The following is a 65,798-nucleotide window of genomic DNA, read 5'->3' as shown; positions in this document are numbered from 1 at the left end:
ACGGTATGGTTTGTGTGTGTGTTGAAACAGGTGATACGGGAAAGTGCAGCATTGACGACAAAACATTTGTGGCGTAAATGATGGTTTAATTCGACTAAGCGATATGTAATACGTCCGTCTGAGGATTCCAGGCCCTAACCTATCCTGGAAAATTGGGAATGGGGTGGGTATGTAATTTTTAACCCCCTCCCCCGAAAAGCGGTCAGTGCTGCGTCTAACACGACTCATTGTATGGTTGACGATCAAATGAATGGAGGTGTAATGGAGATAGTGTACGTAAATGGGTACATTCCGGAAATGGGCTGCAGTGGGAAACGGCAACGGGGAAGTGAACTGTTGAAATGTTGCAGAAGGCGAAGGGTTGACATTAGATTACTGGTGTGGCTGTAGAATAAGAAGCAAAGTGAGCCTGTGCAGTCATATGAGACTATGTAATAATAAATTATTTGAAAATTTAAGTCATAATGGCTTACCGCGTGGTATGTATAGAGTATGTCAGTATTTTTGTATGCAGTACAAATTAATGAAATAGAAGCACATGCGTGGAACTTAATTTAACAGTAAATGCCATAATTATTATTAGAGAGAGACGGCAGCTTTCGTCCTAATTTTGGGACTGCCATGTTGGCTTGGCGATAACTATTAATTTCCAGTACCGCTGCCGTAGTCTCCTTTAGAGAGACTTAGAAATATTAATAACTATTTTATATATATATATATATATTTCTGAATGTAAGGGTAAATATGTAATTGTAAATACATTGCAGCTACTGTGATAATTATTAACTGGTAATGGAACAGTAAATGTGTATTTTTATTTATACCCTGGACCTTGCGACATTGTTTATTTTTTCAAGAGTTTCACCTCTAGCACTCACATAAATACATTCAGGCATGTCAGTCGACACATATGTATGTGTAAATGTGTGTATGTTTTTAATAACGTACGAAATCCAGAAATGCACTCATATTCAGTTATATACTCATATACAAAATGTGACGTCGTGGGGTGGTATAGAATGTTCCTGACATACACTCACATATATTAAGATAACCACGCATGTCAGTCGTTACATATGTATATGTGTGTATGTTTAATAACGTGCCTAACGCGGAAAGACAATATGAGACGTATGCACACTCATTTCCTTTTTTTACCTAATGTCCTCTGAATAATATCCTTTAATATAGTCTTAAATAATATCTATTTCTGCATCCATCGCCACTTGTCCTTTATTTTCCCCTTGTATAGTTGGTTAAGTAATTCCTTCCCAGTAATGCTACATGAGTTTTCCTTGTACCACCAGTAACTTTAACTAAATATACCCGATCTTCTCCTTGTAAACATGTATATTGCTGTTATTATTATTTCTCAACAAAATATCTTGTACCTTGTTCTACCATTTATTTGCGTTAACATCCGTATATTAATATATTACAAGGCAATGATGTTTCATTTATCATGATTACATTCTTCGCTTCAAATCAGTATGTTATTAATTTCAATATTTTTAATATAATCTTAAACAGTATCTATTACTGCCTCCATCGCCACTTGTCCTTTATTTTCCCCTTCTAGAGTTGGTTAAGTAAATTCTTCCTAGTAATGCCACACTGGTTGTGTTTGTACCATTAGTAACTTTAACTAAATATTCCCGATCTTCTCCTTATTATTGTTATTATTATTATTTCTCAACTAAATATCCTGTACCTTGTTTTACCATTAATTTGCGTTAATATCCGTATATTAATATAATATATTACAAGGCCATGATGCTTTATTTATTTTTTTTATATTTACATTCTTCGCTTTATATTAGTATGTTATTATTTTTTCCTCCCTTCCTCCACATTTGAATTAGCTTATAGTTTACGGCTTCAATTTACTTTACTGTGGTCCATTTTGCCCCCCTCCCCATTTTAATCATTTAATTTAAACCTTTAGTATAGTGTTTACAGCCCACCTCCCGTTATAACTCTATGTAAACCAGCGTTCTTCTAACGGTCACTTACTTGGCCATATAATATTATAACATTATAACTCGTAAGTTACCTTACCATTTCGCATTTGTCTTGCTTCTATATGTCGGTTCCCTGACGATGAATATATGTGCAATTCCAGCAGCTCTTACTTCTTTGGAGTAGATTGCACATATATTTTGAAACATATGTAGGAATTAAAGGAACTTTTTTTATATGCGTTTTGCTCCATTTATTGTTATTATTCGTATCTACTCAAAATGCATCGCTTTACCTTGGTGTCTCTACCTATAAAACGGATGTGATATCCTGGTTTTTGTATATGATTTTTACTACCCATATTTACATATTTACATTGTCAAGGTTTTTTTAAACTGAGATAATATTAATATATGGTGACTTGATTTGAGATCACGTGTTGAAACTGAAGAACTATTCTAAGGCTAGAAATACACTATACTATATAATGTGCTTCGATGGAAAATCTGCTAACCTCGTTGGGGCTGGCATAGGAGAGACTACTCTTACCACTTGCGAACGATTCAGTGAGCAATAAATCAACCGTACTGAACAGGAAGCTACTTGAATTTGAAAGCAAGACGCACTAGATAAGCATAGATTCAGTACAGATATCTACACATCTCTATAATACGATACATTGACAAGTCACTGACTCAGACAACACACGGGAAAACGAACTTAGCCTCAATTGTAAATTTGAACGGGTAACAACAATGTAAAAGGTAAAGACCCCCTTCGGTCATGAATGACCATGGGATTGCACTTCCGAGGCAGAAGTCTGAGCTAGGTTGTTTATGGAAGGCCAGTAGTTGCCCATATATACCAGCCTCCCCTCATCACCCCACCGATGTTATTCAAGGGAAAGGCAAATGTCGTAACTCAGTTCTACAGATGAGTGAACTGGAGCATAAACAAACTTTCCCGGACTTGTGCTTTAGAGGGGAACCTTTCTAGGTGCATCTCCATGGTCATTCATGACTACAGGGGAGGTTTTAACAACCACGCACAAAATGTACCACACACAAAAAATGCACATTCCCTCCTTTCACACTAAAGTTTGTTTTATACACATTTACATTTGCGTGTGAATGTATACAGATGCTTAAATGTGTGTGTATATTATAAATATATGCGTGTGTGTGGAATGTGCGCGCATAAGAATATAATTATGTGCAATTATATTTGCGCAAAGACACAACGCATCGCCCAGTCCAGAAATCGCCCTGTCCAGAAATCGCCCAGTCCAGAAATCGCCCAGTCCACACACACACACTCATATACATACATAGGCACGTAAATAAAGACACAGCCATTTTAAAAAATATTATTATGCAACTATTGTTTTATTTATATCTTATTTTAATATGAACACTTTAAAATTTGACATTTCTCCATAGCATAAGCAGAGGTTGTCATGTGAATTGGTATCAAAGGGTTAATACGAATAGCATCACGTGTCGGTGAGTGTGAATGCGAGGTATGTCAGGACATTGGGTCCACAACAATTACTGTCTGAGAAGCAGCATAAATTTCGCAGCCAAACTTGATTTACAAGCGAGACATCCTCTCACGGGCTGTTAATATTTTCTGTAAATCACGTCAGTAGAAAATAACTGAACATGTATTTATCAGCCGGTTGTTGGGATTATGGAAAAACAAGCGGTTTCCAAAATTAGCACAGGTAAGATTGTAAATGATTTAAAATGCGTTGAACGAAAAAGAAAACCTGATTGAGGTTCATAAATGAGTGAAAATACTATCTCTCGATCATCGCTTCCAAACCAAAGGTTTTCGTCAAGATTCAGGAGAGATCGTTTGCGTTCTGTGAGAAATCACAGGGGATTTCGTGATAAATAGGGTCAGATAGGTTGAATGCATACAAATGCACTTTTAGTTACTTTTGTGTTATATTCTATATTACTCTTTTACTCTTTTACTTGTTTCAGTCATTTGACTGCGGCCATGCTGGAGCACCGCCTTTAGTCGAGCAAATCGACCCCAGGACTTATTCTTTGGATGCCTAGTACTTATTCTAAGTTACGGGGACATAAACACACCAGCATCGGTTGTCAAGCGATTTTGGGGGACAAACACAGACACACAAACAAATACACACACACACACACACACACACACACACACACACACACATATATATACATATGTATATATATACACATATACGACGGGCTTCTTTCAGTTTCCGTCTACCAAATCCACTCACAAGGCTTTGGTCGGCCCGAGGCTATAGTAGAAGACACTTGCCCAAGGTGTCACGCAGTGGGAATGAAACCGGAACCATGTGGTTGGTAAGGAAGCTACTTACCACAGAGCCACTCCTGTGCCTCATAATTTTTTATGCATATGCATGATTGCATATTTTCTAAGGTTGGGAGATCCTGCTATCTGTAGGGAGTGAAGAGACTTTAGGTGGAAAATAATTTTTTAAAAAGGTAATACTAACATATTTTTACAGTAAGAATAAAATGAAAAAGAAAAAGAAATCTAAAAGTAAAAAAGATAAAATTGTCGAGAAAAAAGAACCTTACCATGGAAAGAAAAAACAAAAACAAAATAGGTAATTGTTGGAGGAATTTGGCCTAAACAAGGTCTTGGCTAAGATGAAATTCCTTAAACGTTCTTTGTGCAAAAGCTTTCAGAGATAATTTTATGAATTTTTATTTCTATGAAATTTAACTTTATGGCTGTGTGCTAAGTAGCTTGCTTACCAGCCACATGGTTCCGAGCTGACCTAAGCCTTGTGATTGGATTTGACAGACAGAAACTGAAAGAAGCCCGTCGTGTATGTATATGTATACATACATACATACACACACACACACACACACACACACACACACACACATATATAGGTCATGAGAGGCAATGGTGTCAATAAGACCCAAGGTGTCAGGTAATACTGAGTAAGTGCTCTGGATAGACCATAGTTAAGGTCCTGGTTCGGTGATTATGCGAATAAGGAGTCCAACGTATATCATATATCAATGGGCAATTTAGCTTAATTGGTAAAGCACTTGACCGGTAATTATATATATATATATATATATATATATATATATATATATATATATATATATAAGGCGAGCTGGCAGAAGCGTTATCACGCCAGGCGAAATGCTTAGCGGTATTTCGTCTGCCTTTATGTTCTGCGTGCAAATTTCGCCGAGGTCGACTTTTCCTTTCATCCTTTCGGGGTCGATTAAATAAATAAGTACCAGTTACGCACTGGGGTTGATGTAATCGACTTAATCCCTTTGTCTGTCCTTGTTTGTCCCTTCTATGTTTGGCCCCCTGTGAGAAATAAAAAAAATATGTATGTATGTGTGTGTGTCTGTGCTTGTCCCTCGCACCATCGCTTGACAACCAATGTTGGTGTATTTACGCCCCCGTAACATAGCGGTTCGGCAAAAGAGACTGATAGGATAAGTACTAGGGTTACAATGAATAAGTCCTGGGGTCGATTTGTTCGACTAAAGGCAGTGCTTCAGCTTGGCTGCAGTCAAATGACTGGAACAAATAAAAGAATAAAAGAATATATATATATATATATATATATATATATATATATATATACATATAATTATAAAATCTGGTAATTAATCATATATTAATTAATATCGATTAATTATCAGGAGGCCAGCACATCTAAAGAATCAAAGAGATTCAGAAATAGTATCTGCAATCTCAGGGGATTAAGGTACATTTAAAAATAATAACGTTGACCACTAACGTGGACAATCAATGTGCTAGAAATAGATCACATCTTGTGTCTATTAAGACCTAAATTGTTCTCAACATGAAATATAGCAGCATACCAAAACGTGAGCGGGCAAGACATTTAAAATCACCTAAAAAAGCATTCTTAAACAGGTACCGGTTTCGGATTTAACAAATCTTACCATTTGTCCATTCCTCTTCAGCCTGATTTGTAATGTAACCACAATCATCAGAATCGTATACAGAGTTGCCCACCGCCATGGGTGCGCGTGTATATGGTTTTGCTAATTACAGCTTAATGGTAAAATTCAAAAGTCTTCGTTTTGGCGCGCTAATTCCAGGAATATATCTGCAGAAAATATTTACTGCGTCGTATATATTCAGTATGAGAACATGGGTAATGGGTGCTGGCCTCCTGATAATTAATCGATATTAATTAATATATGATTAATTACCAGATTTTATAATAATATTTTACCCATTACCCATGTTCTCATACTGAATATATATATATATATATATATATTAATCGAAGTGTACAGTATTACATATTCTTTACGACCGATCTTACTAATCGGTTTCGCACTAGGGATTCAAAGGAGTGTTAGTCCGATTATGTATCTCTATGCTCTTCAGAGATTGCCGTCATGGAATGAAATATGGTGACTGCAGTGTTACATAATCGGACTATTACTTAACATTACGTTGAACCCTTAGTGCGAAACCGGTTGGTAAGATCAGTCGTAATAGATATATAATACTGTACACTTCGATTGATATAGCCACTCTACTGACAAATATACGAGTGCATTTTTTCATGACTTATGGATTCTTAGACGGCTTACACACACACACACACACACACACACATAGTGTATTTCAAGGATTTCATAAGAGTAAAAAATGATGGAAAACACTGCACTAGTGTTTGAGTTGTCTACAGATAAAGGAGTTATCATGTAAATTTGTGGGCATACCAGAACTGTTTGACTAGTGAGGAATGAGGAGTTCACTCTGTCACATTTGAAAGTGCCACAATAAGTTCAAGTATTTTTGATGTCAGTCAAACTTTTATTTTCTTAGAGACAAGTAAAACCAATACCAATAATTTACTCTCTTAGTTCAATCAGGTCCTTTCTAAAACGAAGAGCATAAGTCAAAAGTAAAAGAGAAATATATTATGTCTGCTTATGTTGTCTCCGTAACTCAGGACAGTGTTCATAGACAATAATAGGATGCCATATAAACCGCAGTTGTCATTTGGAATCGATGGTGACTTGTTTTGGGTGTCCATGTATTCAAGAGCAGACGTCAGTACTCTCTCGGCTCTCCTCCAATTCTTGACCCAATCGAGCATCAAGTAACGTGACTGCTGGAAGGAGAAAGGGATGGGCCTGTAATCGGCTAATATTCATTTCAGCTGCATTGAGTGGAGTAATGTGAAATGAAGTGCCTTGTTCAAGGACACAGTGCACTTCTTTGTTTAGGAATTGAATCCACAACCGTATGATGTTGAAGCTAACCACTAAGCTAAGAACAGAGACGTTGAATAAAACAGAAGTGATTGTTGTTTGTCAGCCCTGATCCAGAAGACCAGTGAACAAAAATTGTGATCAAAAAGATGACCACAGTTGAAATACCGTGACCATCACGTCATTTTTCAGACATAGTACATTTAGGACTACATCGTCGCTAGTAACCTTTTTTTCAAAAACGATAGATTTGTTGATATTTGTAGCAAGTCGAGTGACTGCATAATTGCACCCTCATTGGCTTACGTGGTTGTATTGTCGATCAGGACTCTTCTCGGATGGAGCAGTCAAAAACTTTAGTGAAGTTTGGAATTCTAAATGTTAGTAAACTGGGTTAGAAAATAGTTTCCGAGAGGAAATCCTCAAGTGAAGATGAAATAATGAACTCACAATAATTTAAATGAGAAACTGAGAACCGCTGAGTCTATAAACAATTAAAAATTAAGCAAAGGAAAGTCATTGACAGAGTAAATGACGCCATGGATTTATGTCAGCGGGTACACTGCATTGTATAACTCGTCTGCCACGCAAGTACGTACTCTCCCTTAGTATGCTTAACGATATGTGTGTACATGCATTCGTTTAAGCATGGCGATACTTATAACCATTTATTAGAACTCAGTATACGTATGCTTTAAGAATAAAGCCTTAAGCAGATACAGAGCATAATAAGAGATTATATAAATAACAAGAAAATTGGAATGACGTAACCACGTAATTATCTAATCTTTTCGATGTATTTAAACGCTTTCCGAAATAAACATGCTTCGTTTTAAAGACTGCGATGCCATCGTACTCTTTCGTTTTATGAAGTAATAAGTAAAATTCCTGAACTGAAGCCCCAAAATCGTCATTTACCGGAGACTTTTCACTCAAATGAAAGCGAAAGAATGGTTTTCTTTGAATTTTTGAAACTGAAGGCTTGTTTCAGAAAACACGCATAAATATTGTGTGTGTGTGTGTGTGTGTGAGTGTGAATGTGAGTGTGTGTGTGTGTGTACGTGTGTGTGTGTGTGTGTGTGGTCCTCGCTGTCGTTGTTTAGTCGCAGGTTAACACTGATCAAGCTGAAAGAACTATGATTAAACACCTTCCAGCTTTGGCCATTCCGGCTTTATTATACAGAAAGTGGACAAAATAATGAAAACACCTGAAAATTTCAATCAAATTTATTTTAATATGGGATAGGACCGACTTTGGCAGTAATTACAGCTTGCATTCTACGAGGTATGGACTCGTATAAAGTTTGAATTGTTTCCAAAGGAATTTTTGTCCATTCTTCAGCTAAAACAGTCTCCAGTTCTTGTAGTGATGATTGTGGAGGATATCGACTCCTTACTTGTTTTTCTAAAATGCACCACAAATGTTCAATAATATTGAGATCTAGGGACTGTGGTGGCCAGATAGGCTGTTCAACTTCACTAGAATGTTCCTCGTGCCATTCAGTAACAACTTTAGCTGTGTGAATTGGTGCATTATCATCCTGAAAGATTGCGTTTTCCTCCGGAAACAGTTCAGCAACCTAGGATGAATTTGATCAGATAAAATGCTTAAATAGTCTTGACTATTAATTCTGCTATGAAGGAAAACCATTGGGCTGGCGGATTTCTAAGATATAGCCCCCCCCCCCCCCCACCAGATCATCACTGATCCTCCTCTATGTTTAACAGTTGGAAGATGGCAGCCTGGGTCAAATACTTCTTTTGGCTGTCTCCACATGTATACTCGGTCGATGGTCAGAAATAAGGTAAAAGATGACTCGTCTGAGAAAATAACATTCTTCCACTGCCCTAGGGACTAATCCTGTAGGTTTTTACTCCACTCTAAGCGCTTTGCAACGTTTGTTTTTGAACGTAGTGGTTTTCTGATTGTAGCCCTCCCGTGAAATTCGGCTTTGTGCAGCTTCCGGCGAACAGTTTTTGTGGAAACTGGGTTCTCGAAGTGGTCATTAAGCTCTGCAGAAATTCTGGAAGCTGTACTTTTGTGATCCTTTCTAACAAATTCGTATAAGAGTTCGGAGGTCCCTAACTGGAAGGTTTGGTTTTCTTCCGGTGTTTTGTTTCGACGAGGAGGCTTTTCCTTCTTTCTCAAAGGCTGTTATTACTTTCGAGACAGTACTTCTTGATATACCAAACATTTCGGCTGTTTTCGTTATGCTAGCGCCTGCCATACAAGCACCAAAAGTTTGACCTCATTGAAAATCCGATAGATCTGTCCTTTTAATGAATTTTAATTACCTTTTTCTGATGATATCTGAAAAGAAACAGCAATTTTAGCAAAAAATATTAAGCAACGCTAATAATAACTAAAAAACATAAAAATAAACAAGCTTTTGACGGTTTTATAGATATTTCAAATTATGATGCTAGGATGCTAGGTGTTTCCTTTATTTTGTCCAATCTCTGTATGTCTAGAACTAAACTATCTTGTCAGCTGTCTTCCTTGTTTTAAGACAATACTGTGACATTTCGTTTTGTGATTCAGAAAGCGAAACTACTGAAGTCAGCAAAGACCGTCATTTGCCGGACACTCATTTGCGGAAACGGAAGAACATCGTTTTCTTTTATATGAAATAAAATGAAATGGACCTGATGTAAAAATGATAATTGTTAAACTCAATTCTTTTGATTAATTGTATCATGATTTCATTGATAATAAACAAAAATATAAGAATTAGAAATGGATCATATTGCTAAAATGGATAATACTGCAAAACAATTGTATAAACCATTTCTTCCAATCTGTACAGGATGGTCGATAGACAACGTGTATCTCTAAACTGCTTATAACAATTGACTTTAGCTTCTGAAGCAACACCGACCTGCTCCTTAATAACTTTGTTTGCAATTAATTGTCAGAGGCTATAGTAGAAGGCACTTGTCCAAGGTACCACGCAGTGAGACTGAATCCGGAACCATGTAGTTGGGATTACAGTTTTATCATAAGAAAGAGGAAATACATTTAATATCGATCTTCGGTGTCCAGAAAGTGCTTTAATGGTCATCAGTCCGATAAAAGCTTACATCCGTGGAAACTGACTTTAATTTTAATACTATTAATAATACTCAACAAGTGAAAAACACATGGGCCTGCCTAAAGTGAGAAAATATATGATATTGTGGAACAATGCTTCATGTTTTTGTTTTTCTAAACTCTTATGAAGTGGTTTAAGGAATATTTGGCAGCTATTTCTAGTCGGTCGAGAGACCACGTAAAAGTTTCATCTATGTGGTGTCCGTTCCCATACAAACGCACTGGTGCGACTTCTTGTATGCAAGGAATGGAAGTTTCCTATTGGCTAAAATTACGTAATTGTACATGTTTGTAACGTTTTTATTATTAATTCCTAGAAAACGAATGTGATTTTCAACAACATGCAAAATTACATCAACGTACTTACCGTCTCTATTTCTCTTTCTTTCTCTCTCTCTCTGTCTATTTATTTATTTATTTATTTATTTATCTATCTATCTATTTATTTATTTATTTATTTATTTAATTATCTATCTAATTCTTGGGAAAAACGAAGAGAACTGTTAAACACGTTCCAGTATTAGAACTATAAGGAGATTTTAGAGTAAGTTAACGAACTTTGACACAACAGAGAGATGTTGAGGGAGAAAAAATAGACCATGAGTTAGGGAGATAAAGGTGAGTGGGGCGGTATAAGAAAGATATAAAATATATCCCAAAAGTAGGGAGTGATCAATCGGAGGTTGAGAGAGGTGTAAGGAGAAAAACAGAGGACGGACAAGATAAGCAATCTATTGTGAAAGTAGGAAGTTGAGTGACAAGTAAAGGTGGAGAGAGAGAGAGAGGGGGAGAGAGAAAGAAGGAGAGAGAGAGGGGGCGGGAGTCAAAGGTGATAATATGAAAGAAACGAATGAAACAGGTGATATGATTTAGGTCAAAATTAGAGAAATTTGTGTAAATTCATGCAGAGAAATGAAGTAAAAAATGTGTTGGTTACATGGATGTGACATGAAAATTCTTCTTATTCAGATCATCAACATTTGATTATCATTCACACACGGTAGTGTGTGAATAATATTCTTAAGGTCAACATTTACTCACTCGCGACAACTTCTGGGCTTTGTCACTAAGATTTTGACCAAATTAGATGGTATTTACATTTTTAGATTGATCACGCCATAAGCTACATTTCGAGCTAAAGAATTTTAAAATTGGCTTGGTGGAAAAAAAAGTTTGAGTCAAATATGTGAGGTCCCAAACGGGAGAAAAACGTCTGAAATCGACTTTGAGTCCAAATATTTTTTGAAAAAATAAATCGATATTTTTTTTAGCTTACATGATAGATCTCGGCGACAGGAATCTATCCACGTTAAAAAAAATTAAAATAAAAAACTACTGGGGCCGAGTGTACCGAAAACAGTGGTAACGCTTAAAAGCAAATTCAAAACCTAAACACTTTGTTTTTGTGTAAAATTTTGTTTTTCTTTAGCTCATATGATAGAACTCGTCAAGACGAGTGTCGTGGTACTAATCTTTTCAAAAAATATTCAAAATTAAAAAAAAGTTAGATAAGGTACATGTGCCAATAGAACGTAAGACAATTTTCAAGTAATATTATTATTTATTGCAGTACTAAGACGACGAGCTGGCAGAGTCGTTAACACGCAGGGTGTAATCTTCGTGGCATTTCGTCTGACTCTAAATTTTGAGTTCAAATTCAGCCAAGGTCGTCTTTGCCTTTTATCTTATCGGTACTCGATAAAATGAGTATCAACTGATCACTGACGTTTCAACGGGCAGACGCGAAGGGTTCTAGTCATGTTGCTCAGAAAAGTAAAAGGACAGGTGACTCCTCGTGCCTTACAATGGATGCATTGGCTATTTTTGCATTTAAAAAAATCATTTTTATATTAGCCAATGCAACAAAACCCTGTCCAGATAACTTTTTCTCATTTTTAGAATTTAAGAAAAAATATGTGAAAATTAAAAAAAAAATACAACATAAAATTCTTATTTTAATTCAATCATCATCAATGAAAAATGATTCAAATATTTTTTAACAAAAGAATATTTATTAGTTTTATTGCATTGCCTGGAAAAAAAGTGGATTACAATGAAAAATGCTGGTACATCATATTAGGTAAATTTGAGATAATTTAAGTAAATTGAGATAAAATATGTAAATCTTTAAAAACATCGTACAAAAATAATCAAAAATAAATTTAAACGAATTTTTTAAAAAATCATGTCTTTTGAAATATACAATTAAAATAGTCATTTTATTTAGTTGTATCAAATACAAACAATAAAATATGAAGTAAATAATATGACACAACATTTATGTTTTTCACTTGAATTGAAATCTCATTACAAAAAAAAAAAAAACATTGATTGCAGTAGAATGGTCATTAAATGGTTTGAAATCAACTATATGCTCAGTCAATTCTTCCACATTAAAAAAAAAAAAAATTAATCTGAAAAATAGATGAAAAGTCAAATTTATTAGCATTAATGAAATAGAATTAATTTAGTTCGTCTTTGGCTAATTCGTTACTTTCCCTAATTCGTCACTTTCAATTTTCTCCTTGGGATAAATTTTATCTATTTTTAAAAATTAATTTTATTTCATTTCATTTTTAAAATACTGCTTTTTCCAAAAAATAAGACCATGGGCTTAAATACAGACTTAATAATTTTGCTTAAATAATTTTTTTTCTGAAAATAATAAAAATTACTGGGGCTATATATGAAAAAACATCCTGAATATAAACCCATAGGCTTAAAATCGGATGGGTTTAAAAAAAAACAAAAACTAATGTATTTATAATTTTTGTCTTAATAAAATATAGTAAATTTTTAAAATGTTATTCTCGGCTGCAATATTTTAAATAACAGAATTTTAATTTTAAGTACTTTTTAGTTTCTTTTAGAAGTGACGAATTAGACAAATTCTAATGCATTAAGTCGTCAAGTATGAAATTTGTAGAAAAGAAAAAAGTTTGCTAATGTTTTATAGATACAAGGAATAATTTTATTCATCAAAATATGCACCCATATTGTCAATACACTTTTGCCATTTCAGCGGTAGCTTGTCCAGCCCGGAACTGTAAAAGCTTGGCAATCTAGAGTCAATAAAATCTTGGAAGGTCTGTTTTACAGCATCGTCGGAATTGAATTTTTTCCTATCAAAAAGTTATCCAAATTCTGGAAGAAATGGTAGTCAGTGGGGGCAAGATCAGGTGAATATGGTGGGTGATGGAGAACTTTCATCTCCTACTCCTGTAGTTTCGCCAATGTCATTTTTGCGATGTGTGGTCTGGCTCAGGATTCTGCCAGCTCATCGCCTTGAATATCTTCAATAATAAAAGAACATTCAAAGCTACATTTTGATAAGAATATATTAATATTAGAATTGAAACTTTTAAGAAATTTCTTGACATTATTGACTTTGATCATTCTTTTTGTAAAAGTTGCTTATTCCTAACGAATTAATAGATAGCTTGCTTCATTATAGTGTATAGATGTGATTGCAGAGGTCATAAACAGTCAGGATTTTCACAATGCTAACGAGTTCTTTCTTCCTATAAGGTCTGGAATTTTCTGCAGATATAATGGAATTAATTTGATTGAAATGAATCTCATAATTATTAATTAGATCAAAATATGTGTGTGTGTGTGTGTGTGTGTGGAACGTACCCTTTCTCCATAGCATTAGTGATTAAATTATAATTTGTAAACAAATTGTAATATAAAAGACTATACTTTGTCATGATTGTAATTTGAACTCACATCCATAATATTTGCTTGGTCGTCATTTGGTTTTATTACAACCGCATCAGCAAAATATGTAATTTTTAATTATCTTTGTATCAAATATTATTTTATTCTTTTACTTGTTTCAGTCATTTGATTGCAGCCATGCTGGAGCACCGCCTTTAGTCGAACAAATTGACCACAGGATTTATTCTTTGTAAGCCCAGTACTTATTCCATCGGTCTCTTTTGCCGAAGCTTCTTACCAATAATAACATAACTAATGGTTACCATGCAGATTACATGATAGAGTTACTTGTTTATTCTCTAAACTAACATTTAAATATCATAGAATAAAGATGTCTAAGTGTTTTATTTGCGTTGGTATCATATAGTGCAACATTACTCAGGAGAATTAATTAGGATAAAATGCTAATTCAACGCAAAGCACTTAATTAAATTTCCAAATTAAAATATTAAATTATAGTTAGGGGTCATTCCGTTGAATACTTAATAGTTTTAAAGCTAAATCTCATCATTTTCAGTCTGTTTGCCAATGTTTCCGCCATTATTGACAGATATTTTACATTGAAGAGCATTCAAAGAATTACACTTTAAGATTTCAAATTAAACCAAATCAAGAAAGGACTTTATATTCCAGATTTCAACTACTGTGGGTTTGGGAGATTATAATCCATTAGACTGCATTTTAGTACTTGACTAGTACTTATGCTGTCATCTGATAAAGCAGAGAAGTCAATCCCTGCAGGATTTGAACTCAGAGCTCAAGGAGGTGTAACTAAATTCAATCGCTCTACTGATTCTGCCACCTACTGTCTGACCTTACTTACTAAAATAGTGATATAAAGTACGCAGATTGTATGCCGAAGGATGGTGTTGTTGTTATTGTTGTTGTTCGACCCCCAGTAATTATTTCTTTTAAAATTTGACCCTACTCGTATTCTATTGGCCTCTTTTGCCAAACAGCTAACTTACAGAGGATATAAACAAACCCACACCGGTTGCCAAGTGATATTGAGGGGACACGCAGAAATACAACGCGTACACGCGCGCGCGCACACACACTGTACGATGGCTTAACACTCAAGGTATTTCTCGACCTGGTATTACAGTAGAAGACGCTTGTCCAAGGAGCCGCGCAGTGGAACCGAACCCGACACCACGTGGTTGCAAAGCGAGTCTCTTAACCACACTGCCATGCCCGCAGCCTATTGCATGTTATTTTTTTTTTTCTACATAATATTGATCATTCATAAAAACAGAAAAACTAAGTGAAAACACAATCTTATGATTTTGCTGCTTCCCAAATAAATCTCTCTGTATTTATTTCATCATTTTTTTGAATCAATATCTCAAAACCAGTCGCAAGCACAAACCCACATTCAGCAACATAACGGGGCTGAGGGGATGGGTGGAGAGAAGCAACATTATCATCAACAACAACAACAACAACAACAACAACAACGGCAACAACAACGTAATCTTGAGGTTATTTCCGTGTATTTATTTAATCATCCAATGGAATGTGGACCAAATAAAACTGATGTCAATCTATTTTATTGAATTTTATTATTATTATTATTGCTTTAAAAACGCAAAGCACATACACACACGCACACACACACACACACACTACAAACAGAAGGTAATGATATCATCAACCCAACTAAAAAACATTTGTTGCAATTGAAAACAGAAGGAACACTGAACTAAAGGGAACTGAATGGCAATGACGATGACGACGATGCTGCTGCTGCTGCTGATGATGATGATGATGGTGGTGACGACGATGACGACGACGACGACGACGACGACGACGACGACTATGAAAAGAACGAATAGTAACAACAGCAATCACAGCAATTACTACAACAACAATAATAACAATGATTTCAAATTTTGGCCCAGGGCTAGCAAGTTCGGGTGGCGGGGGTAAGTCGATTACCTCACTGTTCAACTGGTACTTATTTTATCGATCCCGAATGAATGAAAGGCAAAGTTGACATCGGCGGAATTTTGAATTCAGAAGGTGGTGAGCTGGTAGAAATGTTAGCGAGCTGGTAGAAATGTTTAGCGGTATTTCGTCTGCCGTTATGTTCTGAGTTCAAATTCCGCCGAGGTCGACTTTGCCTTTCATCCTTTCGAGGTCGATAAATTAAGTACCAGTTACGCACTGGGGTCGATGTAATCGACTTAATCCCTTTGTCTGTCCTTATTTGTCCCCTCTATGTTTAGTCCCATGTGGACAATAAAGAAATAGGAATTTTGAATTCAGAACTTGAAGACGGATGAAATGCCGTTAAGCATTTTGTCCGGCTCGATAACAATTCTTATTTCTTTACTGCCCACAAGGGGCTACATGCAGGGGACAAACAAGGACGGACAAACGGATTAAGTCGATTACATCGACCCCAGTGCGCAACTGGTACTTAATTTATCGACCCCGAAAGGATGAAAGGCAAATGCTGCCTTAATAATAATCAGGGAAGTATTAGATAGTTGGAAGAACAGGTAGCATAGTACCGCAGGTTGCAGGCAGCAGGCCCGCTACGCAGGCAAAACTCCAGGAATACCAGCAAAACCTGAGATAAAAAGAAGCAATAACAACAACAACACATTTCTATAACTGCGGCGCTCAGAGTACTGGGTTGGTGACCTGCGCAGAATAACTCAAAACTTTTAAGAGTAAGAGGGGCCCTTTTGAGTCCTTTGAGGCAAATCCCCTCTAAAGATGGTGTCTCTATAAAAATACTGGTTTGTTGTGACACCTTATCACCGCTTTCCTCAGCATGAGAAGGATGGACAAACGAATGAATTCAAGCAACCCCGTAAATGAGGACAGAACATCGGGTGACGAACTCTCGCTCGAGAGGTGTCTTGTGGGTGAACAGTAGAAGCTCGGTCGTCATTATATGGCTGTTAGAACAAGATGGTCAAAGGCGATGAATATAGCTGTCGTGGAGTGTTATTCTTTAAGCAGACCCATTGAATTTGTTGGAGAAATTGGGATTGATATGAGGGTAGAACATCCCCAGAAAATTGCTTTATTGGGGATAGCGAGGATTTTGAAATTGTTACTTGGATATATATCATAAACGTGGAAAGAGACCCTGTGAGACACTTGACAACGGGTTATTGATCGCTCTAACAGAATTAGCCGGAGCAAGTGAAATCGAGAGCTCTGAGACGTGAAATAAAAAAATAAAAAAATAAAAAAATAATAATAATGATAATAATAATAATACACGCTACTATGAAGGAAAAAATACGAAAGGAGTATTACAGAATAATATGACTCATACTAAAAACTGAACTCAACTCCAAAAATCGCATCGAAGCCATTAACACCCTGGTACTCCCAGTAGTCCAAAACAGTTTTAACATCATTAACTGGAATCTTACAGAACTCCAACGCCAGGACAGGGAGACAAGAAAACTACTAACAACTAAGAATATGTACCACTCAAACGCAGACGCTGATCGTCTGTACCTACCTAGAAGTAAAAGGGGAAGAGGACTGAAACAGGTAGAACTGTGCTATAAGACCTCCACAATAGCAATGAACAAGTACTTATCTAGTACAGAGGACTGGATGTTGTGGTTTGTGTGCAAATACGAAAGCAGCAAAAAATCACATTTTTTTTTGTCAAGGAAGCTTGCAAATTCGCAAGGGAACTTGACATTAACCCTGAATTCGATGAAGAAGCTGAAACCCCTGCCACGAAAAAAGCAAAACGGAACAAATAGACTCCAAAAACAGAACGGACAGAAACAAATTGAGGAGCGGTGGAGCCAGAAGCCTTTGCATGGACAGTATATACTTCGAAGCTGAAACGCTGATGTAGACCAAGCAACAACCAATCAATGACTGAGAAGCTCAGGACTATCTGACTAACGTTCTTCAAAACGGTTCTGACCCTAAATGCAGATTCTGCGACAAATTTGATGAAGCAATAGAGCATCTCGTCTCGGGATGTCCTGTCCTGACACCAAACGAATAGAAAAATCGCCACGATAGTATGTAACAATATTTACATTGGAATATATGTAAACACTGCAAAACCAGCACTCTTGATTATTGGTAGGAACAGCGTTCTGAGCCAGTCGTTAAAGGTAAAAATGTCACTATCCTCTGGGATCTTCCAGTCAACACCGACAGAACAATCCAGGCTAATCGAACAGACATAGTCATTAAAGATAGAGAAGAAAATACTTGTAGACTAATAGATGTAAGTATTCCTATTGATAAAAATATATCTGTAAAGGAATTTGAAAAACTAAGTAAATATAAGTACCTGGAAAGAGAAATACAAAATATTTGGCATCTTAAAGCGAGAACGAACTCGTCTAGAGCAAAGTATTGCTGAACTTGAGTTCTTGGGAAGAGAACGCAAATCCCCAACTCATACACTGCATTTGATCACGCTGTCTGGGACTGTAAAAATCTGCAAGACCTTCTTAAGATTTAAAAAATGATGACCAGGACAATGTACTTTCATTCACAACTTTGCTACTAAGCAGCAGGTGGCCGGTCCAAATCTATTCCAAATTAAAAGGAGACAGAAAACATACATACGTACGTATGTACATATGTATGCATGTATGTATGTATGTATGTATGTATGTACGTACGGACGTATTATGTATGTATGTATGTATGTATGTATGTATGTACGTATGAGGAGGCGCAATGGCCCAGTGGTTAGGGCAGCGGACTCGCGGTCATAGGATCGCGGTTTCGATTCCCAGACCGGGCGTTGTGAGTGTTTATTGAGCGAAAACACCTAAAGCTCCACGAGGCTCTGGCAGGGGATGGTGGCGAACCCTGCTGTACTCTTCCACCACAACTTTCTCTCACTCTTACTTCCTGTTTCTGTTGTGCCTGTAATTCAAAGGGTCAGCCTTGTCACACTGTGTCACGCTGAATATCCCCGAGAACTACGTTAACGGTACACGTGTCTGTGGAGTGCTCAGCCACTTGCACGTTAATTTCACGAGCAGGCTGTTCCGTTGATCGGATCAACTGGAACCCTCGACGTCGTAAGCGACGGAGTGCCAACACATGTAATTATGTATGTACTTACGTATGTATGTATGTATGTATGTATGTATGTATGTATGATGGGCTACCATACAGTTTCATCTACGGAATTCACACTTGCAAGACATTGGGCGGCCCAGGGCTTTAGCAGATGACACTTAGCCAAGATGCTGTGCAGTGGGACTGAATCCGCAATTATATGGTTGCAAAGCGAGCTTCTTCACCACACAGCCGTGCCTGCACCATGGTGACGGTGACAGGGTTTCAATTTCAGACAACTACGGAATTGGTAAGAAATTCCTGGTGAAAGGTAATAAGGAAGGTTTAAGATGGAATGTCTGCTAGTTGTTGCTGTTGTTGTTGTTATGATGGTGATGGTAGTGGTGCTGTTGTGTTTATGTAGAAGTCTCTAGAAGTTTTGGCAGTGACAGCGATAGTGGTGGTGTGTTTATGAGGACGCTTCATAGATGCTGTTGTTGCACCAGTCGTGGTAGTGGTGATACGTTGCCTTGGAGAAGTTGTTGCAATAATTGTAGGTGGCGGTGGTGATGCGTTTGTGTAAGAACCTCTTGGAAAGATTGTTGTCGCCGTCGTCGTCGTTGTTGTTGTTGTCAGGGTCGGCGATGGTGATGATGATGGTGGTGGTGGTAGTGGTGGTGGTGGTGGTGATGGTGGTGATGGTGGTGGTGGTGGTGGTGGTGGTAGTGGTGGTGGTGATGGTGGTGGTGGTGGTAGTAGTGATGGTGGTGATGTTGGTGGTGGTGGTAGTAGTGGTGGTGATGATGGTGGTGGTGGTGATGATGGTGGTGGTAGTAGTGGTGGTGATGATGGTGGTAGTGATGGTGGTGGTGGTGATATTGGTGGTGGTGACGATGATGATGGTGAGGGTGGTGGTGATGTCGATTAGTTTATATAAAACTCTCTTGAAAGGATTGTCAGGGGTGGTGACGAATGGTTGGTATCGGCGGCGGTGGTGGAGGTATGTTTATGCAGAAAGCAGTTGTACAGGGGGTGGGTGGTAGTGGTGGTGGTCATGATAGTGATGCATTTATGTAAAAAAAAAGGATTATTGCTGCTCTTGTGGTGGTGGTGGTGGGAGGCGCTTCTTAAGCAGAAGATTCTCGGCGGGAGAAATCTTTGCTATTGTCTCAAAGTATAAATGTCTGCTGCTCATTGAAGTGTTATAAATGAACGAAAAATTTTTAAAAGCCAAAACACTGCCTGCTGCCTCTTTCATTCGTTATGCTGTGTGTGTGTGTGTGTGTGTGTGTGTGTGTGTGTGTGTGTGTGTGTTTATGTCTGTGTGTCCTGTATCGCTGACACATGCCTTTACTGGTTTCTGTATGCTGAGGCAGCTGAAAGTCCCTGTATTGAAGGGTGGTCACACCAGAGGCTGTGTGTGTGTGTGTGTGTGTGTGGTGCTTGGTAAGAGGAAGAGAGAAAGAAAGAAAGAAAGAAAGAAAGAAAGAGGAGAACTTGTGAAAAATAGGAGGTGTAGGAGTGGGTGCAACGGATGATATAGAAGAGAAGAAAGACAAGAAAGAGGAAGAAAGAGGAAGAAAGAGGAAGAAAGAGGAGGAAAGATGTGGTAGAGGTGGTGGTGGTGACTGGAAGTGATCAGAGAGAGAGAGAGAGAGAGAGAGAGAGAGAGAGAGAGAGAGAGGAGAGGGTGAAAGATAGAGAGGGAAGGAGGAAGAAATAGAGAGAGGGGGAGAGAGAGATCAAATTGGTAGGATATGGAAGAAGGGAAGAAGGGAAGAAGGGAAGCAACAACATTTATACGAGAAGGAACAAAGAGAGAAAGGAGAGAGAGAGAGAGAGAGAGAGAGAGAGAGAGAAGGAGAGAGAGAGAAAGGAGAGAGATGAGGAAGGAAGAGCAAATGGGAGCAGAAGCGGGGTGGGATGAGGTGGAGGTGGGAAGAAATTGTTTTTGTAACACCACCACCACCACCACCACCAGCAACAACGACAACAACATGAACAATAATAACAGCAACACGAACTCCGACAGATGTAATCGTTTTATTGATGACAACACATATACACTCACATATATACACCCATGAATCTACGCAATAATCTGAGAGATGTGCATCAAAATCTGCTCCCCTCCTCCCTCACCCGATCATATATGCACCACACACACACACACACACACACACACACAGAGCAACATCCACCAGGCATCGTCTGCTTTATGATTGAATCTTTTGATATTTTGACTGAAGAAGACCGAGGAAGGTGAGGAGGAGATGGGTCGAGGTGGGTTGAAGGGGAAATTAGTTAATTGTTAGTATTTGAAGAAAAATGTTGATTTGTTTATTGATAAAAGCAAATATTAGTTTTAAAAAAACAATCTTCCAGTTACCACCACCACCACCACTACCACCACCACCAACAACAACACCACCAACAACAACACCACCAACATCACCACCACCAACACCAACACCACAAACAATCTTCCAGTTACCGCCGCCGCCACCGCCACCACCGCCACCGCCACCTCCATTACCTTCTCTACACACCAACACCTGTAACATTTGCCACCATCTCAACCACTACCTTCTCAATGCACCGTCATAATTTCCCCTAATATCATCAGCACCACTTCATTCCCAGCACTTCACCAGCACCAGCTCCGCTGCCATCAACCCTACCGCCACCAACCCCACCACCACCAGCGCCACTACCACCAATACCACTATTAGCAGCACCACCACCAGCACCACTACCACCAGCGACACCTCCACAAACGATACCACCACCACCACCACCACCACCACCGCCATTGCCACCAACAGCAGCAGCACTACCACTACCTTTACCAGAACCGACACCACTAGTATCAACACTAGCAGTACCACCACCTCCACAACAACCATCTTTACTAGCGCCATCACCACCATCTCCATCTGCACCACATGCATCCCCACCATCAGTGCACCGCCAAACTTCACTACTACACATTTCGCTCCTCACAAGTTACATTTCTACAAGCCACAGTGATTGACTCAGAGTGTCCCTTTGAAAAGATGGAGCAGTTCTTTAATATCGACTGATATAACCATTGGTGGTCCTATCGACTGACATTGCAACAAATATATATATATATATAACCTCTTTTTGGCCCTGGATTACAAACTGTTAGCGAATTGATTATCAAATTCTATTTTAGGAGTGAACCCAACCGATACTTTATAGGTTCCGTTTTTAACTGTTTCATTTCAAAACATAATTTTACTAAACTTAAATACATACATTTTTGACAAGAGGCTGTACACCTTGGAGACCTGCTGCGGATGGTGGGCACGGACCGACTCGAGAGCTGCGAATCGTTAAATCTTTCAGGAGCTTCATAGATACGAAGAATTTTTAAGCTGTTCAAGACATTTTTTGAAATTAGAAACCAAAACAAAATGGTTTATAAATTAACTGTTGCTGACTCTATGCAAATAAATTAATAGCTAAGTAAAAAGAGGAAAATGAAAACGAGGAAAACAAAACAAACATCTATATTCTTTGGTAACTGACACTAACAGAGGTGAAAGAAACAGCAATTTTGGTGTCTGCATTGAAAAGCTACACATTGGAACTCGGATATTTTACTAAATAAATAACGTGCTTGTAATAAACATTTTAAACTCATTACATTCCAGGCTACTCTACTAAATTAGCAAACATACCAGATATTTTGGGTGCGAAGATGATCCAACAAACGTAGTTTTGCTACCTGTCCATAGGCTCTGACAAACACAATACAAGCAAACAAGGCAGTCTCTATATGAGCCAACAAAGGAACATCCTGGCGAGCATTCATCCTTCTTGCAATAACCGCCAATTTTTTTCTAAAAGTCACATCCCTATTTTTAAATGGACACGACAGAGATACTGTAATGTTGGAACCCTAAAATAAGAAAATACATGTTGTTCCAGAAGAGTACACACATTTTGTATCTTAAATGCTTACAACAACCAAGAAACAAGAAAATAACTTCGGATTAGTTTCTCGCTCGTTTTTTTTTATTTCCTCCTTCCTTCAAAAAATCTTTTTCGATTCAGTCAAAGTAACACTCATAAACAACAACAACAACAACAGCAGCAGCAGCAGCAGCACCACCACCACCACCAATAAGTAGGAGTACCAAGAACAGCTGTTTACCAAGGTCTACAAGAAGGTGAGGTTATTATATTTCCTAGTACAATTTCATTTTCTTCATTTTTGTTGTTGTTTATTTTTAAAGTGATCTCGTCTATTATCCTTCTGGAGTCGACAAAAGCAAAGCAAAAAACAAAAAACAAAAAACAATACAAAAAGCAAGCAGCCAGACACAGACAGTTCAGGGTGTGCCAGATATGTTATATATCTGCTGCATGTCCGTATCAAAGCAAGCTGTTGGCGTACACGTATACGGATCTTCCTGAATCGACGGGCGCCACTTTTTATTTATGTTTTATTTAGTGTGTTTTCTACCGAAACACTTTCAAACTTCGTATACTTGTATATTTTGTGTTATAGAATAGATAAATTTTTTTGTAAAAGTTATTTCATGTAAAAAAATTATCGTATTTCCCTAATTTCAACCAATCACTGACGTCTATTGAGGTGAAAACAATTACTGCTATGGATTGTAAACAAAACGCTGTGCGGTGTAATGGGATCTTTTCCCTTGAATAAAATTAGTGCCGTTGTTTGTCAACAACTATCGGCGGTACTGTTATTTATAACATCGGTCGTGCGTTTGTACTGGTTTTAGCTTTAGGGTTTTAGTGTTAGGGTTCGGGTTTTAGAGTTAGGGCTAATTTTAGGGTTAGGGTTGGGGTTAGGGTTGGGGTTAGGGTTAGGGTTATGATTATTTTTGCCATGACCTAACTCATAACCCTAACCCTAACCCTAAAACCCTAACCCTAACTCTAAAACCCGAGCTCTAACCCTAAAACCCTAAACCCTTACTAGGGAATAACGATATAATTACCAGGGAATAACGATCTTGACACCGGCAAAAATTATTGTTTACAAAAGCAGCAGTAACTGTATTCAGCTGAATAGACGTCACTGATTGGTTGAAATTACAGAAATACGACAACTTTAACATGAAATAACTTGCAATATAGAAATTTTTATTAAGAAGGCTAAGAGAAAAAGATGTTTTATATGACACATTCTACCAGTATCCCAAGTTTGAAAGTGTTTCGTTCAGAAAACAAGTGGCACCCGTCAATTCAGAAAGATCCACGTATACTTTAAACGAAATTCAAACAGAAAACTATCTCAGGCATGGCGGTATGGTTAAGAAACTTGCTTTGCACCCACGTGGTTCCGGGTTCAGTTCCACTAGTATAGCCCCGGGCCAACCGATGCTTGTGAGACTGCGGCCATGCTGGGGCACTAACTTGAAGAATTTTTAGTTGAATGAATCGACTCCAGTACTTATTGTTTTTTAAGCCTAGTATTTATTGTATCGGTCTATTTTGTCAAACCGTTAAGTTATGAGACGTAAACACACCAGTAACGGTTGTTTAGCGGTGGTGGGGACATACAAAACAAAGACACACACATACATGCACATGTACACACACACACACAGACACACACACACACAGACACACACACACACACACACGCACACACGCACACACACACACACACACGACGGTTTTCTTTAGTTTTCGTCTATCAAATCCACTCACAAGGTTTTGGTCGATCCGAGGCTATAGCAGAAGAGAATTGCCCAAGGTGCCACGCAGTGGAACTGAACCCCGAACCATACTTTTTACCACACAACTATGCCAGCGCCTATGATAGCATTTGTTGATTAGGTGATCTAATTAGCACTTGGGTAGGTGTCCGATAGTTACCCCTATTAGAAAGAAAGGCTTTCTCCTCGAAATGAAGAGCAGATTGTATGATACTTGCGTGCAAGGCGCGCTGCTGCACGGCAGCAAAACGTGGGCCTTAAATGCTGGGGGAACTAGAAAGAAATGAAGCCAGCGTAGTTTGTTGGATATGAAGAACGAAATATAATGGAACTGGGAAGGTGGGGCAAAATGAGTATAAGTAGAAACAGATTTTGCATGCAAACGAGAAAACTATTGTTATAGACATATAGTATGGATAGAGTATGTCAACCGTACATGCAAGTGTCAGATATTCAAAATGAATGCTACACGTGGAAGGGAAAGACCGAATTCGACTTGGGATGTAGTAGTAGTAAAAGATGATTTCAAGATGTTACATCTGATGGAGATGGCAGAGGAGTGTGCCGACTGGTAATACGCGGTGTTGCGGGAGACCCGTCAATCTGAGTAAGCTAGGCGAAACACTCGTTAAAATAGTTAATGAACACACGCTCCAAGCCTATTTCATAGTACACGCATGGTACATACATGTATGTATGTATGTATGTATGTATGTATGTATGTATGTATGTATGTATGCACCTATCTATCTATCTATCTATCTATCTATCTATTTCTCCCCCTCTCTCTTTTATATAATGTGTGTGTGTGTGTGTGTGTGTGTGTGTGTGTGTGTGTGTGATGTTAGATCAAAAATGACCTGCTACATGTAAACCAGTATTACCTGTCCTATCGTCGAGCCGTCAATGACTAATTTTGCAATCCCTGCTTAACTTGTACGGCTGTCACAAGCCATTGATCTATCCTCTAAATTTATTAGCAAACATCAGACTACAGATTACAGAACCTTGTCAACGGCCTTCTCTAAGCCGACAAAAACTAGTTAGAGCAGATTACTCTTAGCTTAGGACAACTGCAGTTGTCACATTAGAAAGATCTTACCTTTTGTGTACAGAGGTTACCTTGACCGTATGGGCTGATGAACTCAATAAAGATTATGCAACAATTCACCAAACCAATAAATGGAGGTGGGGGGGGGGGGCTCCATTAAAGATTTTGAGTTTGGTTTGTCATTACTGGTTCTCTTGACAACTTCAGCATCTGGTTGTCTCACTCATATATATTGGCATTACTTTTTCTTTGCACCATGTGATTAGGTCATTTGCTGTTCATAAGAACAGGAGTTTCTATGGGCAACTGATTTTAAATACCTCTATTATGGATGAGAAATTATAACAAGCAGGATGAGTACTGAACATTGATCAACACCAACCTGTATGCTAAATTCCTCGCAGGATTCTTTGTTAGCCTTAACCTTCTTGATGACAATCCCTGCTTAACTTGTACGGCTGTCACAAGCCATTGATCTATCCTCTAAATTTATTAGCAAACATCAGACTACAGATTACAGAACCTTGTCAACGGCCTTCTCTAAGCCGACAAAAACTAGTTAGAGTAGATTACTCTTAGCTTAGGACAACTGCAGTTGTCACATTAGAAAGAAACTGTTGGTAGGCGCAGGAGTGGCTGTGTGGTAAGTAGCTTGCTTACCAACCACATGGTTCCGGGTTCAGTCCTACTGCGTGGCACCTTGGGCAAGTGTCTTCTACTATAGCCTCGGGCCGACCAAAGCCTTGTGAGTGGATTTGGTAGACGGAAACTGAAAGAAGCCTGTCGTATATATGTATATATACATGTGTGTGTGTGTGTGTGTGTGTCTGTGTTTGTCCCTCCTCCATCGCTTGAGAACCGATGCTGGTGTGTTTACGTCCCCGTAACTTAGCGGTTCGGCAAAAAGAGACCGACAGAATAAGTACTAGGCTTACAAAGAATAAGTGCTGGGATCGATTTGTTCGACTAAAAAAAAGGCGGTGCTCCAGCATGGCTGCAGTCAAATGACTGAAACAAGTAAAAGAGTAAAACCCGAATTAATTCAATTCTCTTCCTAATGAGCTGTACTATATAACTCAATAACTTTCATAACCTTGTCCAAAAATCTAATGCCTGAAAGTTGCTTCTCCCTTGAGCATCACCTTTGCCATAGTTACAGATGTTGAAGATACTGCTATGCCAGTCATTGGATGCGACACCGTTCTCTGTACCACCGCACTGACTATGCAACTAAACCTTATAGTCTCGCTTTAAACACAGCACTCAAGTTGAATGTCTGATACATCTATTGGGTTTTTTAGTGGGTAGGCTCTTTTGCTCCTAAACATCGTCCTCGTTCAACAATATTGCGTAATTAGTACTTCCAAGCCTCTACTTTTGTTTTTCAGTGTCAATGAGGACAAGAGGGTTTTTGTCATTTCGCCCACATTTCATGCAACAATCGCACAATTCTCTCACCTTGCAATACAAAATGTCTCACACCTCTGATCATCACGTTGCAGAACATATGAACTAATGCACACCTCTAATTTTTACCTCTTCGTTTGCTAAATATATCTCATATGTAACTTCTTTTCAGGCTACTTGTTACAACTAGAATCCAAGTATACATACATACATACCATACATTCATACATATACATATACATATATGTATAAATATGTATATGTATACTAATAAATGTACTTGTATATACATGTGTGTGTGTGTGTGTGCGTGCGTGCGTGCGTGCGTGCGTGCGTGTTACATTGTTAAGATAGTATACTTAATTTGTATATTAGCTCTATTCAGGTGAACCATGTCTGAAATAATATTTAAGAGAGGGAGAGAGAGACATAGAGAGAGAGAGACATAGAGAGAGAGAGAGAGAGAGATAGAGAGGTAGAGGGAGAGAGACAGACGGAGAGAGAAATAGAAAAGGGGAGTGTCAGTGTCGTTATTGTCATTATAATTCTTTCTAATTATTTCTAATTTTAGTACAAGGCCAGTAATTATTTTTGTAGGCAGGTGGAAGTCGATTACACCGAGCACCATCCCAGTACTCACCTGCTACTGATTTTTATTGTCACAAAGAATAATCAGATTACGCCTGTTTCTCTATGGATCGGCCTTCTTCAGCAGTGCTTTGTCGTCTTCTGCTGAGGTGCTGCATCCTCATATCAGGCCCAACTACTGTATAATAATAATAATAATAATAATAATAATAATAATAATAATAATAATAATAATAATAATAATAATAATAATATAATATAAAAAAGGATTGACGTAACTCTTCACGAATGTAAATCGAATCGCACTCTTCGTCTTGACTACTACTACTACTACTACTACTACTACTACTACTACTACTACTACTAATAATAATAATAATAATAATAATAATAGGGATATGCCAATACACACAGATAGAGAAATTAAGGCCAATAGACTAGATATAGTTGTCAAAGATCATGAAGGAAAAAAAATGCTTTCTAATTGATGTATCAATACCAGCAGATGACAACGTTTCCCTAAAAGAAATGGAGAAACTTTCAAAATACAAAGACCTGGAAATAGAGGTAACTCGAATGTGGAATCTAAAAACAGAAACAATTCCTATCATAGTAGACGCCTTAGGTATAATAAAAAAATATTCAGACAAATACATAACAAAAATACCAGGACTTACAAATATATATAACATACAGAAAATTGCACTACTGGGCACTGCACACATCCTACGCAAAACACTTTCAATACAGTAACCATAAGAGCACCACAGCAAACCACAGCACATACCCAAGGCACACAGAGCTGCGCTCGGTAGTGAAGTGAAAACACGTTATAAAAATAAAACTACTGAATAATAATAATAATAATAATAATAATAATAATAATAATAATGATAATAATAATAATAATAATAATAATCCTTTTTACTATAGGCACAAGGCCTGAAATTTCGGGGAAAGGACTAGCCGATTACATCGATCCCAGTGGTACTTAATTTATCGATCCCGAAAGGATGAAATGCAACGTCAACTACGGCGGAATTTGAACTCAGAACCGTAAAGGGAGACTAAGTGTCGCTAAGCATTTCGCCCGCCGTGCTAACAATTCTGCCGCTCACCGCTTTAATAATAATAATAATAATAATAATAATAATAATAATAATAACCCTTTTTACTGGAGGCACAAGTCCTCAGATTTGCGGGAAGGGTACTAGTTGACTAGCATTTCGCCCGGCGTGCTAACGATTCTGCCAGTTCGCCGCCTTTCCTAAATTTTGCCACAAGGGCAGCATTTTTTGGGGTAGGGGATGAGTCGATTACATCGACCCCAGTGTTCAAATGGTACTTATTCAATCGGCCCTAAAAGGATGAAAGGCAAAGTCGACCTCGGTAGAATTTGAACTCAGAACGTAACGACGGGCGAAACACCGCTAAAACATTTCGTCCAGCGCGCTAACGATTCTGCCAGCTCTCTGCCTTAATAATAATAATAATAATAATAATAATAATAATAATAATAATAATAAAATTAATAATAATAATAATAATAATGATAATAATAATAATAATAATAATAATAATAATAATAATAATAATAATAATAATAATAATAATAATAATAATAAGAAGAAGAAGAAGAAGAAGGAATATATTCACAGACACGACAGAGCTGGGACCTATATACACTGGAAGCTATGCCAACACTATGGAATAACAACAGAAAAAAGATGGTATAAACACATGCCAGAAAAGGTCACAGAAAACGAGAAAGCAACCATACTCTGGGATATGCCAATACACACAGATAGAGAAATTAAGGCAAATAGACCAGATATAGTTGTCAAAGATCATGAAGAAAAAAATGCTTTCTAATTGATGTATCAATACCAGCAGATGACAACGTTTCTCTAAAAGAAATGGAAAAACTTTCAAAATACAAAGACCTGGAAATAGAGATAACTCGAATGTGGAATCTAAAAACAGAAACAATTCCTATCATAGTAGGTGCCTTAGGTATAATAAAAAAATATTCAGACAAATACATAACAAAAACACCAGGACTTACAAATATATATAACATACAGAAAATTGCACTACTGGGTACTGCACACATTCTACGCAAAACACTTTCAATACAGTAAACATAAGAGCACCACAGCGAACCACAGCACATACCCAAGGCGCACAGAGCTGCGCTCGGTAGTGAAGTGAAAGCACGCTATAAAAATAAAACTACTGAATAATAATAATAATAATAATAATAATAATAATAATAATAATAATAATAATAATAATAATAATGCCTCCCACAATATCCTGAAGTTAATACAAAGCTCAATGACAACGTAGCGAACTGAACTCACAGCATGGGGAGATAAGCTGGGAGAGATAAATATCTAAAGAGGAATCGTTCAAGGGGACAGTCTGTCGCCTCTCCTATTTGTTGTCTGCATACTGCCACTAACAAGCATTTTAAGAAAGATGCGTGTGAGGTACATGCTAAGCAGGGTGAGAGTAAACAGCCTGTGGTTTATGGATGACCTAAAGTTACTCGCTAAAACTGAGAAAGAAATCGAGTGTTTGACGGCAACAGTGCAGATGATTAGCAACGATAACGGCATGGAATTTGGGATCGAGAAATGTGGTGTAATGATTCTCAAAAGGGGGAAAATCAGCAAAAGCCATGGGGTCAAGCAGGAAAGTGGAACGAGTACATGCGGTAAGGTTACTTCGCTTTGCGCGCAACTCAGACAAACCCGTCTGACAGCACATCCGTCCCACATCGAACCGGTAGCGTCCTTCGGTAGAATTACCAGGCCAAGGACATATGGAGATTATTCATAGAAATCCCTTACCAGAAAATATTCCGGAGCAGAGTAGTCAGTTCGTTTCCGTTTGTGGACATCATCGCACTTCCTCGCCACAAACTCTTTATATATTGCTAAAGTGGAACATCCACCGATCCTATTGCTCGACTAGTAGAGAACTGTGAGCGCCTGACGATACTCTAGGTGCCAGGTGCCCAGTCTCGGTCTTTCCTTTACTTAGGTCTGCAGCTCCGTCAATGAAACGAGCTGCAGAAAGACGTACCTCACAAATAGATCCCCCACACATTTACTACCCTGAAATGGTCGCAGGTGGTTGAACCTGTGCATGTGTCAGCGCACCAGAAGATACGGCATGCCTAAACTTACACGCGGAGGGTGATGGCAGCAAACTGACCACCTGACCATTGGAACGCATCCTTTCAACAAGAAAATAAATAAGACGCTCCAGCCTGATCAAGCAGTAACTGCGGCAGGACGGTTAGGCGATAAATGATAGGAGAGATCAAGCGATACTTGACGATGGACTTCTACCCGACAGCTTCCTCTCTACCAACCTCGTCCCAGTTGTTATCCACCTGGAAGTTGGAGCCGAACCATACCCCGAGCAGTTTAACTGGTCAGTCAGGCCAGTGTCTGACAGCACTAACCGATGGCATCGACCTACCTCTCCAGGCGCCAACCGTAAGCTCAATGGCTTGTTGGCATTGACGAATACTCTATCTAGATACGATCTGGATCACCCATTGTGATTGCTCCATGTCCATAATAATCCTTTCTACTAAATACACAATGCCTGAAATTTGGGGGAGGGGATTGTCGATTACATCGATCCTATTGCGTAATTGGCACTTAATTTATCGACGCCGAAAGGATGAAAGGACAAGACTACCTCGGTGGCATGTGAACTCAGAATGTGACGACGAATGAAATACCGCTGAGCATTTTCGTCCAGCGTGCTAACGATTCTACCAGCTGACGTAACTCGTCATAAACCACTTAATTTCAATAGCGACCACGCATTATATTTTCATTCTTCCCGTAGCTTACGTATAATTTATATTTTATCTTTTATCTTTTACTTGTTTCAGCCATCAGACTGAGGCCATACTGGGGCAATATATTTAAATTAAATCCTGCTCTTAATCTATTTATTTACTTTAGTTGAATCTAGTATTAACTTAATATTCGATTTCACTGAAGTTCCATTTTCAATACTACTTTTATAGTTGGCACAATTATTATCTTCTTGAATAATAACAACAACAACAGTAATAATAATAATAATAATAATAATAATAATAATAATAATAATACAACACTATGGAATAACAACAGAAAAAAAGATGGTATAAACACATGCCAGAAAAGGTCACAGAAAACGAGAAAGCAACCATACTCTGGGATATGCCAATACACACAGATAGAGAAATTAAGGCCAATAGACCAGATATAGTTGTCAAAGATCATGAAGGAAAAAATGCTTTCTAATTGATGTATCAATACCAGCAGATGACAACGTTTCCCTAAAAGAAATGGAGAAACTTTCAAAATACAAAGACCTGGAAATAGAGGTAACTCGAATGTGGAATCTAAAAACAGAAACAATTCCTATCATAGTAGGTGCCTTAGGTATCATAAAAAAATATTCAGACATATACATAACAAAAACACCAGGACTTACAAATATATATAACATACAGAAAATTGCACTACTGGGCACTGCACACATCCTACGCAAAACACTTTCAATACAGTAACCATAAGAGCATCACAACAAACCACAGCACATACCCAAGGCACCCAGAGCTGCGCTCGGTAGTGAAGTGAAAGCACGTTATAAAAATAAAACTACTGAATAATAATAATAATAATAATAATAATAATAATAATAATAATAATAATAATAGTGAATTGAGAAACTTAGAAAAACCAGAAAACTACTAACAGCGTACCGAAATTACCACCCCAAAGCAGACGCAGAAGGAGGCCGTGGCCTGATACAGATAGAAAACTACAATATAATAACAACAGTTGGACTAGTAAAGTACTTACAAATAAAGAGGGGAAAGCTACTGCATGTAGTAAAGCAACATGAGAAAAAGAAAACGCTTTTCTCTATACACATGGAGGCGACAAAATACAAAACAGAAGCAAACTACACTGACATACTGACCTCAGATGACAACATAGCAGAAATGGTCAGAGAGACAAAAAACATGAAAACTGAATTACAAAAGATACTGAAGAAGAAATGGAGAGAAAAATCACTTCGTGGCCAGTACCCTGCAAGGCTTGGCAGTGAGGAATTGAGCTTAAGTAAAAGCCAACAATGGCTGAAAATCTCTGGACTAAAAGCCGAAACGGAAGGACTGATTCTCACTGCTCAAGTCCAATGCCTGACAACAAACAATTATTTTAAAAAAATAACGAAAACAGGCCTCAACACCAAATGCAGAATGTGCAACCAGCACAATGATATAGTTGACCATATCATCTCAGGCTGTCCAGTCCTTGTCCAGTCTGAATTTGTATACAGACACAATAAAGTAAGCAGTTATATCCACCGAACAATATGCCAATATTACAACAGCAAAACTGACAGAAGGTGGTATAAGCATGAACCAAGCAAGGTACAAGACAAAGATCAGGCCACAATCAACTGGGATATGCCGGTTCAAACCGACAAAGAAATAAAAGCTAATCGCCCAGACATAGTAGTAAAAGATTGGGGAAAAAAGATTGCAGTCCCTTCTGATCAAAATATTATCACAAAGAAGTGGAGAAATTGTCGAAGTACAAAGAACTCGAAATTGAAGTATTCAAAATGTGGGGCATGAAGGTAAAAATAATACTAATAATAATTGGAGCATTGGGCATGATAAAAAATCATATGAAGAAAAATGTAGAATCTATACCTAGATCCTCAACACTACACACTGTCCAAAAAATAGCCCTGCTAGGAACAGCTTACATTCTACACAAACACTCTTAATCCAATAATACAACCTACACAAAATAACCCACAAATACAAGTCACACTCTATACAGCATTTACCCAACAAAATAAACTCCCACAAACAATCCAGAAAGCATTACACAATTAACACACAATACAAATAGTACCACAACAAAAGACAGCATCATACCTCAAGAAAAGGATACATAGTACAATACCGGAAAGAGTTCACACACTCCCCAAAGTAAAAAAGAACGCACAATGCTTCACACACCCCAGCGACACGGAAGTGTAGGAGATGATGCAGTAGAAATTTGCCTCACTCTACCAAATATTGAACAGTTAGAGCCACTGTTGAAACACACGAAGAAGGCCGACGTCATCAAAACTGAAAATTGTGTAACTAAAGAAAAATTTAAACAAGAAATGAACAAAAAAAAAAGAAAAAGCACAGAAGGAAAAGAAAATGTACGGTCAATTTGCAAGAGATTGAATGCGAAGACAGATGCAGAGGACCGGTGGCTATGGAAGAGGAGGAGGGACCTGAAGATAGAAACAGAAGCGCTCATATGCGCAGCTCAGGAACAAGCATTAAGGACCAATTATATGAACTGCAGAGCTGACAACACTACTGATAGTGACAAATGCAGAATGTGTGGTGAGATGAGTGAAACGGTATGGCACATCGTTAGCAAATGCTTGAAATTGGCACAACGCGAATACAAAAGATGCCATGACAATGTGGCAAGAACGATCCATTGGGAGCTGTGGAAATCACGGCCTACAAAGAGCAAAGACGGGGTATGAGCAAACCCCGGAAGTAGTCACCGAAAATGAGAACTGCAAAATTCCGTAGGATGCAATGATCCAGTGTAATCACCCGACCAAACATAGGAAACTGGATATTGTTGTGGTGAATAAATAAGAAAGAACATGTATGATTATCGACATAGCATGCCATGGTGACAACAGGATCAATTTGAAAGAAGAAGAAAAAATAAACAACTATGATGATTTGAAGTGGGAAATACGAAGGTTGTGGTCAATGAAGAGAGTAAACGTGATACCAACAGTAATTGGTGCACTTGGAAGTATCAGTACTCAACTACCAATATGGCTGAAAAAGATCGGTGCAAGTGTGAAGGTAGAACACCTACAAAAATCAGCATTGTTTGGAACTGCAAGGATTCTTCGTAGGGTTTTTGAAGCATGACCAGAAACAAGTGTCACTTCAGTTTTCATATAATAATAATAATAATAATAATAATAATAATAATAATAATACAAAGTAGTACAGTATCATTATTATCTTTGTACTGATCTTTGTACTGTGCATGATACCACTAACATTGATTCTGAGGAAAGCAAAGGCTGGGTATGTATTCAAAAGCCTCCAACAAAAAGTCAACCACTTGTTATTCATGGATGACCTCAAACTTTATGATAAAGATGAATCCCAAGTCAGTTCCCTCGTTGATACGGTGTATGCTTTCAGTGCTGATATCAGAATGAAGTTCGGACTGAATAAGTGTGGTGTGTTAGTCTTGAAGAGAGGCAAACATCAAATGAATGGACGGGCTAGTGATACCGTCGGGAGAGGTTATGAAGCAGATAGAAGAGACTTGGGGACATTGGAATACTTGGGGATATTGGAGATGGATAAATTGATGGAGAAAGAAATGACAGAAAAATTTAAGGTGGAGCACTTGCACAGACTGATGGAATAAGATTGAAGCTATCAATACCTGGGCGGTTTCACTCCCTAGACATTGAGGTAATCGTATGGACAGTAGACAAACTAAACAGCTTAGGCAGAAAGATAAGGAAGTTGCTGACTAGATATGGGATACTCCACCCCAAAAGTGACAGACAGACTGTTTGAACCAAGAAAAAAGGGGGAAGAGGACTGATTGGATGCGAACACGGCGTTAGAGCAAAAGAAACAACATAGCGTGGTATGTAAAAAATGCCACAGAACCACTATTATTAGAAGTGAGAAGGTCAGGCTTCTGTAGGATGGAAGATTGCAAAGATAAAGCAGTGTACAAGCACTTGAGAATAAATGAAACTGAAAATAAGTGGATACAGAAAAGAATGCATGGAAAATTTCATAGGGATGTTGAAGATAAGACAGACAGAGAAACAAAATGGCTATGGATGATAGGAAGTGATTTAAAACCGGAAACGGAGGTTCTAAATCTGTGCTGCCCAAGAGCAAGCACTAAGAACGAATTACATCAAATGCAGAATAAACAACACATCAGAAAGTGATAAGTACAAAATTTGTGGATAAAATGGTGAAACCGTATGGCAAATTACCAGTAAATGTACGCCACTAGCCCAGAAAGAATATAAGAGACGTCATGACAATATAGCAAGGATTGTCCATGGACTTGACAGAGAAAAAAAGTGGTGCGAACGTAAACCCGAAGGCATAATCGAAAATGATAATGGAAAGATCCTATGAGATTTTATGATTCAGTGCGACCATGATATAGAGAATAGGAGACCAGACATAGTGTTAATTGAGAAAGAAAGCAAACGATGCTGGATCGTAGATATAGCATGTCCAGCTGACAACAAGGTATGTGATAAGGAAGAAAGAAAAGTCGTGAGATATGACAGGTTAGCTTGGGAGGTTAAGCAGTTGTCATCGTTGAAAAAGGTGGTAGTAGTACCAATAACTGTCGGAGCTTTGGGAACAGTGAGTAAAAATCTTGAGAAGTACATGGAACGAATAGGGGCTGCGATAAGGGTTGAGCACTTGCTGAAAACAGCACTGCTTGGAGCCACTCGAATACTCTGGATGGTGCTCGAAAAATAAGAAGTGTTACCTTAGTTCACTGGTAGTGAACAGCTGGCATCGTATTACATCTCCAGCGATAGATGTTGCGCAAAGACAATAATGATGATGATGATGATAGTAATAATAATAATAATAATAATAATAATAATAATAATAATAATAATGGTTTCAAATTTTGGCACAAGGCCAGTAAGCTTGAGGAAGGGTGTAAGTCGATTATATCGGCCCCAGTCTTTAACTGGTATTTATTTTATCGACACCCGAAAGGATGAAAGGTAAAGTTGACCGAGGCGGAATTTGAACTCAGAACGAAAAAACGAAAGGAATGTTAAGTATATTGCCCAACATGCTGACGATTCTGCCAACTCACCGCCTTAACAGCACCACCACCACCACCACCACCACCAACAACAACAACAACAACGACAACAACAACAACAACAACAACAATAACTTCTTTCTTGTGGCTACACCGACCAAGTCATTGCGTTGAACATCAAAAGAATACAACGCAGAAAACGGTGGGATTTACATCGATCAAAAAAAGAAAAGAAAGCAAAAGCAATAAACTATAACAAACGATATAAAAAGAGAATTCTCAAAAATAAAAGAATAAATAAATAGAATCCCTCTGTTTGCGGTGCAGTCGACCTACGATGTTATTGTTATAAAGCATGTACAGACTGCGATCACGTGTAAAAACTGAAAACGATATAGGTCAATTTAATGACTTGTAGAGACACCGTATTTCAATAGGCAACCATGATATACTAAGAGTAAAGAAAACGTTTTTATAAGTCAATACTGTGTCCTACCGTATTAGCAGTGCTATTAAACCACTTGGTGAGGTTATCTCTACAGATTTTCTATAGAAATTATAATGATTTGTAACGACGCTTTGTAACCGACTACGTCTAATATAAATAACAATGCGATCGAAGAAGGAAAAGTAGATAATAGGTGTGTATGCCATATTTCAGGCGTTCTTGCTCCTTCATGAAGACAACATCCAAACCATTAACCTCCACGAACTCATTACTAAAATCAGTAGAGATAGCTTTAACAAATGGAAATATAGTTCAGTGGTTCTCAACCGGGGTACATACCCTTGGAGGTCCATATAAGATTTTGTTAAAGCTTTGAGCAGAAAATTAGTTACACTTCTACAATACTCTTTACTCTTTTACTTGTTTCAGTCATTTGACTGTGGCCATGCTGGAGCACCGCCTTTAGTCGAGCAAATCGACCCCAGGACTTATTCTTTGTAAGTCTAGTATTTATTCTATCGGTCTCTTTTGCCGAACCGCCATATTACTGGGACGTAAACACACCAGCATCGATTATCAAGCGATGTTGGGGGGTGAGGGGACAAACATAGACACACAAACTTATACACACACACACACACACACACATATATATATATACATATATACGACGGGCTTCTTTCAGTTTCCGTCTACCAAATCCAGTCACAAGGCTTTGGTCGGCCCGAGGCTATAGTAGAAGACACTTGCCCAAGGTGCCACGAGGTGTGACTGAAACCGGAACCATGTGGTTCGTAAGCAAGCTACTTACCACACAACCACTCCTACTCATATACACAAAATATTTTAACAATTTTTTTTTATACAATCCATTATAATATCGAAGAAAAGTAAGGGATCTTGGGATCTTGTTCAAAACGGGGGCACCAGTATTTTCTTAACGAAACACTTTGAAACTTGGGACACTGGTTGAAAGTCTTTCGGTACCAAAAACACTACATAAAACATAAATGAAAACTGGTGCCCCCGTTTTGAACAAGAGTATGAAAAATAATATAATATGCATTGGGTAAACATTAAAAGCATAAAGAGAAGAAAAATATAGTAATAAACGTATACTTGAGTATCAAATTAATATAAGAGTAAATATATTTATAAAAATTCAAGTAATGTAATATAGTCTGGGTAGTCGTTAAAAAATATAGAAGTAGATTATATATAGTAGTTAACCTTTTAAGTAATTACAATATTATTATTAGGGTAAATATAGTTTTGTAGTTAATAAATATAATTATATATAAATACAATTATATATATATATATATATATATATATATATAGGGGAGAATGTACGAAACAACAACAACAGACGAGGACAGGTGGTGTAAATAACAAAAGGATGTATTAGTATGACGCTCGGGAATACGGAAAGTCTTTGACGTTTCGAGCTACGCTCTTCAACAGAAAGAATACGGAGACAAGGAGAAAAACAAATTGAATAGTGTTCAGTCAACGGTCAAACAAATATTAATATTTCTAAGTCTCTCTAAAGGAGACTACGGCAGCGGTACTGGATATTAATAGTTATCGCCAAGCCAACATGGCAGTCCAAAAGAATAGGACGAATGATGCTGCTGATTAGCTCCAGAAGCCATCGCATCTAGCTAGCTATGTGACACACGAACCTGTGTCCATCATATATATATATATATATATATATATATAGATAGATAGATATAGATATACACTCACACACACACACGTTGGACTCTCACGTCGAAGACGATGTACAAGCGTTCAGCTTTTTTGCTGAACGACATGCGCAACTGATTTATTTACAGTGATCAAATGTTCGTGCTGCACATTAGTCCACTCTCTCCATCAAATTGACGTTGCATGAACAGGTGGACTGTGTGCCACGCGTCAGGTGTTGAAGTGATCGCAGAGCTACGTAAGTATTTTTTTTACTCAAGAACACAACGTACCACTCGGTCTAGGAATTGATCTCACAATCGCTGGATCGTGAGCGCAACAGCCTAACTACTAGACCAAGCGCCCTCTCACACACACACACATTGGCATTGGTGTGGCTATAGGTGTAGGCGTGGAATGTGTGGTAAGAAGCTTGCTTCCTAACCACATGATTCCGGGGTCAGTCGCCATTGCGTCGCACCTCGGTCTGGTATTTTCCATTCATACGACCAGAGCCTTGTGAGTAGATTTGATAGACGGAAACATATAATATAGGGTATTTTTATTTGTATGCATGTATGTATGTATGCGTTTATGTGTGTATGTATGTATGTATGTATGTATATATATATATGTGTGTGTGTGTGTGTGTGTGGTTAGGTGTACGTATGTTTGTGTATGTATATTTGTGTATGTAAGTATATGTAGGTATGTGTTTATGTTGCTGTACAAATGTTTGTGTATTTGTAACGGATAATTTTTAGAGTCAGCAGTTACCAATTGTAACGGTTGATGTAAATGTATCTTTTTAAGATGAATGAATCTTTACATCGAGAAGCCAAGTGTAACGTAGTTGTTACCAAAATGTAACGGATGTGATGTTGAAGAAGACGAAAGAAGAACAGTGGTCGAAACTGATGTTGACTCCAAATTTTATCTACCGTTACTTTATGTATAGCCACACAGGACGGCGCGCGTGTATAATATAATTGAGAGTTCATTTTTCCTTGTATAAGTGTGTACATGTTCAAAAAGGTAGATAGAGTGATGCTTGTTAGAAGGGAAAGATGAGACAGTGAAAGTGAGAGAGCGCGGAGATAAGTTGTATCATAGAGGCCGATTGTTTGACCTTCAGCCTCCAGTAGTTGTCTGCTTGTGGTCGTCTCTGGCGTCTGCTTTTCACCATCTTGTATTTATAAGAATACAGACCAGCCAGAAAAAGAGATCAATCGTTTAAACAATGGATAAGTTAATGTAGGTCGCTCCTTATCTATTTCAACTTTTCATGGCATAGAAGAGTTTAAAATTTTAAGTGAAAGAAACATATATTGACTTGGCAAAGCCATATGTTGAATGTAACTCTTATTTAATTTTTTTTTCTGTTAGAAAAATGCTGTTGAAATGTTAGGGGAAATTTGCGGATTCAGGTTCGAATCTACTCTATACCCAAATGAAGACACTACATATAAATACATTCATATACCAATACACGCGCGCACAAACACACACACAGACACAGACACACACACACACACACACACACACACACACACACACACACACACACAAACGCATACATACATACACGCGCAAAAAATACATAAACATAAATGATTCAGCGGGAAAAAATACTAAAACGATAAAAAAAAATTTTCATGGAAACTGCCGAACAAATAGTTTCAGTTTTGATACACGAAAGATCGCCTAAAAGATAAAATAAATAATAGAAATAAATACAAGATTTGTGAAATTGTGAAGATGATAAATATTTTTTTTCTATGTCTACTATTGGCACAAATCCTGAAATTTTGTTGGGATGGGGCTAGTCGTTTACATTGTCTCTAGTCATCAACTGGTACTCACTTTATCAACCCCGAAAGGATAAAAGTAAAGACAACCTCGGAAAAATTTGAACTCAAGAACGTACAAGGGGTTGCAGAAAAGTTCCTGGTACTTCAGGAGGAAGTGTTATTACCTCCGCATTAGCGAAGACGGACCTCCGCCTTAGCGGTCGTGTTTGTTTGTTTGTTTGTTTGTCTGTCCGTGGACAAGATATCTCAAGAACCGCTGGATGGATTCGAATGAAACTTTGGATCTAGTTCAAAACGGGGGCACCAGTTTTCATTTATGTTTTATATAGTGTTTTTGGTACCGAAAGACTTTCAAACTTCGTATACTTATCTAGTTTGTGTTATAGAACAGAAAAAAATTTTTGTATTCGAAGTTATTTCATGTAAAAAATTGTCTTATTTCGATAATTTCAACCAATCACTGACAAGTATTCAGCTGTTTACAGTTACTCCTTTGGCAGTTTAAGCGGTTCCTTTGGCAGTTTAAGCGGTGTAAAGCGTATTTAATCTCCATTACTTCTGACATTTTGCAGAGAGGCAACACACGTGTGTTCGTTTTCCTTCGTTTTATTTTTAATATAATTTCGTTAACATCTGCCTGAACTGTATGTGTACAACATTTGCCCTAACCCTAACCCTAACCCTAACCCTAACCCTTCCCTCAAAAACCAGGCCTCGTGCCTATAATAGAAAGGTTTATTAGCTACTGCCAATATGCTTCAGCCATTTTTTGACAAGGAAATAATAATTTTATCACCGCTAGAATCGTTTGAGAATCGTTTGTTTACGTAGTCAGCACTTACTGCATTCGGCTGAATGGACGTCAGTCATTGGTTGAAACTACAGAAATACGACAACTTTAACATGAAATAAGTTGCAATATAATAATTTTTCTTAAGAAGACTAAGAGAAAAAAATGTTTTATATGACACATTCTACCAGTGTCCCAAGTTTCAAAGTGTTTCGTTAAGAAAATACTGGCGCCCCCGTTTTGAACTAGATCCGAAACTTTCAGGGATGTTTGGCCTCGTGACTGGCACAAACTGATTAAATTTTGGGAACGATCCGGTACCGGACAAGGATTATTTTACCTGTTTGTTTTTTTTTTACTTAATTCTTGAGAGCGATCAGGTTCATTATTAGTATTCTCGTTTGTGAGAACAGTCGAGTTTATTTCAGATATTCTCATTTTAAAAATCATCCCTGGCTAATCGCTGAGAGGACGTTGGTGCTGCCCTGGCGGAGGTTTGCGCTCTCTGAGTGCTCTTGTTTATGATTATATTCAATATACTCCCACTCTCAGAGTCACAGACTTATTGTACCGGACCTTCAGTTTTTCTAAGTCCTGTATAAGAACTCTGAATGTTGGACCTCCATCCAGGCCTTTCGCGACACCCCTGAAGCCAGGAACTTTTCAGCACCCCTCGTAAAGCCGGAAGAAATGCTGCTAAGAATTTTGTCCGGCGCGAGTATGTATTTTAAAGGCGAGGTTGTATAAAAAAACATGGCTTTGAGACTAGTTGAGGAGTATGAAGAGTTAAGACTGTAAAGTGTTTTTTCTTTGTGGTTTGGTTTGTATTAAAAGTAACAAATTAGTTAGGTGAAGATGGCGGTAGTGGTAGTAGTTGTGGCATAATATACTGTAGGAGACAATAAATTTTACAATGCATAACACGTGTGTGAGACAACTATTCAAGTGAAAACACGTGACCATGACTACCCGCTCGCCTCAGTAACTAAAGAAATAAAACTAAAAAATCCAGTCGGTCGTTTTCATAATAGCATGTCTGTTCTGGAGAATATTTGATTCGCTAATTATCTCACCTTTGCATTCGATCACATTTTTCTTCCTATATTTTTTTAGGTCCTCTCGAAGAGAAGATAATTTCTATAATTCAAAAATAGTTGTTTTCTGTTTTTGAGTGTACCTTTGTTTTTTTTGTTTGTTTGTGTGTGTGTGTGTGTGTGTGTGTGTGTGTCTTTGTGTCTGTTTGCCCCACCATCACCTCTTGACAACCGGTGTTGGTATGTTTACGTCCCTGTAGCCTAGCGTTTCGGTAAAAGAGACATATAGAATGTGGAAGAGCGTAGGCTCGAAACGTTAAAGACTTTTTCAATTCCCGAGCGTTATACTAATACATCTGTTTGTTTTCTACACTACCTGTCTTCGGCTTTTCTTTTTTTGTGAATTCTCCCTATAGAGTAAGTACTAGGCTTACAAAGAATAAGTCCTGGGGTCGATTTGTTCCACTAAAACCCTTTAAGGCGGTGCTTCAGCATAGCCGCAGTCAAATGACTTAAACAAGGGAAAGAATAAAAGAATATATATATATATATATCCATACATATATAAGAAAAAGAGATGACAAAGAAATAAACGACTATCTATCTATCTATCTATCTATCTATATAAATCTACGTACATACATACACACATACTTATACACACACATACTTATACACACACACATACTTATACACACACACACATGCACAAGCACACACACACACACACACACACACACACGCACACACACACAAACACACACATACACACACACACACATATCTGAAGGCGTATGGCTCAATGATTAGAGCGTCGGGTTCACAATCGAGAGGTAGTGAGTTCGATTTCCGAACTGGGCTGTGTGCTGTGTTCTTGAGCAAGACACTTTATTTCACGTTGCTCCTGTTCACTCAACTGTAGAAATGAGTTGCGACAACACTGGTGCCAAGCTGTATCAGCCTTTGCCTTTCCCTTGGATAACATCGGTGGCGTGGAGAGGGGACGCTGGTATGCATGGGCGACTACTGGTCTTCCATAAACAACCTTGCCTTGACTTGTGCCTCGGAGGGTGACTTTCTAGGTGCAATGCCATGGTCATTCATGACCGAAGGGGGTCATATCCATTATATATGCACACACACACACACACACACACACACACACACACACACACACACACACACACACACACATCTAGTACAGATATGAGTTTAATATCTATATGAGACGAGAAGACTTAATACAGATTATAATACCCTTCCTTCGTCATGTCAGATATTACACATAGAGCAGAGAGGTGTACTGTGGATTGCTGGAGTAATCTACCGCTCTGGCCCATTGGATTATAGTTTTACGTTGGTTTTTTTTTTTCTCTAAAATAAACTTTTGTTTTATCTTTTACAGACATCAACTGAGAGATCGAGAAAGACAACTGCAACAGAAACACAGAGCCATAACAGCATCAGAAGCAACTACTACTGCAACAACTATAAACATAACAATTGACAGAATATCTGTAAGAATTACAGTAATGACTCTTGATGTATGAATAGCAACAAGGCTACCAGTGAAACAGAAGTAGCACTAACATTACGACTGCTACAACAGCCATACCAACTGCACTATCACTAACAACAAAAGCAGCAGCAGTAGCAGCAGCAGCAGCAGCAGCAGCAGCAAAAAGAACAACAACATCAACAACAATATTATCATAATGTCGTATTCTGAGGTATCCCGGATTATTGAATTACAAGAGGAACAAGCTCAAACCAATATTCGTTTATCCAATGTAGAAGCAAAGCTTGATCAAGTTCTTCAACGTCTTAACCCTATTCAACAAGTTCGACTGACGGCATTAGAGGGTAAGTTAGACCGTGTTTTAATACACTTGAGCCCTATCCAGCAGCTCCGCCTCTCTTCTCTGGAATCTAAGTTAGACCAAGTTTTCCGACATATCGTTAGACAAAGTATTGATCGAGTGCAATATCGAAGAGATTCAATCACAGACTCAATATGTACTGACGCTACTACATCAACGAGTAGAACTATTCAGCAAAGTAGTAGCCAGCTTTCAACAGGGACCAACAGAACTCCGATAAAATCTCGAACCACTTGCTATGATCGTTCAGCCGTTAATCAAATAAAATATGAATGGCTGTTAAGCAACCAAACAAATTCTCCTCCAGTCACTGCTCGTCTGGACTCGCGGCCATCAACACCGATTGAGTCATCGAATATTCAGGCACAAGAAGAGAGCCAAACCGGGCACAACAGTATGGCATTGTACAGCTCGGAAACCAGTCAACCCAACTCTCCTTCTCCGAGTCATGGCAGTCGGCCTTCGTCAAGTTTGTCAGTTCAGTTTTGCCAAAAGTCGAGTCTTAACCGAAATCAGACAATTCATTACGGTTCATCTGTTCAGCATGGAAGTGGCCAGGGATCCCCACAAACCCAGGAGAAAGTAGGGCATCAGTTCTCCAATATCCAAACTTTATCAACGTATGTAAAGCAAAAATTAGATTCCAGATATTTGTCTGGTCGTGACCGACAAGAGCTTCGTATTTTACTTCAGCTTTCACACTTTGAAAATGTGTTCAGCAATGCTTTGAGAAAAGATGTCTTGAACAGATTACAAATGTTTAGCGCAGTGGTAACGCATGGATGGTCAGCTGCTTCGAGGATCTCTGCAAGGCAGTCAATCATACTTCAGGATATGACTAGACGTATGCAAGAAATTCAAGTATCCCGTGGAAGTAACCGATTTAAAATATCACGTTTTCATAAACTTGCTCCGAAATCATCTAGAAAGAAAAAAGCTTGAGAATTATAACATCGACATTGTCATTAAGCATTGTTTACACGCCGGGGCTTGACTGAAATTGTGTGAAATGTGTGAAATTATTCTAAATGGTAAATAAGTGTGGGAAAACTTGAAGAAGAAAACCACAGCGTATGAACAATAAATTCAGTAGGCCATCAGTAAAAACAAACCATCCCAGTTTATCAAGAAAATAAGGTTGAAACCGTCAATAGGGATGGCTACTAGTAATTTCCTTTGCTGGAATGTACAACCATTATATTACAGAGCTGTCTATATGAACGGTTGTTATCATTTCCGTTACTGGAATGTGCAACCTATGATATTACAAAAAAAAGAGGAAATCACTATCATGTTGATTTAAATAAAGCGTAGTTGCTTCCAACCAGGAATTTAAACATTGCTGATCATTCAGTTTATTGAGCCCTTTGATGTCTCAGTGTTATTCCTCATAAAAAGATAATAATTTCTTAACAACACATTCCACAACAATATTTATTGTTTATTATACAAAAGGAAACAATAAAGAGGAAGGCATTCCAAACACAGACGAACAAAACAAAGAAAAATAAAATTAACTGGTAAATAGGCAATATAAACGTACAGTGGTACCCATACACGTGTACACGTACACGCAACACAGATTATTATTATTATTATTATTATTATTATTATTATTATTATTATTTTATGTATTTTGTATTGTTCATATGATCTTCTAGAATGTTTCCCCTTTATGTTCTTTGTATTTATGTTTAGTAAAATAAAGATTGATGTGGCATATGTTTTAGATCCAAGTATGTATGCATGTATGTATGTATGTATGTATGTATGTATGTATGCATGTATGTATGTATGTATGCATGTATGCATGTATGCATGTATGCATGTGTGCATGTGTGCATGTATGTATGTCTTTTATCTTTTATTTGTTTCAGTCATTAGACTGCATCCATGCTGAGGCGCTACCCTGAAGAGTCTTGGTCGAAGAAACTAACCCCAATATTTATTTTTGCTCTAAGCCTGAGACTTGTTCTATCAGTTACTTTATTGCCAAACCGGTAAGATACTGGGACGTAAATAGATCAACAGCGGTTGTCAGGCGGTGGTGGGGAGGAAACGCAAATATCTATACATACATACATACATACATACATACATACATACATACATACATGCATACACGCATATACACGACGGGTTTCTTTCCGTTTCAGTTTACCAATTCCACCCACTTTGGTCCCGTTTGGACATCTCTCTTATGTGTTAAATGTACACTGTATGTATTTATATATATATATATATATATATATATATATATATATATATATATATATATATATATATATAAATATTTATACACATATATGTATATATTCATATATACATATATGTGCTGAAGGAGATAACCCAAACAACATAATCACAGTTGCGCTGAAGAGCAATGGTTACACCAGAACATTGACACAGATAGAACGAAAGAAGCAGGAGTTTACACGCTCCTACGCTCTCATACGATCCCATATCAGCACTCTTGATGCCATTTTTCATAATGAACACGGCAAAGATGACAAAGATGGAGGCACGGATGCAGATGAAAGATGTCACCCCCCACTTAATCGACACTCAAGAAAACAAAGAAGAAGATTCAAGCGAGAAACCTACCCGGAAAGTAAACCCACGTGCAAGTGCCCCTACCACCATCAAAACGAAAAAAAACATGGAGGTGAAAGAGCCAAGAAAGAACAACTAAAAGAAGCAAAAACGAAAACAAAAACAAAAGATGAAACAGCCAAAGAAAGAAGCAAACCTGACTACCCATATAGCAAAAAGGATAAAAAGAGACAGCACACTCGAATGTGCAAATTCTACTTGAAAGGTGTCTGCTGGCATGGAGAGGAAGGTGCAAACTGCCGTTTTTCACACCAAAGACCCCGCCACATAAACATGAAACAAGGCGGAAACCACTTACCAAAAGGAAAGGACTACGCACCACCTGCCGCAAAACGGAGGTGCGCAGATGTAGTGCGTGCTACAAACCAGACCTATCAACATGCTGAACAACAATCATTTTTGTGCATGATACAAAAGATTGTATAGCAGCTGACCTGGCTGCATCAATCTCACACATGGGACTATCCCCAATACACAAGACAAATATCACAGCAAATAGACCCAAGTTGGGCACCACTGGCAACAACACACACATCACATTGGTGCTCCAACTGAACATCAGAGGACTGCTAACATTTAGTAACAGGACAAAAATCCCTTTCTTGAGAAACCTTGCTGCATGCAATCAAGCCTTATGCCTAGCACTTACGGAAACAGACCTGAAACCAGATATAGCAAATGCAGAAATACATATATCACAGTATGTTGTACTACGGACTGACAGGAAAGAAAGGAGTCATGGTGGAGTTGCTATGTACATACGCGAAGACCTCACACCCCAGGTCCTCATGTCACCCTCAAATTCAGTATGTGACACACTAATTGTACATATAAGACAACTTGATGTAGTTATATGTGCTACATATCGCGCTCCAGATGCTCCGAATCATGTAGGCAAATTTGAAAACTGCCTTACAAAAATAGAAGTTCTAGTCACATTAGAACAACACATAAGTGCTCTTCTTATGGGAGACTTCAATCTGCTCAATGTCAGATGGCCCGAGGGCCTTTCTCTCCCAGGAATGACACGATGCGAACAAGGACAGGTGAAGTCCCTACTGAACCTCATCAACTTGTACATGGAACAAATAGTACTCCAGCCAACCAAGGCAGGTAACATACTGGATCTCTGCTTCACAAATAATCTTGATCTCATCCATAATGTGAAGGTGACACCGATGCTACTCTCGGATCACAACATGGTAGAGCTGACCATGTACGGACCAAAGGAAATCATGGACATGCAGCCTACAAGAAACTCTCAGAATCTTTCCAGCTTGAACTTTCATAAGGCAAGCGGGAAACAAATTGAGAAAGAGATCCTCAAACAAAACTGGCCTAAATATCTCTCCTCAATGAATATCGATAGGAAACTTCAACAATTCATGTCTGTAATGCAAGCCATATGCTGTAAATGTGTCCCGGAAAGAAAGGCCACTGTACACAAGAATAAAATCCCCAGGGAGAGGAAAATTCTTATGAGACGGCGTACAAAAGTTTCAAATCGCCTAAACAAACAAATTGAAAGCAGTGAAAAGTCCCGCCTGAAAATACAACTGCTGGAGATTGAAAAAAATCTGCAACTCTCCCATGAAAAAGAAAGAGCAGACAAAGAAGCCTGGGCTATAGACAATATAAAACCTAACCCCAAAGATTTCAACAAGTTTACCAAAGAAACAGCTTCAGTGCACTACAGGATGGGGCCACTCCTAGAAAAAGATGGTACTCTCACAGAAAACCCAATGAGGATGTGAAATACTAAATGAGCAATTCAAAAGTATTTTCACTCCACCCCTAGGACACTTTCAAGTCAGCAATCCAACTGACTTTTTTACCACTGCAAATATAAAAACAGAGGCAATGATGATCGATTACATCAATATAAAAGAAGACAATGTAATAAGGGCTATAGATGAATTGAACCCAAACTCAGCTACTGGCCCTGATGGATTCCCAGCAATCCTTCTAAAAGTATATAAGCGAGTCCTATCAAGACCACTACAGTCCCTCTTTCAGAGCTTCCTTGCAACTGACAAACTTCCAAGAAAACTGAAGGAGGGTAAAATATGCCCTATTCATAAAGGAGGTAGCAGAGCGGAGGCCAAGAACTACAGACCTATCTCTCTGACCTCGCCCATCAGCAAGGTCATGGAACGAATAGTCAGAAGAAAACTAATCGCCTTCCTTGAAGAAAGTGACTTGCTGCCTGACACCCAACATGATTTCTGACCAGGAAGAAGCTGCCTGACTCAGCTCTTACAACACTATGATTGGGTGCTGAAACAACTACTCAACCACTCAAATGTGAAAGTGATATATCTCGACTTTGCAAAGGCCTTTGATAAAGTCGATCATGGAATGATATGTCACAAACTGCATGATCTCGGCATAGTCGGAAAACTGGGAGAATGGCATCATGACTTTCTGAAGGATAGAAGTCAGGTGGTAGTATCGTTTTTTAAAATCTTTTTAAAAATCTATTTTTCCTTTTTTTGACAAATTTTACTTGTTTTTTTTTCTAAACGTTCATTAATGGTTTTAGATCTTCGAAATTAACGACTGGTGGTAGTTCCTCGAACTCGATTTCAACTCCCAACGGGTCTTTGCTGCTTCCAAACAGTTCTCTCAATTTCTCAAATCTCTTTCTATCTATGATTATTCCTTTAGTCTTTTCCGAGTATTTTTCTGGAAGCAGCCTTACTCTTATTATTGATTTATACTTTGCGAGCTTTCGTTCTATAACCGTGCTTTTGGCATACGTGACCATATGCCACTTGCATTTTCTCCTTTTCACCTCCGCTTGCTTCGACTCCGGACCTGGGCTGTCCGGATGTGTAAAAAAATCAATAACGCTGCCGCCTTCCACATCCTGTTGTAATGATGTTTCTGTCTCTGCGCCTTCTTCCATTATTAATTCTGTTGGTGTTTCGCACCTGTTTCTAGTCTCCTCCATCTCGATCTCTTTCAACCTTTTTTTTTGGCTCTCTGGAGGAGAGCTCATCCCGTTCTTTTCTCTTCCTCCTGTTCACGACTGTGAAATATTCCTCCACTCTATCCTTCTCTGTTACTGGCACCACTTCTTCGGTACGTTTTTCTTCACTTTTCTTCTCATCTTCGTTTTCCTTCTCAGGGCACCTTACTTTCATATGCCCTTTTTTACTGCATAGGAAGCATGTTGGTGGTATTCTTTCTAATACTACTACTCGAAGTCTGGTGTCTTCTCGGAGTACGATTTCCTCTGTGATGCCATACAGATCTTAAACTCACCTGTATGGCCATCTCGAGCCATACTCCCACCAATTGACCTTTTTGGTCCTCGTTATCTTGAAGATTTTCACCTCATTCTCCATACCATGCATTATGGCTGCCACCAGCCATGCTTCCTTAATTTCGTCGTGGAACTCTGCCAATTCTTACTCTGGCGATGTGTTTACCGCAGTAAGTCGGCAGAAGTACGCATTCCTGTGTCCCTATCGGCACAGTGGAGTGGCTTATAGCATCTTCCTCGTTGCCAAACCTTACCTCCACCGTGCCGTACTCCTTTCCACGAGTTTAGAATGTGGTCAATCGTTTAACGTTTTCAAGGCACTCCTCTATTGCCTCTATTGGGGCTACCTCTATCTTGTTAGAAGACGTGGACAACTTCCTGTATACCACCGTCCTTTTCACCACGTTGTTTATTAATTCTTCTGGAAGATTCAGCCTTAGACTGGCTCCTTCCTTTTCTAGCAATTTGCTTCCTTCCTTCCATTTTCTTGGCTCCGTTTTTATTTCCTATACTTACAGGGTGTTGGCATTTATACCTTGGGCTGTTGCGGCTGCGTAACTTTGTTCATTCTCCATCTCTCTTCCTTTCTCCACTTCTCCCACTTATGGGGATAAACAGATTCAAATAACATGCAAACATAACAGTGATGAAAATTCAACAATTCAAACAATTTAACAAATCGTGGTACACCCACACCGGGAGACCGTCAACAATTATTAATAACAATGTGTAACGAAACCACTACCAACGTTAAAGAAACCACTACCAACACCAAAAAAATACTGACACATGACTCCCTGTACCGGTTGTAGCCAGGTGATCGAAGTTTGAGCCTGATTGTGCCATTTTTCTTTCTGGTTTTACAATGTAAGCATGGCTGCTCCAGTAGCAATGTGAACCAAAGAAGAACAGAAAGTAGTGATCCGAGATCCCTGGTCGGAAGTTGTGTCAGGTGCTGAAATTAATCGGAGGCTTTTAGCACAGTAGGGGTACGCCTGTCAATCTCCATCACTGACGAGAAGATTCAGCAAGGTCGAGAGATGTTAATGGTGAACCGGCGAGTTCTCATCGATGAGGTAACTCGTTTTCTGCAGACTAGTCATGGTTCTGCCCATCATATCATCCATGATGAGCTGGGTTTCCATAAAGTCTGTGCAAGATGGGTGCCAAAAGAGCTTACTGCAGAGCACAAGCGCAAACGTCTTGAGGTCTGCTAACGTTTAGTCGATTGCTACAACAATGAGGGCAAGGAACTTTTGAGCAGAATAGTCACAGGAGATGAACCGTGGGTCCATACTTATGAGACAGAATCCAAAATACAGAGTATGAAGTGGAAACTTCTTGGCGTGCCAGCGGGAAAGGTGATCCTACCCCTATTTTTAGGACCCAAAAGGGCCTATACTGGAAATGCCTATACTGGAAAGGTGATCCTACCCCTATTTTTAGGACCCAAAAGGGCCTATACTGGAAGACTATCTAGAAAACGGGTGTACGATCCACAGTGCAAGATACAGTGCTTTACTGGCCAACAAACTGAAGGAAGCAATTCGCACCAAGTGCCGAAGCCTATTGTTGAAGAAAGTTTTGTTGTTGCATGACAATGCACGCCCACACACGGCCGCCCTGACCGTTGAAACCATTAACCAATTGGATTTTGAGGTGTTGGAACACTTTGCCTACAGCCCAGATTCCGCCCCTTCCGACTATCATATCTATGAACAGCTCAAAGATGCTTTACGAGGTCGTCGGTTTCCTGCGGATGAAGATGTGAAGGCAGCAGTGCATGAATGGTTTCACGACCATCCGAAAACCTTTTTCTTGGAGGGAGTATGCAAGCTTGTGGACCGCTGGACTTAAAGGAAGGAGACTATATAGAAAAATGACGTACTTGTTTATTCCCTGTTTTTATGCTGAAAAAAACAAGGGTGTGTATAACTTTTGGCTCTCACTCTTATACATATACATATATAACCTTGATAATTATATCTTTTGTCCTCTGTTTTGTTTTTTCCTTCGATAAACTTATAAACTGCAGCGCAACAAGTAACAATTAAAAACTATAAATAAACATTTAACATAAAACAAATAATCCCAATGCAAGCTACATCGTTAACAAAAGATTCTTCTAATTAATTAATGCATACAAGTGGACACAATATTTTTATACCTTACAGAAGCCGGATCTTTCTGCTTTCAAAAGTAAATAAATAAAAATGAAATAAAAGATAACATCCTGACACGACATCTTACGGACATTCATAACATTATGAAGCCATAACTCATAACAGTATGAGGCCTGCACATTCCTACTGCAAATCTTGATGAAGCCTTCTCGATGAGGTTGACCGGAGCGTGAGGTGGGAGTGGGTTGGTCTTGGGCTAAACAAAAATACTAACGAAACCCTAAAATTGTTATATTTTAAAAGAAAATAAAGAACTAGTCACAAATTTTCCAGATTATGAATGCTTTTTTCATGAATTTCAAACTGTAAAGAGATGCCATATCTGTTATCTTTTGCTTGCTTCAGTCATTGGACTATGGATATGCTGGGACACCGCCTTGCAGGGTTTAGCCCAGACATGGGTAAACTTTTGCGATAAACAGGCCGCATCAGAAATGGCACTATTTAGAAATTCAAAGTAATTTTTCGTTAGGCGTGCCATCTAGAAAGTCCCCCCAACACACACACACCTCAGTTTAGTCGAGCAAATCGTCCCCAGTATCAATCTTTTAAAGTTTGATATTTATTCTGTCGGTATCTCTTACTGACCATTAAGTTATGAGGATAAAAACAAACCAATACCGGTTGTCAAGCGATAGTGATGGTACAAGCACGCGCGCGCGCACGCACATACACATACAGAGAAATATATGACGGGCTTCCTCACAGTTTCTATCTAGCAAATTCACTCATAAGGCATTGGTCAACCCGGAACTATAGTAGAAAACATTTGCCCAGGATGCCAACGCTACGGGACTGAACTCTGAACTCGAAGCCACGTGATTGTAAAGCGAGCTTCATCACCACACAGCTATGTCTGCGCCTAGCCATGTCTGGGGTTATATATCTTTTACTGAATGTTGTAACTTGTCCCATATTACATAATTCTTCGCTTTCTCTCTCTCTCTCTCCCCTATCCCCCTTTCTCACCCCTCTCTCCCCTCCTCCTCTCTCTTTCCCTCTTTCTCTCTCCATTATGAATATTGACATCTAAATTTTGTACAAGGCCACTACCTTTCTTAGAAGGTATCACTGATTATATAAGCTTCAGAACTTGACTGGTACTTTATTTTATCGACTCTAGGAAGATGAAAGCAAAGTTGTACTTTGAACTCTTTCGCTCCTCCCCCTCTTTTATAGGCTCATATAGACGCAGTACCGCATGTCCCCCTAACGGCCACTGCGACTCGGAGATAGTTGTATATGAGGTAGCACCAAAGAACCCCAATGGGCAGCTAAGCATGCGAAAGTATGAGCTCCACAGAAGGCCCTTTCAGAATTAGATTCAAGAACCAAGAACTATAAATCCTCCTTCAGTGTTCAGGAGAGGCACAATGATACAGCCTAGGTTAGGGATGTATGGTCGTTGAAGGAAAGCGCCACGGGGTACAACATCAAGTGGAAAAATTTAGATAAATGCAAAGCTTATGTTAATAGTAGTAGAAAATGCAGACTTTGCTTAACCGAGAAAAGAATCGGATTAAAAATTTCTCTGCACCAAAAGGTAAAGTATCTTTGTTGATTAATAAAGTCTCATACCAGTTTTAATCATATTCATCGGTGATCATCTGTCCCATGAATAATTCTTCAAATTCTTCAATTTCTTCAGAATTATCAAGTGTGAACATTTTTGTGTTTTCTCTCTCTAGTGTCTTATCTGTCATCCCTATATGGTATTCTAGTTGTACACATGCTGGCATAATGATAATTACCACTGCATTTGTCACAAACTTTTCCAGCAGCAGGATACTTGTCTTTAGCATGTTTGTAACCACGCTGTCTACACTGAGGGGATTCTTTTGTTCTACCTTTAGGTTCATAGTTTCTTCTTGGACACCTACTGGCATTCATGGCATTGATTTCTTTAGATATGGTTGACTGTTCATCATTTAGAACATTCAATTGTTGCGTACTGATTTCTGTAGTTCTACATATCTGTATAGTTTTTCCAAATCAAGATTATGTTGTCTCAATAGCCGCATTCTGAGGCTATCATTAAGAATTCCACCGACAATTCTGTCTTTAATGAGCCCATCGTTCAATGTTCCAAATCTGTTACTTACTGATAAATTGTCTATCATGGCGAATATATATATATATAATTAATATATATAGATAATTATATATATATATAATTAAGATTCCGTAGAATTAGGTACTTAAATTGAGGCACCTTGTTAGATCGGTATAATCTGCACACCCAAATAATATTAATTGAATATTGAATATCAAAACTCTGTGCAGGAGTGTTTGCACCTGATATTCCTGCCGTGTGTGCAGACAATGCAACCCAGCTGAGTAAAGAGATCCGCTCTTGGTAGTTCACACATGTACTCTATATAAAGATATTTTCTACAGTATTTCCGATGTGCAGGTTCCAAGGTAGGTGAATATCTTCAGCCAGAGATATGACAACAGAAACAATGTAAATATTTTGAGTTATATTATTGATGTGAATATGTTAAAGCAGTGGTTTTATCCTCTATGTTTGAAGTCTATGCGGTCATTTGACGAAAACGGTTTCTTTTAAATGATGTACTGTTTTCATTAATCAATTGAAGGAGTCGCTTGAAACGGCCGTAATGAATTGACACACGTACATCTTCATTACTCATTTATAAATATTATATATATATATATATATATATATATATATATATATATATATATATATATATATAAGTTGTATTTAAAATTAAAGTGTTTAGGCAGGAGACTTTAAGCTGTAGTATCTTATGTGGCCTGAACAAGTTGTCGTAGATAAAGCTTCCAGTACACTCCGTCTTCCGTATTAATAATTTAGAACCTGTGTGTGTGTGTGTGTGTGTGATTCATTAATCAGAATCAGGATACCAAAGGTATTCAACTCAACTCTGCATCACTAAGTCAGTGAAGCTGTAAACTTACACAATATGGATGATAAGTTCACATCTATAAACAACGAACGTAAATATATATCTGATATACATTGGTTCCCCTAGTTTACAGAAATGAGCTTATCTATCTCACAAATGAAATAACTTGGGTCAGCCTAACACTTCATCTTGTGAAACAACACTCCCAGTTTAGATCTGCCAAATTTAGATTTATGAAGTTCGTTGCAGCTATTTTAAGTTTCTTTTGTTATTGATTTTCTTACCTTTTTTCTTCAAATATATCTCAGTTTCATTAAAATAAAATCAAAACATACTGTTCTCAACTAATATGTTATTTTTAATGTACTAAGAATATAATGTGCTAAGAATATAATGTACTAAGAATATGATGTGCTAAGAATATAATTAGATGCATCAATCTTCGCTGTCCTAATTTTATTAATTGAATCAAAAGCAACAGGATAGGATGAGATTTTGGGTGTGGGAAATAATTCGTTGAGGTACTATAGTAACAGTATAGCACATTATATTTTTCTCAGTGTATTTAGGTCTGTCTCAGCCTTCGTCAGCGCATCATATGGTTCACCTCGTGAATGATAAAAAAAAAAAAAAACAAGAATGAATGAGGTGCAGCAAATTTTTGTGTATGCACATACACGGGTTTATATATGCATATATATATATATATATATATATATATATATATATATATATATATATATAACTCGCTCAGAGATTTATTATATATATATATATATATATATATATATATATATATATATATATATAATATTAGGGATAAAAATCCAAATTTACAGGGAAAAATTCAATTTAATTTAATTTATCAAAATTAAAATTCACAATATGTAATATATAAATATATAATTTAGAGAAAAAGAACCACAATTATTGAACTCATCCATGAAAATCCACAATCACATATAGAAAAATTTAATAAGTAAATACGCTAAGAAGACCTATAATAAAAGTAAAAACAGTACAAAGTAATTTATTATTTTATTATTTTATTATATTATCATTAATTTATTATTTTAATATTTATTACTTAGTACTTTTTTGATTTTTTATTATAGGTCTTTTTAGTGTATTTACTTATTAAATTTTTCTATATGTGGATTTTCATGGATGAATTCAATAATTGTGTTTTTTTTTTCTCTAAATTATATATATATATATATATATATATATATATATATATATATATATAATGGATAATAAAACTGTCGTGCGTGGGAAATGAAACGAGGTTCATCTACCTTCCTCTCTCGTCTGCGCCCGTCCAGTAGTAGTTACTCCGACCATCCTGCCCTATCAGTCCCCAGTATAAGCAGCTCCTATCTCACCAACACGAGAGCGAATTCCCTCACGTCCATTTGCAATGCCTCGGCCGGCCAAAAGAAGACGACCCTGTCCTGTACCCCCCACACTTCCCTTCTCACGCTTCCTCTTCCGGTCATTCCCTTGACCATGGCCCTCATTTTTCGGCTCATCCCCACACGCTCCCTGATCTCTCCTCCTTTGCTCCATGTCGAAATCTACCACCCACTCGGGTGGGCGCCTTACACGTTGTGATCTTCTTAAACTGGGAACCTCATTCTCTTCCTTCTCTCCACAATCATCATCCGACGAAGCGACAATCCTACGAACATCCAAGACATAACGCAGCATTCCATCCACAGAGATGTTGATTTTGGAATTAACAGCCCTCACTATTCCTCTGTTCCACTGAATTGTGGAGCGTGCTATTGGTGTCTTAATCCAGACTTCATATCCCACCTCCACGAAGTCGGACCCTCTCTCTTCTACAGGGCATCTCGATGGTTTACTCGGATGCCGCCACTCATATTTGAATATCCCTCTATGTGGCACGGTCTCTACGGCATGTCCTGATCGGGGCGATATGTTGTACAAGAACAACGCTTCCGGCGGCGAGATATGTCCCCTCTACGCCATGGCTTTGATCGTTCGATGATGTCTCTCCACGATCCCATTTGCACTCGGCCTGTATGCTGCTCTGAAAAAACGGTGCACTTTCCACCTGTCAAACATCTCCGTCAGCGCCTCCGAACGAAATGCTGTGCTGTTTTCCATCAGCAATTCGTCCACAGGGCCCTGCTCTAAGAATACCTCGCTATCCTATATCTTATATAGATCCCTTCAGCGCTATCTTCGAAAGCTAGTTTAAAGACTATTGTAAAATATAGAACAAACAACATAGGAGCAGGAATATCACCTTGTTTTACACCGTTTTCATTAGAAATTGGATTTGACAAGGTATCTCCAACACTTCCATCTCATCATGAAATTGTCTAAGTATTCTCACAAATTTTGACTAATCATTAGTTCCTCCACCCTTTGACGTGTCGTATTTTACTTCCTGCAGGGTGTCCATGAATCACTCTCCTCAGCAAGCAAAATTGGTGAGTTTGTCAGTTCAGTCGCCGTCGACCCGACCATGTAACAGGTTGTACTGGGTTACATGTTACCAGTAGGGTTCAAGAGCGACCAATGGCACTTACGAGTGACCTGTTGTTGATGTTGAAATTCCAATGAAGGAGCCTTCGATCTAGGTTAGAAACCTGCTCTTTCTCTATCGGCAAAAAATCTTGAAATAAAACCGAATAATGACATACATACATACATACATATCTGAGTTAGATTGCTGGTGAGCGCAACTAGTAACATTTTACTTTGTACAACCTGAGTCATAATCAGGGTGGCGGCGACTAAGTGATAACTCCGCCAAGCTTGCTTAGTGAGGCGCATGATATTGGACAGCCCGCAAGAGAAAAAGAAAGAAAAAGAAAGACGGAGAGTACTTGTGAACCCCAACCCACCCAGTGCCCGCCCTCTCCCTTTTCACCACACCCTCTCCATGCAGACACCAAACCTACCCATTCCCTTCCAATAACAAAACAGAAAAGAAATGCAAGCACACATGATGTAGATATGGTTTCCCCATCCCCCTGTTTGTTTTGCTTGCGTTCTGTATGCGGACAATGTAAACCGGGTGAGCGAGTGGAAGGATGCAGTTGAAGTGGAATTCTAGGGTGAAGATGGTGAGACTATGATATGCCAATTGTTAAACAAGGCACAAATGGAAATAGTTAAAAAGAATGATAAAGGCATTGAGTTGTGGAAGGTGATCGGGGACAGAGAGAAATTGCCAGAACAGACTTGTTATACCGAACTAAAAAAAAGACTACGGTATTGAACTGCTGGATTTTAGATATATATGACTGAACGGCAAAACGGTTTCAATGTAACCACTCGACTTCGGGGGTCGAGTGAGCATTCCGCCTCATTATATCATCTTTTTCATGATTCATTCGTTTCTTTTAATTTTGCTTCTTTCTTTATGCCTCCGTTTTATAATTTTAGTTCCCCGATATTGTGTTTGCACCGTCTATGTTGGCCCCTGGTGGGTAATAAAGAAATCGGTATTTCGTCTGCCGTTACGTTCTGAGTTCAAATTCCGCCGAGGTCGACTTTGCTTTTCATCTTCCTGGGTCGATTAAATAAGTACCATCTACGCACTGGGGATCGATGTACTTGACTTAATCCCTTTGTCTGTCCTTGTTTGTCCCCTCTATGTTTAGCCCCTTGCGGGCAATAAATAAATAGTTGAATTAACCACATTGAAATGTGTGCATGAAAAGAAATTCCATGAAGCATATTTTAGTGAGTTTAATATATACACTCAGAGAGTGGCTTCTATGATGAAATTTAGCCCTAGGCAGTCTTCCGTGTATATTGGCTTGTTTACTTGTCACGTAATGCAAAACACGTTTAGTAGCCATATGCTCTTTAAGATTAGTCAACTTCATAGAAGCCTCACCCTAAAGATGGAATTAAACCTGTTTATCCACTTCTTCCTACTCATTTCCTTCATTTCCTGTTTACTCTATCATCCCAATTCTTAAATTAACAAAAAACAATCTTGTGCTCCAGCATGGCCGCAGCATTAAAGTTGAAACAATTTAAAGAATTAAAGAATTAATTTTAGCTTCTTTCTCAAAAATAGTATGTCTCAAACACTTATTTTTGTTTATACTTGTTTCAGTTATTTCACTGTGGCCATGTTGGAGCACCGCCTTTTGTCGAACAAATCGTCCCCAGGACTTATTCTTTGTAAGCCTGGTACTTATTCTATCGGTGTCTTTTGCCGAACTGTTAAGTTTCGGGGACGTAAACACACCAGTATCGGTTGTCAAGCGATGGCGGAGGTGGGGTCAAACACAGACACACAAATATATATATATATATATATATATATATATATATATATATATATATATATATATATGCATGCTTTATTCTAGGGAGGGTCATTATGCCAATAATAAACATACGCACTGGTTCTATTTCACTTTTATTATTTTTAATCATTAGCAGCATTTCTTCTGGTTCTTTATGTTCTGAATCCAAGTTTCACCGAGGTCGACTTTACCTTTCATCTTTTCAAGGTTGATATAATACAATAAGTATTAGTCAAGCACTGGAGTCGATCTAATCGACTTACCCCCACACCCAAAATTTCAGACCCTGAGTCTATAGAAGAAAATGTTATTATTAGCGGTAATGAAAGGCAGAGAGTTGGCAGAATTGTTAGCACGCTGGGCAAAATGCTTAACGGCATTTCGTCCGTTCTGAGTTCAAATTCCACCGAGGACTACTTTGTATCTCATCCTTTCGGGGTCGATAAAATAAGTACCAGTTGAGGACAAGGGTTAATGTAATCGACTTACACCGAAATTGCTGGTCTTGTGTCAAAATTTGAAACCATTATTAGCGGTGACGTGCTAAAATCATTAGCACATCGGAAAAGTTGCTTAGCAGTATTTCTTACTGATCTTCACATTCTGAGATGGAATTCTTTTCGTCTTATCGGGATCGATAAAATAAGTACCAGTCAAATACTGGAGTCAATATAAACAACTTTACTCTTCTTCCCACAAAATAGCTTCCCTTGTGTCAAAATTACAAAACATTATTATTAGTCGACCAATCAACTAATCGATCGTTTAATTAAGCGTTCAGTCAATCAATCAAGTAGCTAGTTTCGTCAATTTTTTTTCGTCACCATTCACGACTTTTATCAATGATATCCTCTCCCTACCCAGGCCCATCGTTTATCCCCCCACGTTAGACTTGTGGTCAAAACTATTCAGACGATGACCATCCATCCATCCAATTTTTTGTTTAGCATCGTATAACATAGCTTACATTATATGGTATCTTCTTTTTTTTTTTAAGATGATAGGTGTGATCTGATGGATGGATATTTGGCTGCTGTTTCCAGCATGTAGAGCGACTACGCAGAGAGAAATCTTTGACTACTCGGTTAAAACAAAAGGTGGGTTGACAAATGGAACCAATGCATGTAGTTGGCTGTGATTCTGAATGGAACATGACATGGTTGTCCTTCATGATCAAAATAATCGTGAGAATTTTCAATCCTTTTTTAGAGGCCGCCTAACTGGATTTAGCAGATGGGTGGAAGGTATAATGTTGAAAGAATATTATGCAGACATTCCAAGTATTTTTTTTTTCATGTCTCCTTGAAAGATCAGAAATCTTGTTCCAGAATTATTGCAATGGTAAGTAGATATTCTATAAGCAAGTAAGTACCGTCTCGAGTTTTAGGACTCATAGGGGCGGTTACCAAGTTTTCATGGAATATACGTGTTACTCATTTACAGCTAAGTGGACTGGAGCAACGTGAAATGAAGTGTTTTTGGTCAAGAACAGAACACACCACTAGTCTGGGAATCGAAACCCCTATCTCGCGATCGTTAGTGTAACACTTGGCCACGTACCTGCACTAGTTATGGCTGATATTTATTCTACATTTATTCTAGATTTAGTGGGGGGCGAAGAAACTGGTTCTAATTTATCGTGATTATAATATAGGAATTTAGGTTGTTTTGTGGACGTTCCTGCTGGTTTTGTAGCTGTTTTTATTGCCAGCTCATCTCTGATCGCATCAATTTATGATCAATGATATTCCATTTATAACCATCCTTGTTTTTGCGTAGCAGGGACTACATTATGCAATGCTTTAGAGTTTATCCTTTAATTGTTTCATATGGGTCACCACCTTGAAGGGTTTAGTCAAACAAATCGACTCTAGGACTTGTTTTTTTTTAAAGTATGGTGGGGCAACATTGTTGGCACTCCGTCGCTTACGACGCCGAGGGTTCCAGTTGATCCGATCAACGGAACAGCCTGCTCGTGAAATTAACGTGCAAGTGGCTGAGCACTCCGCAGACACGTGTACCCTTAACGTAGTTCTCAGGGATATTCAGCGTGACACAGTGTGACAAGGCTGACCCTTTGAATTACAGGCACAACAGAAACAGGAAGTAAGAGTGAGAGAAAGTTGTGGTGAAAGAGTACAGCAGGGTTCGCCACCATCCCCTGCCGGAGCCTCGTGGAGCTTTAGGTGTTTTCGCTCAATAAACACTGACAACGCCCGGTCTGGGAATCGAAACCGCGATCCTATGATCGCGAGTCCGCTGTCCTAACCACTGGGCCATTGCGCCTCCACCGGCGGGGCAAATATAAACACATACAGTTCTTTAATACAACCTATTATGATCTTAATCAAGTAGACTTATGATGAAAGATATTCAAGTAAGGCTTGACAATCTCATCTTTTATTCAGCTTTATTGTATTCACAAATACTCTATTCAATGTGCCTTTTTTTTTTAATGTGCCTATTCCTTCTGTGTGTCCCTTATGTGAATGACTTTACTACGTAATATCACGATAAAATGTTTCGACCAGTATAGTCTTAGATGTGAGGCTGGGGCCATGGAAAAAAGATTCAAGCAAATTTGACACACAGAAACCTCAAAACAGAAGTATAGAATTGTTTTTCATTGTTATAGCTATACTATAGGGCTTTCCTATAAGGTGTTATCCACCCCTGGTTGGAACTCTCCCGTATGACATGTACGCATGGTCAGTGACTTGCTTTAACAGTTGCAATCAGCTGAATGCACATTGCCAGTGACATTTGACATAATTACCCACACTCTGTGGTCAGGATTCTTTTTTTGGTTTGATGTCGGTATCGAAGGGATTACCAGACACCGGACAATACAGTGAGAGCAGCTTTCACTCACATCGTGGTATTCGATGCTGTGTACGTGTCTGTCGTGGTAAAATATGCCACTCCTTAACTGTTGCTTTGATTTCATCCGTAGCACGAGGTAATTATGTCATTATCTGTGAAATTCGGCAACTTACAAAGATCTTTAGATCAGGCAATACTTCACCGAGAGGAGATATAAGCTTCTGCTTATTCCTGTCTGAAGTATCGTCCGATACTTCAGACTTATCGTCCGATGAATTTACTTTGTTGACGTTCTTCATCGACAGAATTTTTATTCCTTTCAACCTTTCAGTCAAGTCCGCTTTTCTTCCAGTAACATACTGTCCATATAATCTTAAATATTTCTTTAGCTCAGGCACAGTAAGTACTTCGATAGCTGAACCATCAAGCTGCTTTATATCCATGATAAGACGTAAAACAATAACAATGGCGTGGGTAGCCTCCGGAAGTTTAATTATCTACATGGAGCGCCGCCTAGCCAAGGGAGATAACCTACTTATAGGAAAGCTCTATACGAAACTTTCGGACATCTTCTGAACGGCAAAGAAAACGGAAAGGACGCGCTAGAAGCAAGATCGCGAAGGTCGATGTGAAACAGATTCAGTTTGAATGGGAAGTGTAAAGATAGAAAAGTATTGGTAGTGGGATGGAAAGATGGTTATAGACAAGCGGGACCCGTGGATATTTCGCGGAATTAATAGTAAACTTATTGGGTAATTCCTAAAACATTTATCCAAAATACCTGAAAGCGTAACCTGTGTTGTATCTGTATCAAAAGATAGTCGCTCATCTGCTAGTCATTGGAAAGTGAAGGAAATTGGAAAATCATGATTACTTAATGCACTTTATATATATACTTTATGCACAATTTTGTAGACTTAATGCACAGCACTCGTAAAATAAATATTCACTCTTATTTTCCATAAACAGAAAAAATTACATTTTCAAATTTACATGGTCAGAATTTTATATCTAGAAAACAAAAATTTATAGCAAAAAAAAAATTATTTTATATGTAAAATATAGGGGTCACAATTTCACGGGGGTAAACATTTAATGCAACATGGCATATTCTGCAAACCACATCGTTGGTAACTTACAAGCCAAGGCGACTTTGCCTTTCATCCTTTCGGGGTCGATAAATTAAGTACCAGTTACGCACTGGGATCGATGTAATCGACTTAATCCGTTTGTCTGTCCTTGATTGTCCCCTCTGTGTTTAGCCCCTTGTGGGCAATAAAGAAATAAGAAACGTTAGCACACCGGGCGAAATGCTTAGCTGTATTTCGTCTGTCTTTACGTTGTGAGTTCAAATTCCACCGAGGTCGACTTTACCTTTCATACTTTCAGAGTCGATAAATTAAGTACCAGTTGCGTACTGAGGTCAATCTAATCGACTGATCCCCCCCCCCCCAAAGATTTCGGGGCTTGTGCCTAGAGTAGAAAAAAAATATTTTGACACAAATGAAGTTTTAATGTTGAAGTAAAACTAACGGTATTTGTGTGTTCTTGAATGGCTTACAAATCTCTTCCACACTGCAATTGTTTTTGTTTCAACACACGATCTCAGATCAAGTCACTTGCTATGCAAGTACATCTCCGTAATTCTTTAAAATCACTGTGGATAAATGCCAGCAATGACTTCCTCAGGCTCTCCAATATTTTACTTTGTAAACAGAAACAATCGAGAGCAGGGAGTGAGGTTGCAAAAAATTCATAATTTCTCAAATTTTCTTTTTTATAGCATATAAATTTATTTATGGGGGACAAATATTGAAAAATATCAATACATGCGAGAGTGATAAAGAAACGAGGCGGGTTGTCTTTGGATGTGCTAGAAACAACAGCAAATCACCCTTAAATCATTTTCCCCCCTGAAAATATTAACAATTATCTTTTTTTTTTTTTTTGTTAACCCAAAATGCTCTTCCCATGGTTTTGAAGTGCCAAAAAAAATTGACCAAAATAGATCCAGAGTGGGATGATGAGGGAGGGGGTGTAAAAAAATGTTTTAAACATACAAAGATTCCCCCCTAACTCCGTCATTTCGAAGGCTGTGGTTTAAAAAAAATGGGGAAAACTCCTGAGAATTTTCCCCACAAATTTCTTTATAACTGTAATCTATGCCATTTGAAATGGATTTGTATAAATTTTCATTAAAAGATACCTATCTTCCTGAAAGTTATGAGGGGAAAAAAGTCAGATCGTCTGAATTTTCGGAAACTCCTCTCCTCACCCGCTCAGAAAAATTCTTTCCCGTCGATTCTTATATACTCTGAAAACACAACGTCTAAGCGGTATTTGTAGAAAATTTTGTAAAAAAGCATTCATTTTTCTGGATGTTATGAGGTAACAAAGTCGGAGTTGTCTACATCTATAGTAAGGTCCTTGTATTTGTACAATTTTTTCATTTCATGTTTATTTCATTCATTGTTTGCAATGTTCTCTCCCTCCCCCCCCTCTCTCTCTCTCTCACACACACAATGCTAAACTTACAGCTGGGCTGCTGAACTGAAATCTCTATGTTGCTTTGAGGGGAAGGTAAGACTTGACAAGCTGCTTTCCCCTCTGTTGTTGGACTGCTGTGATGTGTGTTCAAAAAGAGAGATTATGACTGTGATAAAATAATGAATGCAATATTTACTAAGCAAGTGAGCACTATTATACAAAGAAATAATTAGAGGTAAAATATAAAAATTAGAGTTGAGAATCAAATGTGAAAATATCATCAAGGGGCTAGGAGAAAACTGCCAGGAGGGCGGTCACTCTGCTAGTATATATATATATATATATATATATATATATATATATATATATATATATACGACGGGCTTCTTTCAGTTTCCGTCTACCAAATGCACTCGCAAGGCTATGGTCGGCACGAGGCTTGCCCAAGGTGCCATGCAGTGGGAAGACACTTGCCCAAGGTGTCACGCAGTAGGACTGAACCGAAACCCCGTAACCTAGCGGTTCGGCAACAAAGACCGATAGAATAAGTATTAGGCTAACAAAGAATAAGTCTGGGGTCGATTTGTTCGACTAAAATCGGTGCTCCAGCATGGCCGCAATCAATTGACTGAAACAAATAAAAGAATATATATGTATCTATATATTTATGTATATATAAATACGCACACGCATGCACACACACACACACACACACACACACACACACACACACACACACACACACACACACACACACACAGAGGCACGCATTTACAGTAGTTTTAAGCATCAGAGATTACGATATTTTGCTCTATTTTTCCATACAATATTTCGATTTTTTTTTCATTCTCCTCCCCTGATGCA

At 38.3% G+C, this 65,798-nt stretch overlaps 1 protein-coding gene and 1 pseudogene across 1 annotated transcript; one reads left to right on the top strand and one right to left on the bottom strand.

The window, feature by feature from the left end:
• Positions 1-21,993: 21,993 nt before the first annotated feature.
• Positions 21,994-46,085, top strand: LOC106882852 (uncharacterized). The gene is made up of 2 exons (XM_014933655.3): positions 21,994-23,234; positions 43,891-46,085. The coding sequence occupies exon 2, from the start codon at positions 44,201-44,203 to the stop codon at positions 45,305-45,307; it is 1,107 nt and encodes a 368-aa protein (XP_014789141.2). The 5' UTR covers positions 21,994-23,234; positions 43,891-44,200; the 3' UTR covers positions 45,308-46,085.
• Positions 46,086-49,458: 3,373 nt separating this feature from the next.
• Positions 49,459-50,775, bottom strand: LOC149133388 (uncharacterized; annotated as a pseudogene).
• Positions 50,776-65,798: the final 15,023 nt, after the last annotated feature.

Source organism: Octopus bimaculoides, chromosome 11, assembly GCF_046866305.1.
Source record: "Octopus bimaculoides isolate indiv1 chromosome 11, ASM4686630v1, whole genome shotgun sequence".
Classification (NCBI taxonomy): Eukaryota; Metazoa; Mollusca; class Cephalopoda; order Octopoda; family Octopodidae; genus Octopus; species Octopus bimaculoides.
Note: the sequence above shows the minus strand (reverse complement) of the source record. Positions and strands in the feature narration are given on the sequence as shown.

Excerpts from the sequence above, each read along its gene's own strand:
- LOC106882852 (XM_014933655.3), top strand. The coding sequence starts at position 44,201 with ATGTCGTATTCTGAGGTATCCCGGATTATTGAATTACAAGAGGAACAA.